At 41.3% G+C, this 72089-nt stretch overlaps 2 protein-coding genes across 3 annotated transcripts in view; both read left to right on the top strand.

The window, feature by feature from the left end:
* The window catches only part of thoc3 (THO complex 3), a gene marked incomplete at its 5' end in the record, with an annotated part of 5988 nt that extends 2877 nt beyond the window's left edge, over nucleotides 1-3111 (top strand). The window contains 3 exons of the mRNA XM_084085884.1: nucleotides 426-587; nucleotides 961-1061; nucleotides 2076-3111. Of these exons, the coding sequence (XP_083942010.1) occupies nucleotides 426-587; nucleotides 961-1061; nucleotides 2076-2239 (427 nt within the window). The 3' untranslated portion in view covers nucleotides 2240-3111. The remainder of the gene's footprint in view (nucleotides 1-425; nucleotides 588-960; nucleotides 1062-2075) is intronic.
* Nucleotides 3112-22549: 19438 nt separating this feature from the next.
* cplx2b (complexin 2b) lies at nucleotides 22550-59592 on the top strand. Of its 2 annotated transcripts, none has more exons than XM_084041216.1 (4): nucleotides 22550-22621; nucleotides 48530-48684; nucleotides 58563-58738; nucleotides 59367-59592. In XM_084041216.1, the coding sequence occupies exons 2-4, from the start codon at nucleotides 48654-48656 to the stop codon at nucleotides 59562-59564; spliced, it is 405 nt and encodes a 134-aa protein (XP_083897342.1). In that variant the 5' UTR covers nucleotides 22550-22621; nucleotides 48530-48653; the 3' UTR covers nucleotides 59565-59592. The 2 variants fall into 2 exon arrangements, with proteins under 2 accessions (XP_083897342.1, XP_083897341.1); XM_084041215.1 differs by lacking the exon at nucleotides 22550-22621 and adding an exon at nucleotides 44307-44530.
* Nucleotides 59593-72089: the final 12497 nt, after the last annotated feature.

Genomic DNA, 72089 nt, shown 5'->3' with positions numbered 1-72089 from the left:
TACAAACAGATCCAACTTCCGACAAATCATTTTTATTGAGTAAACAAGGTATTACAAACTGCATAATTTAATCTACTTTCATTAAACCCGGTGAAGATCATTTCTTTTATGAATGGACATTTGACCAGAGCTGCTGCGGGTAATAGCGCCCTCTACAGGCTTACCCCTCCTCTGCGCGGTCATATCCTCTCATGTTTACTAACTAGGAAACCCGTCTATAGAAGGTTGAAGTGGTATTGAATTTTCAGCTGAACAAAAGCTATTCATCCTAGTGAATGACAGAGGACAGTTTCTCGATAAATGAAAATCTCTGCGATACAATTATTGTGAGCGTTTTTTTATCACGATAATAATGATTATCGTCCCATCCCTAATACTATTGCTGAACTCTTAACATTTGACACTTTGGCGTTATTGCCCACCAGTTACCCTGAACTGAAGCCTATTCAGTCAATCAACGCTCACCCGTCCAACTGCATCTGCATCAAGTTTGATCCCATGGGGAAGTACTTCGCCACAGGGAGCGCAGACGCCCTCGTCAGCCTGTGGAATGTTGAGGAACTTGTGTGTGTCCGCTGCTTTTCAAGGTACACTTTTGAAAGTGTGTGTGTGTATGTGCAGTATACATGTCTTGTGTATTTGTGTGTAAGTCGAGGGTGTATAATTTCAGCTAGTGCTGTAAGAATATATATTATTCATTGCCAGAATAGTGCCAGAATAGTGAGCAGTCTAACTGTGATCTTACGACGATGTGATTTATTTGTGTGACTTTGCATTCTAAATTTAAATGTTTCTGAGATCAGTGGTTATAATCTACGGAAACTATCACTGTGATATTGATATACCTAGTTGTGCCGACTGTTTTTTAACACTATTTTAGAGATGTATGCTTAGAAGACATTATCACTGATGCTGACATTGAAGGTTGACGTTTCTGTCCCATTATATTTGGTGTTTCAGGTTGGACTGGCCAGTGAGGACGCTGAGTTTCAGCCATGATGGGAAGATGCTGGCCTCTGCTTCAGAGGACCACTTTATAGACATAGCAGAGGTGGAAACAGGTCAGTTCAACATCCCACAAACACACACAATAAGTTCACAAGTGGGACCAACCTTCTCCCTTCAAATATGTTTTCTCGACCCCCAGCTGAGGACACCCCTTTAAAGAGGACCCTCTAAAGTCCCTTTCCCAGGGTATTTGGGCATGATAAAATATGTATTTGGGACAAACAGAAAGCCTCAATTGCACTCTTACTTTTACGACTACTGCTAATTTAACTCTGCTATGGTCGGCAGCCCCCAAAGCCTAATCTGGTGTACTCGGAGAGAGATAATTTAGTGGTTAAATCCATGTGTGCACCCTTGTGGACCCCTTTCTGCTCTCTCTCTCTATCCCCCTGCCTACTGAACCTACCACACACTCCCTACGCACACACACTACTGAGCTATTCCTTAACCGATTAAGACCTGAAGCCAATTCTAGAAATATCTTCTAAATCCTAATGGTTTTCTGAAAAATGTATGATGCTATATCAGTGATGTCAAAAATGTTCATGTCAAGGTTAGGTCAGGTGGTTAAAATATAGCTAAAATGACACGAATGCTTTCCCAGTCCTAATGGTTTAATACATTTACACTACTTCACCACAACACCAGGAAATGCAGACTTGCATTGTAGTTTATAATCCATGCATGTAAATAATATATCAGTCCCACCCAAGCTGCGGGAGAAATGTTAGGAAAATCAACCACAGTAAGGATTTGGGAGTTTTTCAAAGCGCAATGACCTGGAATTCGAGACCAGCGTCTATTCCCACAGGACGGCAACATGGAACATTACCAGTTGATTAATGACTTAACTCGCACAATGCTGAAAACTAGTGATGCACTGACATCTACAGGTTGAAACGTTCAACTATGTTGCACTGCTCCCCACACCACTTGGGATACAATAGATACAATTGCATTACACATTTTCGGCATTATATGACTTTGGGTGAAGTCATTAATTAAGAACAATTATTCTGTAATTTGAATGTGTGAGTATCTTTGTATAATCTTGTGTATTTCTGTAGGAGAGAAGCTGTGGGAGGTACAGTGTGACTCCCCAACCTTCACGGTTGCCTGGCACCCCAAGAAACCCCTGCTGGCGTACGCCTGCGATGACAAGGAGGGGAAGTACGACAGCAACCGAGAGGCTGGCACCGTCAAACTGTTTGGACTGCCCAACGACTCCTGAGCCTTGCCACCAAAGGCTCAGGAACTTTTAACTGTGTTTGAATTGGAGCTGCACAATTAGTCGCAAGCAAACCTCACTATTGACTACTTCAGCTTCCATAATGAAAGAAGCTGCATTATTTTTCTTTTTTTGTTGTCGTTTTATAGCAGAGGGAAAGGTAGGCTAAAATTAATAAGTTCTATTGGTGGTGTTGAATGCCTGGCACACAATTCAAATTACACAAAGAGGAAAGCATTATGTCATTATATTCACACTGACCAAAATGTTTATGTCAAGCATTCCTGTGTTGTGCTTTTTATATTTAAAAAAAAAAGAAACTAGATGGGGTCTAATAATAGCATGGCTTCCATGTGGGTCTCAGACTTAATGTGGCCAATCTATGATGTATGACTTCTTATTTGGGCACAGTTTCTGCCCACGGTTTCTGCCCAATCTGACTGCCTTTGACTTCCAATATATTTTCGTTATGACATCTAATAAAACTTTAATAAATGTTGTGCAGCCCTAGTTTGTAATGTTAAAATCAGTCGCCAGAATTAAGTGGGTTTAGAGATAACGTCTCCAAAAATTCATTAATGTTTTGAGCGCAACATTTCATTTTACGCTGCCTACTGTTGGGAATGAGTTCTGTTGCTTGGCAACATCTTTATAGAACATTGTGCAGTAATGGGAAGCACAGTGAACTATACGCCTACAAAAGTCAACATTCCGCCCACCTATTTCTAAACGCATCTTGGAAATCTGCTCTAAATATTTCAGTTATGTGGGATTATGTTAAGCTAAGTCTTTCATTTATGGACAATTGTCTCATCTCAAAAACCTCTAAATGATCATGGATAACCTGAGAACATTGTAGTTTACCTTTCAAAAAGGTTCAAAATCTAATCATTTGTGATTGCCACTGCCACCTCCATTCAAGTGACTTTTGCTAATTGTTGACATACTGAGTTTGATGTTAAGTCGTTGTGTATGAATGGCTTGGAGTATGACTAGATGTTAGGGCCTTGTTTTGCAGTGTATATACAAAAACATCACCAATGACATGTTTCCACCACCTGAGGGTGCTGGAGTCATATTTTCATTACAGTGACTCCTCAAAAGCTAACTTGGCCCCCTGTTTTTATATGCAGTTGAAAGCTAAACACAGTGCTGTAATATATTTTTTGTAAAATATGGTTTTGAATTTTGATATTAAAAGTGATCTCTTTATAACATGTGAGTCAAGTTTGTAGTGGAAGATGTAAGTGTGTAGCCTGGAATCCAGACTGAGGAGCTCGTTCAGCGTACTTCTTTTTTCACTTACCCCCCCCTTGCCCCCAAAGCAAATCACTGAACGAGCGTGTTAGTCTGCATTCCAGGCTAGCAAATGACAGCCTTCATTACATTATCATATAACATTGGTTGCATAATTGATAAGGTTCATAGTTTAGTTTGACTCGTCTTGACCTATTTAGATAGAAGGGTACCTGTTTGCTCTTGTCATAAAGAATACATCACACTGCAGTTAAATTCTTGAGTAACCCAATGCTCCTAATATTTAGGATGGGTAAATGCAGGAGGACACATTTCACATGTGTAAATAATATACTGACAAAAATACCCCAACGGAGTGGGGACCTTATTTGATTCATAAAAGCATTATCAGTATTACTACAGTTAGCATATTTAGCGTCACATAACATTCCTGTGTATTTGAGGAAAAACCTTGAACACTGCATGTTGTCGCACATCTGCTGTGGTATAAATGCTTGGGATCGATTCATCAGGGTTTGATTTGCTGTGGGGTTGGGCAGGCTTTGCCTGGCCTACTTGTTAACTAGTTGTACGAACTCTTGTTTTATTGGATCTTGTTTAGTCGATACACTTATTTGTTTTAGCTCTTGCTCATTTGATTTTGCTATTTTGTCTCATCTGTTTAAGAAAGTAGGTAGCTGATACATTGCACTTTTACCTTAGCGCTAGATTACTCTTGGTTGCTTGTTTTTGCAGAAAATGCACTTAAGACTTCTGGTGATTAGTAGTTTCGTTCCCTACCCATATTGAATGCACTTATTGTAAGTCGCTTTGGATAAAAGCGTCTGCTAAATGACTAATGTAATGCTTCCATGTCAAAATCAGCTTTTGATATTTCTTATGACATGTTTTATCCCCACTTTGGTCAAACTGAATTAATGACATGCATTTCCTTTTGGGAAATGTATACTGTCTGATACGTTTGATAATCACATTTGATAATATCACCATTTAAAACCGTATGTTAACCATATCAACCCTGACGTCCCTCTTCTGGGCAAAACATCTAAACATATTCCAAAATTCTTAAAACGTTTTTTCTTTTTTTTATACTGAAACAGCAGATCTACAAGCTTAAAATGCATAGAACCCTGGATCTATTATCTGTTTTGTGTGTTTACTACATGCTTGACTTTGGGACAAAGGGAGCAGTTGCAACCCTTTATAAGCCAGGCACATTAAGACGCTATAATGTGATTGTATTGATTTAATCGTTTTGTGCTTTAGATTGTCTTGATTGCTTCACAGTTGCCAGAAAGCCATATAAGGAATGTCTGCCTGTGTAGGGAATTACGCTTCTGAAAACACAGTTAATGTTTCTTAGAAGGGTGGAATGCAGAAGCAGAGAAAACAGTTTGATTCAATTACCAGGGACAGAACCATGCCTGCCTGGCTGGATTCACTTGGGTGTGCCTGATAACAAAGGCAGGAGGCGAGGCGGCACCACCACATAACAGTGTACACGCACGCGCACAGACACAGACAGACACACACACACACACACACACACACACACACACACACACACACTGACACACACATGCGAGCACGCACACACACACACACACACACACACACACACACACACACACACACACACACACACACACACACACACACACACACACGCTCTGACACACCCACCCAGAAAATAAGACAAACATCAATTGCTTTGAGACTTGGACCGGTCCCTGGTGTTCTTGTGTTGACACTCAGTGGTTCCTCCCTGGGACCCAGACTGGAGACACGGGCCGCCCCTCATCCATCTTCCTCAGCTGCGACAGCCAGCAGCCCAGCACGAACCCCTCTCCCCATGCCCAGAAACGTGGGCCTCAGGTTGGACTGGTGGCAGCTGGTCACTCCCTTCCCCTGGAGGCTGAGACCAGCAGGGTCTGGGGATGTATCACTTCCTTCGCTGCATCCTGTACTCCTAGCAGGGATGTTACAGGCTTCCCCGCGGTCATCGCTTTAATTCCATTTAATTTTCCTCACGCCCACATCCGAGCTGCACTACACACAAGGACAAAGGAAATAGGTCCTTGCATGCCATGTTGGGCCATGCTGGGAGCCCTGTGTTTTACACACCATGGAATTCCTCAAAAATACAATTTAGTGGCAAGATGGGATGTGGGTTTGTTGCATGTGTATGCATCACGTTAACTGGAGCGGTCTGCCCAATATATCGGCCATTATTTTACTTTTTGGACGACATCGGTATCGGCAGTTATGCAGCCGATATGTTCACATTTTTACACTTTCAACCTGCCATCCCTATTATGTCATTATTGGTGAACATTTTCTAAACTAGCAGATCAACAAGCTCAACACGTCGCAATGCGATGCCTTGTGAGCGATTTAAAAAAAATCGTATCTATCAAAAGGTTATGTGTCATGTATTCTTTGCCTTTCGGTTAAATTAATAACGTTTTTCAAATAGATTTCCAGATTTGGCACTTGCTGTTGACAAAATATCGCACAAAACATATTGGTAATGGGTGGTCTAGACTAGGATTCTCCAAAATTGTGATCAGCATCGGATCCAAAAATCTGATTCAGTGGCATCAGTTGGACTCTGGTGTTTATAAGTTACTTGTGCATCCATATGTGGACACATGGCACATGTGTTGAAGTGTGTGGAGGTCTTTGTGTTAGTGTGCTCGGCTCGTGTGCAAACTTTCACATAGGACTTTCGAGTGGGCATAGCTGAGTGGTTAGAGACAGATGGTCCCAGTTCGTGCCCCGGCTATGTGTCCTTGTGTCCCTGAGCAAGACACTTAACCTCTAATTGCTCCCTCTCAAGCACTCATCATGACCATCTGAGCAGCATCAGCTGGTTGAAGCTGAAACTGAATTTCTCCAACGGGAATAACCCCCCCCCCCCCCCCCCTTGTGCTTGGGAATCAATTATAAACTGACTTGCAGATTTGTTTGCATTGAGTTCTGTGTCCTGGTCATGGTTGTCGACATGAGCATGTCATCTCATCATTCTTGTTGTTGATTCCCATTGTTAGTTATCCAGCATTGCACCCTGTGGAGAACCCTGAGTCAATACCCATACATTTGACTGTTCTCGTATATCATGGGACAATGAGTGTAATGCATCACATATCTGACTCAATAGTGACCTTGGTTATTTGTTCCATTGTTCCAGTCCTTTTGTCTTGCCTATACAGATTACCATAAGTTGCTGATCATTTGTTCTGGTCTTTAGTGATACATTTAGTGCTGGCTATTTTCTAACACTGTGTTGCTAAGCTACTGTGAACTGATTTACTCTTAACAAACAAATATAGCACAAACATTGTCCTGCCTTTTCACATACAAAAATGTTGTCATGCAAAGGTTATTTGTGTAATCTCCATACTGTACATATCAGTGTACATTGGTGAGTAAACATCTTAATCACTTTCAATCTGGTGTTCCGCTGTGCAGTTATGTGCAAGAAGAATCAAAAGGGATTTACAGTATTTGCCACTTACTCACACAGGTACGAGCAGCAAAATGTTTGTAGCACTGGTTCCGCAGAGACTGTGCTAACACAACAATACAATATTAGAATACAGTAAAATGCTATTTTCACTTACCGATCTTATTTAGGGCGAGCTATAAGATTGGCTGTTTTTTGCAATTTTTTGAAAAAGTGTTAAATAGAAAAAAGGGCTTAAAGGACAACTTTATTTTTTTACAACCAAGGTTTATGTTTTAGCTTGTAATTAAAGTAAATAAAAGATGAGTGTTATTTTTTTTCCATTTACTGCTTTCTATAGTTTTAGCAATTTTTGTGATATTTTTTTACAGTGGGCGGGGGCATTCTGTCCGGTGGCTAAATATGCCTTTTTTACACAATAAAAAAGGTCCTGTGGTCTTTGATGGCCAGATGTGAGTTATTGGGGGCTAGAAGAGCTACTGTAAATAATAATAAAGAAAACACCAGTGTATTGTGTAGAAAAAGACATATTTAGCCACCAGACAGAATGCCCCCACCCACTGCAAAAAAGATCACGAAAATTGCTAAAACTATAGAAAGCAGTACATTTTAAAAGGTTTACACTCATCTTTTTTTTACTTTAATTACAATCTAAAACATAAACCTTGGTTGTAAAAAAACAAAGTTGTCCTTTAAGTCAAATGTGTATGCATTTCAGAGTAGATCCTGTGATTTTGTAAAAGGCTGCAGGCCTGCCTTTGCCAATGTAGCCAGTGTAGATGTTGTAGTGTAGTTTTTCCATGCATGAACAGTTTGACAGCTCTTTACCCACTGATTGGTACTTGCTGCTCAGCCAGTATCTTTCCAAAAATGAAGCAATCGGGTGTTTTGCCTGGAGTGGCAAAGCATCTTATTGTTAGCATTATGATAGTTCATTCATATGAATCAGGAAACAGGCAAAACAAAAGATACACAAAACAAGTGGGGAAACCACCAAGGACACGGCATGAAGCCATTAAGATGATTAGATGATAGGTGTCGGAAACGAGCTTCCTACACAATTGGGGGATTGTGTCTTATGTGGTCCCTGATCAATTCATTTGCCTACTGATTGGCTCCTCTCCCAGCCCTGTCAGGCACTCAGAGATGTGCTTAGGCATGCTGATCAATCTATTGAGATGGTAATGGTGTGTGTGTGTGTGTGTGTGTGTGTGTGTGTGTGTGTGTGTGTGTGTGTGTGTGTGTGTGTGTGTGTGTGTGTGTGTGTGTGTGTGTGTGTGTGTGTGTGTGTGTGTGTGTGTGTGTGTGTGTGTGTGTGTGTGTGTGTGTGTGTGTGTGTGTGTGTGTGTGCGTGCGTGCGTGCGTGCGTGCGTGCGTGCGTGCGTGCACGCACACAGGTGATGGCCAAATGTCCCCACAAGTATAGTAGAATTTTAGAAACAGACATTGTGAGGATTGATTGTTTTTATGGTTAAAATGATTTGAAGAGTTAGGATTACAGTTAGGTAAAGATTCAGGTTGTTGGGGCTAGGGGTAAAATTAGACTTATGCCTGATTTATACTATAAAAAGGTGCACAACTATACAGAGTTGTGCACCTTTTTTCTCTGTGTGACAGAGTAATACCTGTGTGTCTGTCTTGCAGGTGTGTACGCGTGATTTCATGCATCCATTTGCAGGTGGATGTGCGGCCATGTGAATTGTGTGTGTATTAAGGAAGGGAGGCACATGCAGAGAGATAATCACATTCTCCTGTCCATTTGCTCCAGTCAAAACGTATTAGTTTCTGAGTCTGTTAAAGGGCACGTCCGCTATCATACTATAATTCTAGTAACCGTCTTGAGTAGGTGCGTAGGTGAAGCTAGCCGGTTCTCCTCAGTGGCTGGACCAATTGCTCTGATTTTGCACACAGCCATTGACCATTACCATCTGACCTTAACTGTGAAGCCCGTTTTTCAATTTCATCAAATCTCAGCTTCTTATTAGCGCTTTTGTGTCAAAGAATGTCGCCATGGTTACGGGGCTGCCCAGCTATGGGACGAACTTCCTCCCGGGTTGCCAGATCATGTGCGCATATCCCCCCACGGATGCGTCGACCGGGTATGGTCTAGTCATACTATAATTCTAGTAACCGTCTTGAGTAGGTGAAGCGTAGGTGAAGCTAGCCGGTTCTCCTCAGTGGCTGGACCAATTGCTCTGATTTTGCACACAGCCATTGACCATTACCATCTGAACTTAACTGTGAAGCCCGTTTTTCAATTTCATCAAATCTCAGCTTCTTATTAGCGCTTTTGTGTCAAAGAATGTCGCCATGGTTACGGGGCTGCCCAGCTATGGGACGAACTTCCTCCCGGGTTGCCAGATCATGTGTGCATATCCCCCCACGGATGCGTCGACCGGGTATGGTCTAGTTCTAGGTAATTGCTGAACTGCATTGAGTGAAGCCTTTGTAATTGATTCCTGAGTTTCGATGATGAGAATCTTTGATTCCCAGGCATTCTCCATCCAATGGGTGTCATAAAACTTGTTTTTTAATTTAGACGGTAGAAAGACAGGTCTAAGGGGAAAAAAAGAAATTAACAGCATTGGTTTATGCCAAATAGAACCAAAACACTTGAGCATTTTCAGTTTGGGATACCACCACAGTTTGGGAACTCTGTTCGTCTTTCTATCTGTCTGTCTGTATGGATCCCTTAGATTCAGATTCCTCAGACACTGTAGCACATTGTATACTTTGCTGACCGCGCCCCCCTCCTTTTTTCCCACTACAGTACACCAAATTTCTCTTTACGAGGCTCAAAACACACCACGTTGGCTGCTATTTTTACCAAATGTTTACCTATTTTTGCCGAATATTCACCTATTGGGACATAAACACCATAGAGACGCTAGCGTTTGTGTTTTTAATTTAGCATTATCTTGAGATATGAGCTATATTGAGATGGTTATCAGCATACGTCAATATCCTTTCAGTATTTTTTATTAACTTTCTAATGATTAAATAGGAAAAACCTAAGATCCAGCTCTATTTACTTAACTTATTTAACACCCTTATTTATTTCACAGATGCCCTCCATAATGCAATTATTGGCCAATGGACTCATCTGTTCTCCCCTGATTAAAAATATAGATTTCTCAAACCCACCCACCAACCAACCAACCAGCCAAGATTATTTTCAAACCGAACCAAATCAAAGTTCCCCTCAGAGATTCAAAATGGACTTCTTAGAAACGGCAGCACTAATCAGAAGGCACTGCTAATTTAGGTTTGGTCTGTAGATTGCATCCAAATGAGTTAGAGTAATAGGCAGTGGACAAGCAGGTTTATGATAAGCAGGTCATCTGTTCAAACCTTTGGGCTATGTCTGGGAGAATCTAGCAGGAGAAAGCGATTAGGAAATGTACAAACCGTAACTGCAAAAGGCACCTCAACCTAAAACCTGTTCCTGTTGGCAGCAGTTGCTCAGGAGGGAGAATGGTCACCTCTGAAACGGAAGATCCCCGGTTTGATCCCAGCTCCTTTAAGGATAGTGTTGAAGTGTCCTTGACACTGAACCCCTAACTGCTTCTGTTGTTCAGTATAGCGCACCACTCCTAATAGTAAGGTTGGGTTAGATGCAGCAGACAAATTCCAGGTATGTTCAAATCTACTTTGCTTATACCTTTCTTTTCCCAATGAACCTGTACTCGGGCACCTCTTAAAATGCAAATGTACGTATGTTACTGTATGAATGTGCAGCAGGGAATAGCTTTATGTGTGCTCAGCAAAACCCATGTCTGGGTTTAAAAGACCCCATGTACAGTAGGCTGTTTGACTTGACAAAAATATTTTACATTGACAGCAGCTTAAAACATGATGCACACCCATTCACAGAGCTGTCACCTCATTTGAATAAGCAGCGTACAGCACAGATTACTCGTTTCCTTTCTTTTTTTTATAAGAGCGCAAGGGTCATGACAATCTGCAGGTGTGGCCGGGAACTGCTGACTCCGGCAAGGCTTTTGCTGGCTACTACCAAATGTTCCAGATTAAGACATGAAGGATGAGGAGACAAGCGAGGAAGGGAGTGATGTGTGTGTGTGCAATGCTCCTGAACACACACACACGCGCACACACACACACACACACACACACACACACACACACACACACACACACACACACACACACACACACACACACACTGATAGTGAGGGAGAGAAAAAGGGACGAATAGAGATAAAGGAAAAAGAGAGAGATAGAAGAGAGTGATGCAAAGACAGATGTAAAGATAAAGGTGAAAGAGGGAGAGAATGATAACAGAAGGAAAATGATTCCATGAGGCAAAGAAAGCGAGAGAAGGAAAGAATGAGAGCGAGACTCAGGCTCGTGCTGCCCTTTAGCTTTTCATTTTGGCCACACTCACTATGCTTGATTTGAGACAAAATACCTCGGACATGCAATTTATTAGCAGCCCCCATGACCTTTTCCTCCCTCTGTGTTAAAGTGGTTAAGTGGATGAATTGTTAGAATAGAGCCTAAAGGGAAGGACAAAAAGGACACTCTCCTAATAATCCCAGTTTGCGATTTTGCGGGTTTGGCTTTTAGTAATTTAGATGTGACACATGTGTCATCCTTGTCTTTTCTAATCTGTTACCACATATCGAGTTGAAACCTCTTTGGTACAATCCATGTCTGTGTGTCGAAGTTGTTCCCAGGGCTTTATATGACAGGAATAATCAATAAGAACTGAGGTGAGACAATCATTTGTCTCACCTCAGTTCACGTGTTATATACAGTATGTTTCATGGAAAAAGTGGGTGGTAATATGTTTTGGCCATAAACATTTTGGTACTAAACATTGTTTGTTGTCCGTGTTTCCCTCTTCATCTCTCTCTGTCTGGCTTTCTATCTCTCTCCTTTCTCACTGCAACAAAACACAATTGCAAATGTCATTGAGGCAGTTTCTGCCAGCAAGCTAAACCAAATAAGGCAAATAAAGGAACTAAATAAGATGGATTATTTCAGCAGAATAGGAGTGATGGCCTGTTAAGATATGATAAACGGCATACATCTGTCTGACTAATGGACCAGTGAGCTTAGTGTGACACAGCCCACCCACTCTCAGTGGATGGGTAACTAACCTGTACCCGAACACACCTAGGCCTACAGTATATGTTGAGAATAAACACACAGTAGTCAATGGAGAACGTAACCTAAATAAGTAAGTGACCGAAACAAAAGCCGTGAACACACATCACCCTAGTGTAGTGCAGTAGCAGGTAGCCTTTGCTCAGTCTCCTACGTTATGTAGTGAACATACACATAGTGACCTGTCAACACACCTGTCCTGCAGTGTCGACTAATCTCAATGAGCTAAACTAAGCTGCCGATATGAGCTCAAATCCAAGCCATAAAGTATTTGATCATGTCAACAGATGCTTATGAACTCTTTACATCTATAATGTCATTTCTAGTAAGATGTTTACTGCTCAGATTCATTCATGATGTATGCAAATGGCAACGCTTTGGAGGCTTATCACATTACATAGGACTGCATGGATGGACTGAGCGTGTGGTGTGCTCTCTCTGCCCCATGTATCTAAACCACTTTTAAGCTTCTTATTAGAGAAGTGAGCTGATAGAGAATGTGGTTAAAATCCCCACAGGTTTTTGTAAAAATGAGTCCAAATGTAAAAGCAAAAAGAAATACATCTAAAAGAAATGGTGGCCAGTGTTGTCAGGGGCCCACTGTTCCGGTTACCCGAGCCAGCCACCTATATTGCTCATGTATTTGTACTATATACGGCAGGGGCTTCCCCCATCTGTCATTTTTGAGTTGTATGTCTATGAGCAGAGATGAGGAGACGATTGAGCTATCCAGGGTTTTAACATGCATGGTATATCATTAGTGGATATACAGGTTTTGTAGCAATCTGTTAGATGGCCAGTGTTGTCCCAGTCCGGAGCGGAGCAGGACGATTTTTAACAGCCTTCACAGCCTTTCTCCCTTTTGCCTGACTCCTTCCATTGTGATTCAAATGGGTGTCTGTGACTGGTCTGTACATACTAGTGAATTCATTAGTGTTAATTTAAAGGTAGGGTAAGTGATTTTTGGTTTTGGCTTTGGTTAAAATAAGTGTTAAATAGCTTTATATTCTGATAGTACTCATTGCTATAGAGTGTTTGTCCAGTAACAGGAGTCTCCTTGTCTCTCCACCTCTTTATTAAACAGAAAATGCATTTTCAGTTCAGTTTCATTTTCATTTCCAATTCTATCCAATCAGGACAGAGAACTCAGCAGAGAAATGAGCAGACACAATTGGAGACCCCTGTTACTGAAGAAACACGCTATAGTAATGATTACTATCAAAATATAGTGCTTTAACCTTTTAACAAAAAAATATCACTTACCCTACCTTTAACTCAGAGTGTACAAATGTAAAAAATAATAACACTCAGGATTGTACAGTGTAGGCAAGCAGCTACTTTAGAAGGACCACAGGCAGGGAGGAGGATGAGGGATTTAGTTTCAGCAGCTTGCCATGCAATATTCAAACTTCTATATTAGTTTCTCTGTGATTAATGGCTACAGCAAAATAAAAAAAATTACATTCTCTGATTTAAATGAACACGAATAATTTTACTGTCCAGACTCTAGCTAATAGCCTGTCTGTCTGTCTGTCTGTCTGTCTGTCTCTATCAGCCTCGGCTGTGTTTTAAGTAATGCATTCTGTATTATTACTTTCATGAGTAAGGAAGTTTTGTAATTGTGTAATATTATTAGTTATATGTCAAGTGTCATATTATGTTCAGAAACGTTTGTTTGTATTTTAAGCTTCTAACAAATGTATATGTGCACTAATGAAGACACTGCAGTTTGTCTACCATTCTCTATTTAGACTTTTATTAGATTTGTTCTAATATTATCCTACACTGATTAGTGGGTAATAATGCAGCTTCTGAGCTGTGATTATTATTTTCACATTTAGGCTGCTAAATTATAACTTTAATACCAATACAATATAGCCCTGACATTGTGCTGCATTTAAGGGTGTTTTTTGTGAAAAGAACACAAAATACAGACATGTATTCTTTTTTTAGGGTATTTCTTGTTAGTCATTAGAAACAGTAAAAAGCCAGGGAAGAGAAGTGATGTGACGCAGGTAGTGAGCTAAGTTGAAATCCAGGACATTATTATTTTTGTATTATTGTCAGCTAGCTGAGCCACCGTTTTCATTCCACCTACAATATAATTGTTCAACAGCTATCTATAGGCTTATGATTGGGGAGAGGCTGGTTCAAATTTTGACATTCTGCTCCAGTTGGACAAATCGGATTGGAGCAATGGTCTCCCCTCCCAACAGCTACAACCACAGTGCATTTGAACAAGGCACCCCCAATGTTTCATGCAGTGAACCTTGGACAAATTAAATAATAATTATAGCTCCTGTGCGATGGAACTGGCAATGGACCTGGCATTTTGAGGAGGAAGGAGAAGAAGGAAGGATGCAGAAAAGGAGGAATGAAATAAAATAGCTAAACGAGGAAGACAAATAGGCCTACAGTGTCCGGTCATAGGTTTAGTTAGTCAATGTTTGAGAAAAAGAGATTGATGAACTTTAAAATGCCTTCATGTCAGCTCAAAGCATCTGAACATTTCTGCTCACTTGGGCCTACATTTTGGTGAAAGTGAAAGCATGTACCTATGACTGATTTGTAATGTACAGTATTTTGCAAAGTTGTACATTTTACATGGTTGCTGTAGATCCGCCATAAGGGCTGTTTGCCCACAATGCCGTTTGAGGAAATTTGGCAAAGGACTGGACCTTAGTGGACCTGTGGGTTTTGTTTATTTTCATGCATGGGAAGGCAGATTTCCTGGCAGAAGTAAGAAGAAGAAGAAGATATAAAAATAGGAGATTTGCCCAGCCCTTAAATAGCCTACAAATATTGAATACAAATACCAATGAAGTCAAGCAGCTTTACATAAAGTGCAGTGACTCAGCCTTTGGCATAATTCACAGGAATTGAATAGTCCTGTTTAGGCATTCATTGATGGAGAAGTCAACGTAACCAGGACAGCCACAGTTTACTGTGTGGTCCTGAGCTTCATTAAGCAATGCTTTATGGCTGCTTTTATTACAAAGAGTAGAGGAGGAGAGAGATACCTAAAGCAGAGAGAGGGGGGTCGGGAGAGGAAGAGTAAAATAGAGGGCAAAAAAAGAGTGCTGGAGGGAGAGAAAGAATTACGAGTGGGAGGGAAGAAATAGCAAGAAGAGGGAGGAGATAGGAAGGGAAGGGAGACTGCCGGCACTGTCCTAAATTGGTAAATTAGTTATCAGTTCAAATCGTATGTTCAAGGCAGATTATTGCCTGACAACAATGGCAACTACGTATTCAAGCAAAACATGGCATGTGAAGTTCCCAAGTCTACGGACAGAAAGGTAGATTCATGGGAGGGAGAAACAGAGGGTGAAGGAACAGAAAGTCATGGGAAGGTGGGAAGCCAAAAACGGTGAAGGTAAAAGCAAGAAGGCAAGGGAGTTATTGAGACAGAGAGTAATGGCATGAAGAGGGTGTTGTGAAGAAGGAGATATGGGAAAGGATAGGAAAAAGATGAGGAGAAATGGATGAAGAGAGACAGAAGAGACAGAGGGAGAGGACAGAGAACAAGCCAGATGGCACAGAGAAAGACCATTTTAGAAATACAATAGGATGCATGTCATGGGCAAACAGTCGCATGTAACCAGAGCCTCCAGGCTTTTTTCCCTCTTGTGTGATTCAGCAGTTATGTCCTGTAATTTGTAATTTGCTGACCGAAATTACATTTGCTGACGGGGATCCTTTAGTTATTGCAGTCTACTTCAGTAATTTTTGTTGCCGAGAAGATGATAGGTCAAATGTGAAAAATTGCACATCATTAATATAAATTCATTGCCACTCCTTTAATCTTTGTGATTGATGCCGTTTTCCTGTGAAATACTATTTGCAGGTACTATATATCTTCCAATAATTAACCCTTGAATTATTAATGAAGTAAAATAGCCTGGAAACTTTGAACTTCTTACACCCTTGTGTGACATTTTGTATGAAGGAAGGTTCCATGAAGTACTATAGCAACAGTGTGTATTTACAATATCACTTCATGGGCTAATAAAACGTTTAACAATCTACACTGGAATAGTAAACCTCACATCTCTTTGAGAGCAGGATGCTGGACCTAACATTTATGTTTCCTAGTCTCATGTGGGATATAAGCCGATGTGCCACAAACACATACAGAAAGTAATATTTCCTCTGCATGAATAATTCACTATGATTGAATTATTGTTTTAGTGTGCCATTGGCCCATTCAGCTGCAGCAATGCTTTTATTCTTTTCTTTTTTAGATGGTTTGTTGGACAAGGTGGCAGATCAGAAAACAATACTGATACTATAGGAAACAAACAATGTATTTGATTTCTGTCAAGGTTAACCTTATGTATAGCAAACAGTTTATGACACAAAGCATCTGTAGCATCAGGCGCAGCCAGGCTATAGAAGCTAATCAAATCCAGCAAGAGCTAACCATAAAAAGGGCAGAGGCTGCCTTCTGCTAAACCTGCCTCTCCCCGTGCATAGGGCAAACCAGATCCTGGTGAAAAGACTGGACAGCACACACTGTATACTGATTGGTCCAAATCACATTAGTTTGCATGCTGTCTTGCAGGATTACGTTATTTAGAGCTACCATGACTTAATGCAATTGCATCTTGATGCCATCATGTGTTTGACATGGCTTACAGCTGGGTTGAAGCATGCCACATCTCAAACATACTGTACACAATATGCTGTACAATTTCCTTACACTTCACTGTCCCATTACTCTTGCCGGGGGGGAGGGGGGTATTTTAGGCGGGGGACATTTTTAGGCCCTAATGACTTGACCTATTAGTTTTAATCTTAGAATAAGGGAAATATTACTGTGTCATTGTACACAGTAATATGACACAAATACAAATGTAAGCCAAGTTACATTTGATGGACCTTCTGCCTAGCCCTCCTATATATATACATACATACACGTCAATTAATATATTTCTTGTAGGCTCTACACTAAGCTAACACTCACCATGCAGAAAATGTGAACAAATCATTCACACTCCCGCTTATAGTGCCCTTCATTAAAGAAACATGTCATGCATGAATTACACTATGTAGCTGAAGTCACAAAACAAATAATTTATTTGAAACCTCATTACCCAGGCCAGATTTGAAGTATGAGATGGTTTAGTGTTTTGCATACATGTGTTTGATTCTATGTCAACTTTTCATTTTGTTGAAATATCCTTGACTACAGATTTTATGAGGAAACATTTATTTCAATACAGTTTTATCTTGATTGCGCTTTCCGGGCTCTTGGACCGTTATGTAAATCCACATTGATTCCTATTATAATTTGGTTCAAATCTTGCACTTCATGCTATTTCCTTACCCTTCACTGGCTGAAGATATTCCCATGCCATCCACAGCTGTGCAATTGGTCGTTCATATGAGTTAATAAGTAAATTGCCTAGTCTGTTATCCTAAAAATAACTTAAGAGTCATGTTTCCTGACCAGTGGTTTGAGATTCAAAGGTGGGACCAGGGTGGCACACGTAATGTTATAACTGGCTTGTGTAGAAAGAATAATTTTCAGAAGAAAAAAAAGAAAGAAAGAAAACAGTGAGAAGCACTGGCTTAAAGGGTTAGTTCAGATTTTTTGAGTATTTTCTGTAGGAAATACTTACCATTAATGTAGTGGTTGCAAAGGTATTAATTGATTGCCTGAGTTCCGAGGTCAGAGTTATGGTCCGGTTCTGATGAATATGAAGTAGTTTCGTTCAACTTCGACACCTCTGTCACATGGTACTAATGTTTGTGTCTAGAATCACTGCGCCGCGGCAGCCTACTCATGCACAAAATACATGACACAAAAAATAGTACCATGTGACAGAGGGGTCGAAATTGAACGAAACCTGCACTATATGGTAGAAATAGGTCAACAATACAAATGACGCTAGTTTTTTTTATTAATTTATTTTTAATGAGCGGCCCCCACCAAATCTACTAATCTACCGGAACTACTTCATATTCATCAGAACCGGACCAGAACTCTGACCATGGGACTCGGGCAATCAATTAATACCTTTGCAACAACTACATTAATGGTAAGTATTTACTACAGAAAATACTCAAAAAATCTGAACTAACCCTTTAATGTATCATTCTAGGTTTTTATTCTTCGTTACAGATTGTGACTGGGGGGCCACGGTACATTTTACAATTCACAGTTTAGGCATTTAGCAGACTTAACCAGAGCGAGATCAGAATTAACGGAGTAAGCATGATCTCTAATCAATAAACAAAAAAGGTAAAATAGTCATATAAATAGAGCACTTAGAGAACAAAATGTGCCTCGAAAAAAACGTATTTTATACCGGATACCGTGTAAGCAATGAACCCAGGGCATGGCTACAACAGAACTTCACATAATGGGCATAGAAAGGGACACAGTGTGCCTCGCCAAGGCCCCTGGGGGCTGCTGACGAGTTTTACACTTGTTTTTCCAGCTAATAATCATGCCTACCCACACATTTCATTTGAATTGCATTTCCCAATACAGCGAGCAAATCTCAATCCCATTTGAAGTCCAATACACAGTATTACACTTAGCAAATGCGTTGGTATTATATGCCTTGTTTTTTTCAGCTAATGATAAAGATACCCACTTTTCGCTAGATATGAGAGAGAGAGAGAGAGAGAGAGAGAGAGAGAGAGAGAGAGAGAGAGAGAGAGAGAGAGAGAGAGAGAGAGAGAGAGAGAGAGAGAGAGAGAGAGAGAGAGAGAGAGAGAGAGAGAGAGAGAGAGAGAGAGAGAGAGAGAGAGAGAGAGAGAGAGAGAGAGAGAGAGAGAGAGAGAGAGAGAGAGAGAAACCTTTGCCTGACCGATGGATGGATGGTTCAGTGAAATGCGTGCATGCAGTGACGTTAAAACCATAACAAACATTTGTATCTCATCCAAGAGTTGGATCAGATTGTATATTTCATATTTTGCTGACACACAGACAGTAGGGGACACCTAGGGATTCTGGGATCTACAGCATATCCCCCTGCTACATACATTACTCTACATCCCAAATACTGAATGATTAGAACTGGAATCTCTATCAGTAATAAAGAGCTTAATTGGCTATGGCTTGATAAAAGTCCAAACAAGGTCTGATAATGTTGAGTTGTATTATTTTGTACAAATTTGTGTATAGCAGTATAGTACAGTATAGCATTATGTAAGAGCAAATGCAACACCTGTCCCATGTGTTTGCTCAGGCTGTGTGCATGTGCGTATGTGATTGTGCGTGCTCGTGTGCCAGTGTGGTGTACTGTACGTGTGTGTGTGTGTGTGTGTGCGCGCGCCCCCACATGTGTTTGTGTGTTGCTGTCTGTATGGTTACTCAGTGATAAATGAGGTTGCTAATGACACCTTAACAATGGGTGCATTAGTGCTACACTGCACTTCACATCAACAGCCCACAGCTTACATGACACCCACTTTTGTACAACCTCCAGCATGCTATTGAGCCAACCAAGCAATAATAATAAAAAAATAAAAATAACATTATCAATGTTAATGATATATAATAGAATATGCATCATCAGCAATCTAAAAGCACAATTTACAAAGTTGTTTACAAATAACAGTTGGCTAAAACAGTAGGTTTTTCATGTCAAGGACCCCCACAATAATGTGTATTTGGCCGCGGACCCCCATCTCAAATATTTAGTTCCAGGGACCACCATAAGCAAAGATTTGAGTTACAAATGTTCACAAATATATATATATATATATTCAAAGGTTTGCACAAATGTTCAAGATTTTTCAAAAATAGCAGATCTACAAGCTCATTGCGCTGCACTCGGTGCCACGCTATGAGCTTGTATATCTGCCATTTTTGAATAGCCAAAGTATAAATTAAAGTTATAATTATTGTGATGCTATATTAACACATTTAGCTTGGGACCCCCTGGTACCCCCCGAAGGACCCCTGGGGGTCCCCGGACCCCACTTTGAGAACCAATGGGCTACCGCTAAACTATATAAAAATGTACGCAAGGAGGAGAAAATAGGACCAAAATGTGAATTTATACAGTGAGCACTTTCTAAGCATATTCATTATTTCTTCTTCATACTTATCTCCACAGTGAAGCAGCATCACGCAGCATCATGGTTCTGACATATTCAATTACCTGGTGAGGTAACTTAATGGACCATTAAGAACATTAAGGATGATTTATGTTTCCAAATTAATATGAAACATCCACTAATGGGAAAACTTCATATGTGCTTTACTGAAAACAGATACTATGCATTCAAAACAATTAACCGTGATACACATGGACAATAGAGATTCAAACTAACTCCAGTTTGTATTTACTTGAATGTTTTTCAGTGTAACTTGTAAGATTCTAGACTGGCATTTTCTTCACATAGACATTGTCTGTGTCTATTCATCAGTGATGCACCTGTGTGCACTGTATTGCACCAATACAACCAGCTATCCAATGTATTCTATTCTACTCATGCTCAGTGGTGGAAACCAAGTACATTTACTCAAGTAGTTTGAGGTATTTTTTACTTTACTTGAGTATTTCAAAATGTCTGTACTTTTACTTCTACTCCACTACTATGTGAAATGTGACATTCATTCTGCATAATGAGTACTTTCTACTTGTGGTACTTTAAGTACATTTTGATACCACTACTTTTGTACTTTTACTCAAATACATTATATATTCCGGACTTACTTTTAACAGAGTATTTCTACATTGCAGTATTGATACTTTTACTTAAGTAAAATAATGTAGTATACCTTTTCCATCACTGCTCACGCTAATATACCTTTACCCATTAGTCTTTTTTGGCTATATCGTCTGTACATTATGGTTCAACCCATTTACTCCTCCTTACTAATGCTTTAATGTATGCTAATGTTTGTGAGCTAGGAATTGAAGCTCGTTATTCTTCTGCTGTCATGCCTAAATTTGCTACAAACCACTTTTATTCCCCTGTATTTCACTGAGCTGTGTATGGAATAATGTTTTCCCCGATGACCTCACTGGGAAGACGAGCTCAAAGTATTCTAATTGAATGGGGTGTACATTTTGTAAAAAACAATTTCACTTGTTTTACCTATATCCTGTATAGCGTATTTGTTCTCTCTCCTGATTGGATTAAATTGTTGGCTATCCAAATCTGAAATTTATAAAGAGCTGTTAGCTCAGACAAAAAAAAAACACTTGGAAAAACCATCAGAAGACAGAGCTATTTCATACTGTTTTTTTTTTGTATTTAAAACAAATAAACAAACAACTAGTGAAAGTGCTCCTCAGAGCACAGGTCTCTGCCAGGTCAGGTATGTTATTGTGGCCTCGTGGTGGCACTATATAATAGGCCAATGTGAAAAGCGCACCATTTCTTCCTAGGCCTTTCATTGAGGCATTTTGTTCCAAAAATGTGTTTTGCAAAGATTTACCTGCTGGTGGTGCATTAACAGGCCAATGTTTCTCAGCCTAGTGGGAATGTGTGTGCGAAATTTCATGGAAATCTTACCCTGCGTTCATGATTTGGGGCATTTTGTTCAAAACGGACCAATCCTGCAAACTTTGGAAGCCAATCTTAGCCAATCAGGATGGAATATGACTAAATCTAAAACATTTGTTTGACAAAAGTCGGACTGGTGGGAGTGGTGGCGCTATATAAGGCACATGTGGAAAATGCAGGACATAGGTTTTTCCTTGACCTCTAGGGAGTGTGCTTGCAAAGATACACGCAAATCGGTGCAGTTATAGGTAAAAACACTTATCGGCCAGTTATAGAGCCACCATGAGGATGATTTAAAAAAATTCAAGTCGCGTTTCTTCTTCTGCCTAGTGGAAATGTGCGTGCAAAATTTCATAGAAATTGCATGCTGCGTTCATAATTTGAAGTATTTTGTTCAAAACGGACCAATCCTGCAAACTTTGGAAGCCATTCTTAGCCAATCAGGATGGAATATGGACAATGGACAATGGACAGACCCGTGTTGATCACATGACTATAGAGATACTGTGTACCGATTTGCGTGATGTTTGGACAAAATCTGTAGGAGTAATATCAAACAATGTGTTTTGCAAAAATCGACCTCCTGGTGGCGCTATAACAGGCCGATCTGAAACATTTGGGGCAGAGGTTCTGCTCTGGTGCCCAGTGAGTGTGTGTGCACAGTTTCGCTGCAATAGGGCCAATGGTGCCGGAGATTAGCTGCTTGCAGACAGACGGACTGACGGATGGACAGGGTGCAAATAAAAACATAGTGCAAAACAGTGTCTGCCACGCCTTTGGCCTGGCGGAGACAAAAAAAACTTTAAAAAAATTACTATAGTGTTTAGAATATTGAGTTTAGTGTGCAGAGAAGAACTGTTTACAACAACAGGAGTCTCTCTTGAGCAGTTGCCTGGCAACTAATTAGCGAACAACCGCGCATCTGTCGCTCTGGGCAATGGGATCTAGATACACTACCGGTGTAGAATAAGAGAGCGAGACGAGAGAGAGAGCATCAACGTGCAGGCAGACAGACTGTTCGGGAGTCATTTCATCGCGACCAGTTACTTCAGACGCATCAGGTTGGTTCAAACTACCATGCTTTGTCTTGTTGTATTCAGTGATGAGTGGTACATTGAGTGGGAACGAACAGGTGTTTTGAATGTCGCTGTTGTTGCTGTTAAGTGGTGGTGACGCCTTTCTGGTGCCGCTTCAATTAGATGCGTGTGTGTGCTTGTGTGTGTGTGTGCTGAGATGGGGAGAGAGGTGAAAAGGCAGAGCTCAGGAGAGATGGAAGGATTGCATTCTTAGCCGTATTAATATGCCCCGTTTTGGTAGTATGTGTCGAGCGTCTCAGTCAAGCAGCAGGTGATCAACAGTACTCCTACATCTCGTCATGTTGTAGGAGGATGTGACACACTGACATCATTAGACGCTCTGCCGGCTCTTTTTGCTTTGTTTACAACCCATTCACAGAGAAGCACTCGAATGCTTTCAATGAATGAATACGTGCATTCATTCAGTCGATTTATATAGATCTGCCATAGCTGCAACACGTTATCCATGATAGAAGCCGTTTGCTTTGTTGTTTTGTTTTGTTCCTGGTCCTTAATATGCGTGTTGGCTTGCAGGGTCTCAGTCTGGTGATTGGTGAATGACTTGAATTATTTATAACACATTATAGTGCATTGATTAGCTTTATGTAATCCTGCTCTGTGTGTGTGTGTGTGTGTGTGTGTGTGTGTGATTTTGAGAGAGAGAGAGCTTGTCAGAGACCATCAGCAGTGACTGAGATAACGTGCGTGTGTATTTGCGTGCGTGCGCGTGCTTGCCTTGCGTAAAAATGCACAATGCAATGAATGCACTCAGTCTGTCTGTCGCCAATCAAATGAACGCCATGCAGCGGTTGTATAGTGTGCGTGCGCTTCTCAGAGACCATCGGCTGTGTGTGTGTGTGTGTGTGTGTGTGTGTGTGTGTGTGTGTGTGTGTGTGTGTGTGTGTGTGTGTGTGTGTGTGTGTGTGTGTGTGTGTGTGCGTGCGCGTGAGTGCATGGCATAGAAGGATGCACAAAGTATGGTCTACTGTCGCCATTCAAACGAACGCCATGAAGCAGCCTATTACGGTGGTTCTCAAAGTGGGGTCCTGGGACCCCCAAAGGGGCTTCCAGGGTGTCCTCAGCTAAATTAGTTAATTACTTAATAAAGGCCTAGCATCAAAATCATTAAAACATGTTTTTATTTTTTAATTTAGAGTAGCCAATAATTCTTTACCCCCCCCCCCCCCAATGTAGTCGTTATGCCAAATAATGGCTCCCCACACACATTTCTGTATATTGTCACTGATGTTGTATCCTATTGACTCACCTACCAGTGAGGAGCCCCCTCCGGGAGGACATAGGGCCTTCGTGCTACTCCTCCCGCCCAGCCAATTGTGTTCGCATAGAGGCTATAGATGCCCGACAAAGCCTGATGCGCCACGGTGGATTCAAACACACATCCTCCGTGGTGGTGGGCAGGGACTTCACTACTGTGCCACCCAAAATCAGTTTTAACTCTATACACTGCCTATTTGAAAATAGCCGATCTACAAGCTCACAACGTGTTAAGATGCAACACGTGAGCTTGTTGATGTGCTATTTTTCAAAAATCTAGAGCAATTCGGAATATTTTAAAAAAAGAGTAATTGAAAAAATACGGCTCCCATATCATGCATAGAAGGCCGATATCAGTCACCAGAACCAAGGACGGGTGTTTTCGATGAATCATGATTAAAATGGAGTTTGAAGTTACAATGGGTTTGTATAGGAAGTGTCTGATAAATATCAAATATCTAAATACTGAATCAAACAAATTAAAAACTGTCTGGGGTTCTCACAACTGTCAGAGTAGACGTTAAAATGACCACAACATGTTTGAAAGTGAAATACCTCTTTAAGACAGAAGGCAGACAGTCAGGAAATTGCATTCTGTATCAATAATGTGACCCCCCAAGCTCCCGCTGCATAAGGAAAACTGAAATGATGAACAGAAAACTTATTTTCAATCATTTAGTGTGACCTGACCATACCAGCATATATATATATGCTGCATATATATGACCTTTCAATCTGTCACTAATAGCGGCAGATTGAAAGGCTATTAAATGTATTAAGTTTAGTTAAAATTAGTTGTAGCCACAAAGAGAGAGAGAATACACACTGCCATCTGCCCGTTTGTGGAGATGATGAATGACTCCTTCAGTAGTTTGCAGAGAATGACAGGTGTGTGAATGTGTGTGTTTGTATTACTATACTGGTGAGGACCACAAGCACATGTCCCCACAAGTATAGTAGAATATGAGATATAGACGTGAGGACCATTTTCCTGGTCCTCACAACTAAGAGAAATAGTTGTTTTATGGTTGAAAAAAGATTTGTAGAGATATGTTTATCATTAGAAAAAGATTCAGGTTGAGGTTAGTGTTATGATGAGGTAGAGGTCGGTTAGGGCTAGATTTGTGCCTGATTTATACTTAGTTGCTGGTGTTGTGCACCGAAAACTAGCCGTTCTAGCTATTGTGAGCTTGTAGATCTGCTATTTTTCGGCTTTAGGTTACGGTTAAAAATAACAATTAAAAAAAAAAATGTGTTCATAAAACTGCTGTCCTGAAATGATGATGTCCTCACAAGTATAGTAATACAAAAGTGTGTGTGCGGCTGTGCGCGTTTGTGCCTGTTTTCTTACTTGCATGTGTATATGTTACAGTACTGTATCATGTACGTGTGTTTCTTTGACTTCTCATCAGGGACCAGCATACACCGGAGGGAATTTGGCCAACCATGCATGCATTATGTATTGGATCTCCACAGAAATATCCTCATCAAGTTGTTTTTCTTTTATCTGTCTATATGTTTGTTGATTTACAGTCCATTCTCAGACTGCAGGGCAGGGTTTGGTAAAAAAAACAAAAACAAGATATCGCCACCTTCTACGTCTCGCCTATTACATTACATTTGTGACATTATCAATCATAAATATCTTAACATATATCAGACAGTGTACATTTCCCAAAAGGAAATGTGTGTATTTAATTCAGTCTTGCCAGAAACAGGGATAAAACATATCCCCACCGGCAATAAAAAATGAATGACCAGAGGGGGATATCAAAAGCAAGCAGAGGCAAGGAGTTTCCCCCTCATCCCCCCAGCAAATGTAATCCTGGATACACCATCAATCACTTACAGTGTCCACAGCTCCAGGAGGGCTATAGGGTTGAAATGGCCCAGGAAATGGCTAAGCTACGTGGGAAATGTAGTCTAAGAATGTTTGATACAGGCCTCTTGGACCTGGTGTGGACATGTTTTGTTCTCATAGTTGTTTTTGTTGTGATGAGCTTGATGGTCACCAATGGTGGAAGAAGTACTCACATTTTGTACTTAAATGGATATTCAATAAAATGTTGGGTCATTTTATCGTCTACTCAGGCTTTTTGGAGCACCCCGGACAGTTTTTAAGTTGCTTGATTCAGTATTTAGATATTTGATATTCATTTTATCAGACACACCCCCTTCCTATACAACCCATTGTAACTTCAAACTCCATTTTAACCATGTTAGATTAATCGGAAATACCCGTCCTTGGTTCTGGTGACTGATATTGTCCTTCTAATACGTGAGGAATTGCTCTTTTCATTTATTTTTATGATGAAAAATTAAAAAAATGTAATACAATAAAATAATTATCTACAAGATATGTAGAGACAAATATTAGAAGCATTAGATAGTACTGTCATAGGCCAGTGATTCTCAACCTTTTTTAATTCAAGGACCCTCAGTTTGATATGCATCTTTAGACCATTGACCCCCATTTGATATATTTCTTTCCTTTTATTTATCTCTGGGACCCTGGTCTACACTGTAAAATCATCAGCGTTTAACTCAGAGTGTACAAATGGAACCAAATGGACCTTGTTCCATTTGTACACTCTCAGAGTTACAGACCTGCAAGGTCTTTTTGCTTCCTAACTATCAATCATTTAGCTGGGGACCCCCTGGAAGGCTGGAACCCCTTCAAGGACCCATGGAGGTCCCCATACCCCACTTTGAAAAGCAGTGACAAATGGCAGTCTTAATCAGTTAATTTCTCTGACTTCTGCAATGGATACCACCACTCTATTTCAGTCGTTTTTCCTGTTTTTCCAGCATACAGTGTAACTTGACAGTGGGTGACACTTGGAGGATACACTAGATACATATTGACAGATTGAGAGAGCATTATAGTGTCTCTGTGCCAGCTTTGAATCAGTTTTGTCCGTCACCTACAGTAATCCAGCGGGGCTGTTGTTGTCAGGGGGAGAAGCTGATAGGGCCTGGATGGAACGTTTTAATCTACAGTTTAAAATGCTATGCAGATAATGGCTGAGTGAGCCTTCACACTGGGGCTCTGAGGATGCTCAGCCATGGCCTTATCTATTCTCCACAGACCAGCTCAGCTGGAACGGGCCTTTACCATCAGCAGATGTGCTCAATGTTGCGGGCCATTGGGGAAATATAAATGCACACACACACACGCGCGCGCGCACACACACGCACACACACGCACACACATGCACTCTTTCAGCCATTCTCATGTGTGCATGCAGTGCATGGAATGCTGCATGACACTCGTGCACGTGCATCTTCCAAGTACATGTTATGTATGCAAACAATAACGCCCATGAACAACAAAGCACAGCATGCAAATAAGCACATGGGAGTATACAAGCACTAACTCATGAAAATGTGACAGGTCTCAAAAAGTGCATATAAACATGGTGCTACATCTATGGTGGGCACCATAGATGTAGTACTACCCAGCCACCCTCCAGTTGCCATTCACCAACCAGTGGTTGATAATGCCAGATTAACCATATACATGTACATTAAAAGTATAGCTGTTACCCAGGGGCCAAGATAGATGAGAAGTCCATTTGGAGGGAAATGTGGTACAATGCGGGAGCAACACAGTTTGGCATGTCTATAATAGGCCACCATCTCTAAGGTGGAAAGCCTTATTGTGGAAATAGAGGCTACACCTGTATTCATTTTTCACTTTTCTGTTGCGTCAGAATTAATGAATTGCTTTGTACAGTCCTGTCTTACAGTAGCTACTGTGCGTTAAAGCTAACAGTACAGTAATTAAGTAAGTAGCTTTGGGAAACAGTGGTTCCCGTGCCATGTGGTTTCTGTCACGTTAGGCAGCCTGGTGAACAAGTACACCCCCTACTAGACATGGCACTTGTATGTCACAGTGAAAGCTACAGTAGCCACGAGTTAAAGTAGCACAGCGCGAGCGCACACACACACACACACACACACACACACACACACACACACACACACACACACACACACACACACACACACACACACACACACACACACACACACACACACACACTCACGCACAAAGACCAACATACAGTACATGGATATAGCATAGAATCACATACAGATACATTATGGAGACACACATAATACTGTAGCACCGGGTGTTAAGCACATGGTTGCGTAGTTCTGACAGAAGCTAATTAAGAGCCTGAGAAAGAAGCGGAGGAAGACGAGGAGAGAGGAGGGATTGCTGGAGAATGCATTCCAGCTGACCACCTAGCGCTAGACCTCTCCCCACCTTCCATCTTAGTATTGTGGCCAGATGGGGAGCTAAGTGATAGCCTCCACACACAGACCCACACACACAGACACATCAGATCTCCATATCCAATTCATCAAAGTAAAGTTGACTGAGCACACAACGCTCCCACGTTTCACACCCACACAGTTCAACGTCTATTCAGTACAGCCTAGTTCATCTAACATTGGCTTGAGCAGCTCTGCTGGCATGTTGTTCTGTGTTGGAAGTCACTAAACCTCTACAGTACCAGCCTACTACTACCATTTGAGCCCTATATAGTTTGGCGTACAACGAATGGTGTAAATACTCTGTTGCTAGTGATCTCGCTACTATAGAAGTTGACATTGAGAATCTCTCTCAGCTGCCTCTCTCCAGGGTGAGTTCCCTTTTCTACCAAGCGATTACAAGCTGTGCCGGTACTGGAAGCATGCCACGTGGCCTGGACATGACCCGGGGGAGAGGGAAGAGAGGGAAGAACGAGAGCCAGAGAGATGGATGTTGAAATTTGTAGCGAGAGATGCAGAGAACAACAGCAAAACATTCCAATTTTTTTTTTGTGCTTTAGTATTATGTATAGATTAGTGTTTAAGTTATTTGTCCTCTTTGCACGTCACGTTTGTACCCTGAGCTCACTAAGACAGCTTCCTAGCAACTTTCTTCATAAGAAAATGTATGATCACCTTTTGAACTTGCACTTCAACTTTATTGTCTCATAGGTTTACAGGTGTAAAACGTGGGTGAAATAATTTTTCGTATCTGAGTAGAGTAAAATTATAAATATGCATGGTTAGAATAAATGGCAAAGGCAGAAAATAGCAGCAGATATTGCAACAGAACATGAGGTGCAGCTATAGAATAGCAACAGATATAGAACATAGATCTTTGTGCATATGGTCTAATTTAGCATCATTTGGAGCATATATCATTAATGTCTGTAAACATACAGGTGGCAGTTCAAATAAAGCAGTGCCCCTACAGTCGTATACAGAAACGTAATTCTGTGTGGTGGCCTGTTGTCAGGACAACCTGGTGACAGGCGTTGCTCAGTGCTGCTTTAACAGAGAAGACAGAGATTCTCAGCTCTAATCCATAAGTGAGAGAAAGACATACATGGTACATTTGACTTCCAAAGACGATGCATTATGTGATAGCCACTAAAGCTGTTTTTGAGAACCTGCTATATATGTTCAACCTCCAACCAAACACCATAAGATATATCATCTAGCTCTCGTGTTACCTCAAGTATTTGTTTTTATTGTCTCGACCACCAGAGACTATATCTAGACAGCTAATCATTCAAGTATTTCTTTTTATTCAAATCCGCAAATGAAAATACATTAAAGCTGCCTGTTCTGAGCATCGGCATAGTGAAGTCCTGCTGAAGCTGACGTGGTTGCAAGTCAGTTTGTGATTAGCCTTTTTCTCTCTTTAAAAAAAAAAGTAAAGCATAAATTCTGTTTACTGTTTACGAAAGTAAACTACACTGTACTGTACCATAACATTAGATTGATGACAAGTCATGAATACTTGAATACTATTTCCCTATTACTGTAGCTCAAACGTCCAAGTGATATGCCTAACATAAAATTGTCTATTTCTGCAGCTGGCATCGCCATGATGTTAGTTATGGACATCTGAGTTTCATTTGTGTGGACATCTGAGTTTCATTTGCAGGGGTTCCATTTTGGAACCCCTGCTGCCAATTTGGAAATTGTAGTAGTTCATGTTGTGATTTTGATAATGTTTTTATGTTCAGCCCTAGTGTATATCTAAAAAGTATTCAGCCACATACACAAATAGCCCCAACGCTCTTGTCTGTGCACTGAGGCTTGGGCTTCAATGAGGACCTTCATGTCACCCCTCAGAAAACACATGGATTTATTGTTCAATCATCCGTGTAATGAAGCCTGCCACCCAGAATAGCCAATTAACAGCACAGCAGGTTCCACCACTAAGTTAAATAACTTCTGGTCGAGCCACACAATAGCCCCCTTAAAGAGAGCAGTCCATGCACTTGCTAAGGAATACGTCTTCAGAGAAAAGGGTGGGGGGAGAGAACCAATTTCTGTCGTTACGGTACGCCAAGTTTTCATCCACACTATATGAATTGGGATGGCGGCCACATCTGTGGCTTGTCAGAGAAACGCATGAGTCTGTCTTTTGTAGGTTGTGTAATGACGTGTTTAGTGTATTTAGCCATTAAGGCTGCTTTGGCAACAGTGTCTCAAAGAGAACTCTGTTTCGCTCCCAGCTTTAGTGTTTCTCTTTGGGCTTGCGTGGAATGTCATTCACGGTCCCCATTTTGGTTCTGGCACCTCCAGTGAGCATGATCTTCCTCGTACGAATAGATGAATATTGGAAGTATAAAAACAGTGTGTGGGTTTCCTAATCTACTATTAGTTCTTTTTTTATCCTACACCTGTTGCAGTGTTTTCAGATGTGCGTGCTTTCCCTTGGACTGCATGATCGTACTAGGATCATAAGACAATTCCATAGTATGACTTAGTCTTTTACTCTAGATTAGATTGTTTGTGGTGTTGGCGGCCTAAGAACTCAAGTTACTGTATGCACTTCTTTCAGGTCCCTTTGGATAAGAGTGTCAGCTAAATGCCAGAAATGTGAATAAAATGGGGGCGTATCTTTGCTTTTTCGTTGCACTATCACAGCATTAGACTGTGCAGTAGCGTCCCATTTTACTGTAACATGGTCTAAAAGAGAAGTAGGTTGTGAGTTGGTAGAGTGCAGTTCAGTATGTTGTAGTCATACAGTACATGTTCTGTACAATGAAACATTTAAATGGAAGAGATAAATAGTATTTATTATAGCCTACTGTAGATGCAATGGTAATTATATTTAGGAGTGTTTCTTCCCTGTCATTATCAGTCTGCTACATGTATGAATACGATCATGTGACCTCAAGTTCAAGTCCATCGCAAACCTAGAAAGATGATAACTCATGAAAGGTATCATGACGACTCAGAGTAAATCTTTCCCACGGAAGTCTTGTTTAAAAAAAAAAAATAGTCACAATCTGTCTTTATTGCGACCGTAGGTCGCACTTACTACAGAAAGCTGCTCCAGGTGTCCGTCCGTCACTCCGTCACTCCGTCACACACGTCACACTTTTGCCCTGCTCATATCTCCGCACCCATTGCCCCGATCCATGCCACATTTTGCACACACACTCCTTACCTGCCAAACTACACCCTCCAAGGACCCCCGGAGCTCCAGGGACCCCCAGCTGCCTCGGGGACCCCCAAGTGTAAAAAATGAGCACATGTGGACAAATTACCAAATGACCACCCCAACGGGGCTGCTCACGGGGCATTCCCGGGGACCACCCACTCCTGGTGCTCCAGAACGGATGCAAAAGTGGTGGCGCCCCCAGTGGAGGACCCCCTGCCACTGCAGCTCACATAAAATGCCGTAACTCGGGGGCTTGCCCCCCACAAACAATCCCTCCTTTCCCCTATAAACACACTCTCTCTCCCACACCACACACACACACACCAACAGCTCTTGCCTGCACACCTTTGCTTTTGGTCTGCCATACGACTGCTGAAACCTTCCCGCAGCTTTTCTTTCTTTCAGGACTTCAGACAAACATTCCTGGTAAGACACTGCCGCCTCCTTTTCTGCCCACATAAACGCCACCATGTCACAGCTAACCCCACATTTAGACCACCAAACAAAACTATCCATTGCCCACACAACTAGGAACCAATCGCCGTTACAGCCCTCTTCTGTATACATGTGACCTACGGTCGCTTATCTCCCGATTAGCGAGTCTAACTGGTTTATACAAGCGTGTTTATCTTGCAACATCCACAACACTCACGTGTATGTTCATTATTTGTAAATGGATGCGTTCAATTCACTGATCACAAAAATATGAGCGTGTTCAATGAATAACACAACATGCAGGTGAGAAGCCATATCAGCCCTAGTAGTTATTTTGCTGCATGTTAAGCGAGTGTTGAACTATCACAGTGCGACCGTTGCAGAAGGAACTAAGTATGTCAACTAACAGCATTAGACTGATGCCTTATTTATGCTCTGTCATACGATGCCAGGTGTTGCAGACCGAAACTAGCAGATCTATAAGCTCAACGCATCAATTCTGCAAAGGGTTGTGAGCCCATTGATCAGTCCGAAGGCTACTTTCGGCACACAACAACACCGTTGACATAATCATTTGAAAAGAGGGAAAAAAAACCTTCTGTGTGGGTTATTAAGCATCTTGGATAGTTACCCAGTAACATGTTTTGTAGTTGTACAAGTGGTGGTAACTGGAAACCACCACGTTTTCCCTTTTGCTCTGGACAGCGAGGAATTGGTCACCTTGGCACGCATCACCACCCATTCAGTAACGTAGTATCACTCACTACCCACACAGCACTGGCCACTTACCACGCCTCCTCTCTAACCCAGGGCCAAGCAGAGATGAAAGGGACTGAGAGTGTGAGTAGAGACACAAGAGGTTGACCCAGAGAAAGGAAGAGTGCCACAGAAAGGGAAGGGATGTATGAGTGAGTTTATTCAGTAGATAGTGAAAGAAATGAAAGTGAAGGAGAATGAAAAGAGACGTAGAGAGGGTAGAAGGGAAAACAACAGAGCTAGGAAGAGTGAGGTAGATTCAAAATCAACAGTGATGTCAAATTTATTTCTAAATCACATGTAAGAACAACTCTTGTTGTCCAAAGTACTGTAGGTGCTGTACACTTAAAATCCGGACAGAAAATCAATGAAGTGATGCCATGAGCCAGTGTAGAGGCTGTGACATTTGACAGGGCTGTCCTTACGTGTTCCTACAGGCACTAACCAGCTCACCCCAGGGATGCTGTGAGCTGTGTTTAACCTCTGTCTTACCATGGCAGGACAGACAAGCTTTGACTGAGGCCAACCATGCATCACTCTCCATAATACATTATGTATTATTTGGCTCTCTCTGATGGGCTTTTTTGACCTGAAAAAGCACACGAAGGAGGGGAACTAAAATGCTCTGTGCTGCTGTTGTAGAATGCTACACTATACACTATAATCCTGAGTGTTAATTTAACTCTCACAGGTCCATTTTTACACATGAGATTTGCAGTGTTGCCGTATAAAGATATGCCTCTTTTCTTTTTCTTATTCAGCGCAATTTAGAGTGTGTGAGCAGAAACCATTTTCAACCTGGCGTCCCTATTTTGAGCATGTCAGATGAGAAGGTTCCAATATTTTCCAAAATGTTCCAAAATACAGAAAATAGCAGTTCAACATCTAAGCTCATTTTTGTACATTGTACTTCGTACAAATAAGTATAAAATAGGCCTGAAATGATTAGGTTCCTGCTTGTTACTAGAGGGTACACACACCATTTAAAGAAAAATATTTTAAAATAAATCAATTTAACCATATAATAGCCTCAGAAAGCTAGGCCACATAACAGCATAAGGACTACCAAGTATTATTTATGAATGATTCTGACAAAAAAACAGGAGGGGAAGGGATGCGCATAGAAACGTCTCTCCCTCCCTCCCTCCCTCTCTCTCTCTCTTTCTCTCTCTCTCTCTCTCAACTGTGCGTGCCTTCACTTCTCTTCTACCAGGATTGCTAGAGAGTGGGGAAATAGGGTTGTGCACCTAGGAGTATCAAACAAAAGAACAAAAACGCACACCAGCAGTAAGGAGGTGCTGACCACTGGAATAGTAAACTAAAAAAGGGAAAGGAGAGGTCGCACAGACTCGCAGCCACGATGCAATAAACTTTTTTATTTATAAGTTACCAACGTTTCGACATATGTCTTCATCAGGGTATATAGGATATAGGATCATATATACCCTGATGAAGACATAATATGTCGAAACGTTGGTAACTTATAAATAAAAAAGTTTATTGCATCGTGGCTGCGAGTCTGTGCGACCTCTCCTTTCCCTTTTTTTGTGCACCTAGGAGTGACATCATTTCATGCTGGACAGTACGACGAGTTTCATTTTGTGCACGCAACGCACACAAGCATTGTGGTTTATCAACCGTATTAAATACTACTCACTCTCACTTTTGTCAGGCACAAAGTCACAGAACATAGGCAGATACGTGCTGCCCAGCTCGGTTAACAACACAGACAGAGAGAGATGCACATCAGCATAACTGTACTATTATTTTTTTACTGATATCAAACTTGGAGAGGAGAGAGAGAACACAGGTTTACCTGATAACTCGTCAATTCGTCAACTCATGGTGTTTTTTTCCTCTCTCTGGGTCCATAAAGACAATTCCACATGCCATCAACTTGTAAACATTGACAACTGCTTTGACATGATCGGGCGGGGGGGCGTGTTCCCCAAATAATTGGCCAAACACTAATTAATATTATCACTAAAAAGTGATACCAATACATAAGAACTTCTAGTATACTACGTTAGTTCCATTGATCTAGGGTGGAACAAAAGTGATTGATTGATCATTCAAATAAACATGCTCTGAAAATGCACATGGCCACTGGCTTAGTGATAACCGGTTTGAGATGCTGGTCTGCCCATGTCGAAGTGTCCCTGAGCAAAACACTTAACCCCCTTCTACTGCGGAATGAACAAAGCCCCCCCCCCCCCCCCCCACACACACACACGGTCTGTGTTTTCCTCTGTCACATGGCAGTAAAAAGCCTTGATGGAGACAGATCCTGTCCTCAGACGACTGTAATTGGGGGCTAGGCTGCAGCGAACAACTCTGTGCTTTCAGAGAGACAAGAAAATGTCATTTCAGTGGCCACACAGTGCATAATGCAATTCACTCTCCCTTTTTCTCTTTCTTTTCTGCACCCCCTCTCTCTATGTCACCTCTCCTCTGCTCTCTCCATTCCATTTCTCCCTCCATCCAGTGGTGTAAAGTTTACATTTACTGAAGTACAGTACTTCGGTAAAAATTTCAAGAGTAATTCAATTTTTTCGATACTTGAAACTTCTACCCCACTACATCTCAGAGGCTCACAACGCGTTCACTCACTGTCTCCATACACTTCTCCCCCTCCCTTCCCCCTCTGTCTCTTCCTCTCTCTTTCACTCTCACCCTTCACTTTCTCCTCCTGTCTCACTGCTGTGCTGGCTGCATGTATACCCACCCCCCCCCCGCCCCCTCTTTTTCTCCTTCGGATCGGGATCATTGGTTGCTCTTGGCCACCCGAGTGCGAGACAAATGGATCATTGGCCGTGTATATGGGCTACTTCCATGGCCAGAGGGCCTTTCTGCTACAGTGGGCTGTAAAAGCAGTCAGAGTCAACAGTAAGATGCCTTACAGTCTCACTGTAACCACGAGTGTGCACCAGCCTGTGTGTGCGTGCACGCACACACACACACACACACACACACACACACACACACACACACACACACACACACACACACACACACACACACACACACACACACACACAGTGCTTGTTTCTGTACATTTGTGAGCACATTTCTATTACCATGATGCTGTTACTTGAGATGCATGTTAATTGTGTTTGCATGTGTCCAAAAAGAACTTGGGCACATGTTGATTTTTGTGTTCTGGCTAATGGAGCACTAACTATTATTTTTACAGGAATAGTCCATTTTTATCAGGCAAGGTTAATTACAATATGACCTATTCCTATTTTGTAATACCGGTACAGTACATGGTATATAGCTATATATGGTATATAGCTCCATTCTTATAAATATATCATCTATCTCGCTTGCACACACACCATTTACAGATATCCCAAACAAATATTTTCCTGGTTATTGTATTCTCTGTCTATTCCACAAACTATTATGCTATACGGTTTCATTTTATGTCACACGGCTCCAATCCCTTGGCTCCCGTTATTTCCAATACAGGAGCAACTTTATGGACTCTAAGGAAGTATTTTACTGCCCCATTATGAACCAATTCTCTTTTCATATTTCCTTTCGAACTCTAGTAGACCCCTGCCATATAGTCCATAACCGGGCACACACGCGTGTGAAATAATCTGGAATAAGAAGCATATCCCAGATTACCAGTATACTGTATATGAATGAGATCAATAGCTACCATAGTTTCTTGGTTTAGTGTATTTTATTTTGTTTTAGAGTCACATCTGCCTTTATTCATGCTTTTGGATGGATAGACAGACAGACAGACAGACAGACAGACAGACAAGTGAGTGGATGAATGGAACAATGGAAATAGAAAATAAGAAAAATACCATAACAGATCACTAAATAATAGCCCCTCTCTCCTCCTCCCTCTATTGCTCTCCCAGTCACTGTCTCCCTCTCTCTCGCTCACTCTCTTTCTCTCACTCACTCACTCACTCACTCACTCTCTCTCTCTCTCTCTGCATGGTCCAAAGACTTTTCTGCATTATAGTTTACTTCTGTCAGTGTGTCTTCAAATTGTTGTCCTTAGGCTGAATGCGTGTCTTAACTATCAAAATGTCATTCATTGTGCCAAGTATGCAATATTTACAAGTTGCCTTCATGTAGCTTGCTGCGAAATGAACAAATGTCTTGCATGTTTGCATGTTTTTGTCTGCACCTGCTGCTAACTCATTATGTGCTTTAAATGACATAGATATAATAGGCTGGCTAAATACTACTCAAAGTAGCACCTGAGAAATGCTTTTAATTTTCAGTTGATATATGGGAGATTATACGAACTCATTTGTAGAATCTGCCTCAGGTCTTAATGTGTTACAGATAGCAGGAAAGGTGACGTAAACCAAAGGCTGAGGTGAGGTGCTGACCCCCGGGAAACAAATTAACTTTAAGGACGCCATTGAGGAGGGCTGTAGGCAGTTCAGAAAGCCACCTACCAGTGACAACTGCAGGCTTTCTATTCCTGAAAGGTTAGAATGCTACAATCAATGGGAGCCATTGTTCTCACATTAATAAAAAATAAAACCTTTAAAATGTTGTTTGAAAAACAAACCCTGCCTAATGATGATGTCACTGGTAGGCGGGTTTCTGAAGTGTCCACAGCTCTCCTTTGAGACACAGAGTAGATGTTTTAAAAACATTTTATTATGAGCCATAGTGAGGACCAATTATACGAAGTTGCACACTGACTCCATATCGTTGCTGTCGGGGAGAAACCTGGTATCTACATATTTCAACTTTTTTTCCCTGTAAATTGGTGCCCTACTTCATCATACAGAGTGTCGCACAAAAGTAGTGAAAATAGCAGATCTACAAGCTCAAAACGCGTTGTAATGTGCTGTGAGCTTGTGGATATTTTCACTATTTTAAAATGTTTTAAAATAATAAGAAAACGGGAACGGTTTTGGGCATACATGGTTTCCACCCCACAGCAACAATATGCAGGGATTTTATCATTTATTTAATAATCTTTTTATGTTTATATTAGCTTAAAACCCCACACCGTCTTGGGGAAAACTTTGTCAGGAAATTGACCGAGCAGTGTCCTCTACTGTACACTCAACATCACCTACCCTCAATGCTCCCCATGATAGAGACACAAAAGCCGAATTTGTGTAACTGCATAAAAGAACTGCTTCAACTGTATGATTCATCTATTTTTACTGCCACTCTGACTCTTATGAATGAGTCCCAGTTTGTGTAAATGTAATGACTTAATGAGTGTCAGTGTGTCTATGGGGCCGTTGAGTACAGGGAGACCGCTGGCGTATTGATTTCAGTGTTTGTCGTCTGAACAGATGGGCCTGTAAACAGGCGGCGAAGCAGCACTCTAATTGGTCCATTAATTACATAATATTCAACTGGCAACCTCTCTCAGCTGTCATATCTCACTGCTTCTTAGCAACCAACCAGCCAGCCAGCCAGCAGACAGTCTGTCTGTCTGTCTGTCTGTCTGTCTGTCTGTCTGTCTGTCTGTCTGTCTGTCTGTCTGTCTTCTCTGACTGTCCTCTTACTTTTACCTGCTTATCTGTCCCTTTCCTGCCTTTGCCTCCTTGCCTCCGTTTCCTCTGGCAATGTCGGTCGGTTGGTCAGTCCGTATGTCTGTCTATTTACTTGGGTACTTAGTAAATATTTTGAGTATCTGTTTTTATTTGCTTGAGTATTCGTATTTTTGTATGCCAATACTTGACTTTCACTCCACTACATTTCAAAGACAAATATTGCACTTATAACTCCACTACATTTCTATGAAGGGAAAACGTAGATAATGTATTACCACTTAAGCCATATTTCAAATTTTAAGAAAATAGCCGATCTACAATAGCTCAAAACGCAGCGCTAAGTGACACATTTTGAGCTTGTAGATCTGCTACTTTTGAATTTGAATCCCGAAAAGTACGTTTTCGACAGAGACGATAGGCTCTCTTTCAATTTGGCAGCCTCTGAATCTCTACCCCCCCATTTCAGTTTTTGCTAATTACTGTATCTGAGTTCTCCTTCTCTCCCCCTCTGCTCTATCAATCTCTCCCTCATCTCATTTATCACCAACCCCCTTCCTCTCTCTCTTTCTTTCTCCCTCCTTTTTTTTCTTGCTCTCTCCCTCACTCTCTCCATAGTCCTTGTAGCTCTGTGTCCTGTTCGCCACAGACCTTTCAGGATAGCAAATCACCACCGCCATTAACTACCATATGGTCATCGCCGTTTCCAGACAGTGAATCACTATTGCACTAATTGCTCCACCACAAACAAATAATATTGTCACTTGGAGCAGTGATGCAACACGGCACTGGTCCAAAAGTCACCAAGTGCTCTGTAAGGGAAATGCTGGCTGACACTGAGACTGTGGTCTGACAGTGTTAGTTTCCTGACTGCAAACAGACCCAGCCATTAGAGGCACTTCAATCATAAACCCGACATAGAGCTGAGAGAGAGAGAGAGATGGAAGAATAAAAAGGAAGTAATAGAAAAGAAGGAAAACAGAGTGATGAAAGAGAGAATCAGAAAAGAAAAGCGAAAGAGAGAATGAGCACATATGAAATATCTCTCTCTCTGTCTCTCTCGCATATTCATGCATGATGCAGAGCCCGTTGATATTGACATGGAATAACCTCCAGGGCCATTTACTAAAAATACCCAGCGATCGTGGCAGGAATCAATACTAATACCTAAAGTTGAAGAGGACGAGGGGTGGGGGCTTAAAGATGAATTGAAATGCTTATTTACATCAGCCATCTGAGAGATGGATTCATCACAAAACTCATGGCATATTGGTGCCGCTGCGCGCACTGGCGCCCGCCTCAGCGCCCCACCTTGACACTTTGATAACTCTGCAACCCCACCATCCCTCCCCCGTCTGCAGACAGAAAGATTTAGACTGCAATTAAGAGCCCATGACATCAGATATTCTGTGATCTCACCTCTGTATTCATCACCGTTCAGACAGATAGCTGTAGGCTGATGAAACCAGAGTGTAAATGTCTTCTTCACTATACGATATTTGATATCTAACCTATTTCATATTGCAGATTTTATCAACTTTATATCATATTTTCTTACTTACTTTCTGATATTCTTTTCATGATGACTGTAATTATCTGATTCATTATCCACCAACCTGACTCCCCTGCATCACTCCCGCAAAGAATGCAGCTACTATCTCTAGTCTAAACCATGTCCCCAAATGTGCTTCTTTGGCATTATATTAGGGCAGCGCCATGGGAGGCCCCCTCTTATAGCAGTGTGCATGAAACATTAAATCTGTGTTATGGGAAATATTGTATTAACCCATTAAGACCTGAGATACAATTCTACAAATGTCTTCTAAATCCTAACAGTAGAAACACTTATGTTCCTATAATATCAGTGTAGCTCAAAACTTTTCATGTCAAGGACCCCCATCTGAAAATATTTAGTTCCAGGGACTCCCAGAAGCAAAGATTTGAGTAAAAAAAAATAGCTTTAAAAAATATGTATATTCAAAGACTTGCACAAATGTTCTAGATTTTTCAAAAATAGCAGATCTAGCTCATAGCGCGGCACTCTGTGCCGCGCTATGAGCTTGTATATCTGCTATTTTTGAATAGCCAAAGTATAACATAATGGTTTAAGTGGTTACACAGCGTTCCTGGTTTTAATGGGTTAAATGTCTGTGTGACCTGGTTGAGAGACCCTGTTCTAATTCACCAATAAACATCCGTGGAGGACGGCTGGGGAAAATAAAAATTAAATGGAGTCGTGTAACCCCCCTCCTCTACCTCCTTGTCAGTACTGAGAGCATAATTTATCACTGCAGAGTCACATGAATAAATTATGTCATAGAGGCCAGAATTGGAAAGTGGCTGACATGAGGCCGCCTACAATTGAGAACACAGACCCCCACCACCCTCACCTGCCCTAGATGGGGTGGGGTCATTTCTTTTGCTTTCCAGTAGTTTTTTCGCTTGCTTTGAATCAAGGAATTTGAATATAACTAATGCGAAATTATCCCCAAAAATATGCTTCTTGATTATTCGATGAATCAAAAAGGTTATCGATAGAAACATCCCAGATCTTGGGATGATCCATTCGGAGTGTTCTTGAGGTCATTCGATACTTTGTTGTTACCGAAGGGGGTTTTCAAGAGAGTTCTATTGACCGCTCATTGTATGAAATAAATATCTTCCTTGAAAAAAAATTTTTTTCCCTGACACAGCATTGCTCCGTTTGGCTTTTTGTGCCACCATCTATTAACCCATTCAATCCGGGAAAGCATCTCTGTCATTTTAGATGTCTTTGGCTTTTCAAAAATAGCAGATATACAAGCTCATAAGCTATATGAGCTTGTAGATCTGCTATTTTTGAAAAATCGTGAAAATGTTTGCAAATCTTTGAATATATATATATATTTTTAAGCAAGCATTTGTAAAATATTTTGTTCCAGCGAACATTCCAGAAGCAAAGATTTGAGTTACAAATGTTGCTATTTTTGAATAGCCAAAGTATAAGATAATGGTTATAGCTCAAATCTAAAATGACACAGATGCGTTCCCGGATTGAATGGGTTAAGTGAGATGTATTTAATGCCATGATGGAATATGAGCACCCTAGATCACATTGCCCAGATCGCAAATACCAACTCATTAACTCTGAATACCTCTCCAACCAAATTTTGTAAGGCAAGAAAAACAAATCTATTGTCTCTGAGGGGGAGAGCGGGTGAAGCGGATATTGAAAGTAGCCGGTACTTTTCCAAGACATTATAACAGTGTTCAGCCATTTAATTTGTCTATCAGTGGAGCATCCTCTCTCTCTCTCTCTCTCTCTCTCTCTCTCTCTCTGTCTCTCTCTCTCTCTCTCTGTCTCTCTGTGAAAATCTTCCACAACACACTCCCAGTGCGTGTCATGTGCCGTACATCATCACTATCAGGAAGAAACCTTGTATCTCCATATTTCAACTTTTTAGTTTTTTTTTGGAAATGAACACAAAAGTAGCGAAAATAGCCAATATACAAGCTCACAACGTGTTGCGATGTGTAGATCTGCTATGTTTGCTATAATTGAAAGTGGTTAAGTGTGTCTGAGGGTTTTATAAATATTAAACCAATGAAAAGTATTAACAAGAGCTTTTAACTAAATAATGACTACATTGGATCCATTTGGAACACAGGTTCTTTTCTTTCCATTTCCTGAAAAGTAACAGTTTTGGACATACAAGGTTTCTGCCTGACAGCGACGACATTTGTTGTTGTATGGAAGGCAACAGCGCTGTGTTCATTGGCCTGTGGAATAGAGTCCTGCTGTCCTGTCGCACCACTAAGATAACATTATACCACATCACTATCTAAGTACACAAGAGTTCAGTGGTTCTCAACCTGTGGGCTGGGGGCCGCAAAGGTATTGCAAGTGGGCCCCAACATAATTGGCAAAATACCAATAAGATTTTATTGATTATTTAAGATTAATATTAAAAAAGTAAACGTAAAAAAAAAGAAAAACATGGTATTTCTTCTTGAAAATATTGAAAGATTAGTTTTCTTTGTGATGCTGATGAATAGGACTTTAACACTACGTTGTTCTAATGTTTTAAGTGGTCAGATAGGTGGGGGCAAACACTTTTGAGATCTTCAAGTGGGCCTTGATCCAGAAAAGGTTGAGAACTATCTATTTTTCTTGCACGGTGTTGTTTTGTGTTTGTTGGTATTTTTATGTTATATGTGAAAAAAGAGAAACACAACAATGTAATTGCCAAAACAAATTCCTATGTGTATTACACAATGGCTAATAAAGGAATCTGAATCTGAATCTGAATCTGAGAACCACTGCAGGAGTTTATACTGAGGTAGCATTTTAGCAGGTAGTGTTTGTGTGTGCGTTTGAGCGTGTATGCGTACAATTGTGAGGGTGTGTGTCTAGAGTATTGCAGGACACAGTAGTTTCCCCTCCCATCATTGTTCCATTTGTGCACGTGCACCAGACAGTGGTCAGGAGCGTAATTGTTGAAACCCTTGTGTGTGTGTGTGTGTGTGTGTGTATTTGTTTGTGTGTGTGTGAGTGAGAGAGAGAGGGAGGGAGAGAGAGAGAGTGAAAGGAGGTTATATAAGGTTTTTAAGCCACCACCACCCTCATCTTCAAAAAGATGCTGCTGAAGAGAATAGAGTGGCTGTGTATGCTTGAGCGAGAGCTGCTGCCTTGGCTCTCGCTCCACACTGCCCACCCACTGATAAGGACAATTATGTAATGGCCATGGATGGGGGGTGGGGGTGCGGCTGAGCACTCATTCGGGCCTTTTGTGGTGAGGTTCTTGTATGGAGGTAGAGCGACAAAGGAGCTTGCATGCTCAAAACCTAACCGCCCCTCAACCCCCGTCCATGTCCTGCATGTCCCATCTGCACACAGTGCCATTTATCTCGCCATCTAGGAGCCTTTCTGCGGTGAGGACTTATTGTGAGACATTTCTGCCCTGTCTACATACACATTTCATTTGAGAGTGGCAGGGTAGGTGGGAGGGAGGGGAAAAACGGAGTGAGAGAGAGAATTGAATTGAGAGAGCGAGAGATACAGATGGAGAGAGAGAGAGAGAGAATTATGACAAAGATCTCAAAGCTGCATTCACACTCACCAGGTATCAAGCATGTAACATGTAGGCCATGATGCCATACTCATCATATCAAGTCCCTTATGATGACCGCCACCATATTCAAAGTTTTGCTTCATACTTATTGCATTGGAAGGGGCTGCAACTATCGATTACTTATTTACCCTACTGCGGATAAGCGGTTGAAGACGGATGGATGAATCGACGTGAAAACATTCTAATTGATTTCAATTAGTCTGATAACTAACCACTTAAATCCTACTTTATACTTTGTCTTGCAACAGTGTCACTCAACTCATCTCAACTCAAAGTTTATTTATAGAGCACATTTTAAGTGGCCAAGGTCAACCAAAGTGCTACACAGGTTAAAACAAAACAAAGCCACAGAATATAATACAAACAAGAAAAGAGAAGCAAAACCTTATACAGCAGTATGAGGCAAAAAAACCTAAGATTTAAAAACGTCTATGGACTGCGCAGTTCTAACATGGAGGAGCAAGCTATTCCAGAACCTGAGGGCGGCCACCGCAAAGGCTCAGTCATCTATGTTTTTCAGCCTCGTCCTGGGCAGTACCAACAGCCAAGCACACATCGGTCTCATCACATAATGCACTCACACATAAACCAGTTTGAGCATGTCCATGTCATGTTCATTGTGTGATAACGCCTTCAGCTTCTCAGATAATACACTTGTGTATGAATCAATCTATTATTATTGTTGTGTGTGTGTGTGTGTGTGTGTGTGTGTGTGTGTGTGTGTGTGTGTGTGTGTGTGTGTGTGTGTGTGTGTGTGTGTGTGTGTGTGTGTGTGTGTGTGTGTGTGTGTGTGTGTGTGTGTGTGTGCATAATATACAGTATACACTATACAGTATGTGATAGCAAGAGAGTGCATGTCTGTGTTGTCTGTGTTGTCTGTGTTGTGTCAATGACAAAGTGTGTGTGTGTGTGTGTGTGTGTGTGTGTGTGTGTGTGTGTGTGACTGATGGAGTGGATGAAAGAGACAGGTAGGGGGGTTTGTGGTGAGGGTGTGTTACAAAGAGAGGGGGGCGGGGAGAAAAAGACCATGTCCAAATAATGACGTGTCAGTGAGAGGGAATGAGACACCAAGAGAGGAAGAGTCGGAGGAAGGGAGCAAGAGAGAATAACAGAGAGAGAGAGAGAGTGAGTTACGGAGACAGATAGGAAGGTGTTTGGTAGCAAAACGGAGCGAAACACAGCAAGCAGAGAACTAAGAGAGGTGTGTGAGAGAGAGAGAGAGAGAGAGACAGGGACAGAGGGGGATGTGGAGAGAGAATTAAAAAGATGTTACTGTTACTGGGGAGGTGAATTGATGAGTGCCAGGTTAGTTGACCAATCTATCTGTACTGTCTGCCTCGCTGGATCTATACTCTGCGCAACGGTAAGACCTGTTGTTAATGCTGTTCTTTCACCCAGTTCTCAGATTTAAATTTTGTGTCTCGATGTATCTATTAATCTTATCTTATCTTATTGTATCTTTACTTTTCACTATGTGAGGTAAACCAGAAATATACTGTAAAATACTGTAGGTACATAATATTTCTGAGGATTCAACCTTATAAGCTTACGGTTTACACTGAGAGAGTGTCTGTACGACTGTGTAAACTTTGTTATCAACTGTCGTTATTACCATGTGCTTTATATAATGTACATATAGCAGATTACCATCACTGTGCATTACTTTTTTTCGGCTATTTCGGTGTTCTACGTATCAGTTCATGTGTTCAGTTCTGTAATCTGTCCATGTAAATTTGTTTGTTGTGGTCTTAGAGTTGTGTCTTACTGTTCAATAACACCATTATCTCAAAAGCAATATTAAAGTGTGTGCGCGAGTGTGTGTGTTTGCATACATATACATACATAGAATAGTATATGTGTGTGTTTATGTATTTGTTGTGGTCTTAGAGTCGTGTCTACCTGTTCAATAAAACCATTATCTCCTAAGCAAAAGTGCGTGCGTGAGTGCGTGAGTGCCTGTTTGTCTGTGTGTCTGTGTGCACATGTGTCACAACCATACCCATCTTCAGATGTCTTTGCTTGCCAATAACATGTGTGCAGTATTAGATTAGTGTGTTCCTGGGGCAGTCACCATCTCATTGACTCTGTATCACTGACGATAAGGAGAAGCTTCTCTTGCCAAGCAAGGGACACTCTATGCCTGTAGGCTAAATTCTGTACACATACTGTACAGTACTAGCCATCTGGGAAAGGCTACCACACTGGCAATGCCACCAGCCAGGCAGGCTCTTTACTGCAATACATGACAATCCACACAGATAAGACATGTCAGTTCTCCAACGTGCTAAAAAAACAAAACAAATGTTTGTCCTATTATCTATCAGTGTCTTTCAGGGAAGAAAGGAGGGGGCCGCTTAGAAACCCACGAGCATATAGTATATAGGAATTAACCGGTTAATTCATTTATTTTTATAAATGTTTTTTTTACCTTCTATTGTATGAAAGGTAACAGAACATGGTCAAGGCTGTTTGTGATGGAGTGTATATTATAACTGTCACATGATGGTTGACTGTGAGCACTGACTTCTCTATTATGTTCTTTATGTGTGGGGGATATATTTGTACGTATATTTTATACACAAGCACAACCTCTTATGTTGCACATAATATCCAGACGAAGTCAAGAGCTGGTGCATAAAATGACTAAAAATGACGTATACTTGATAACAATAACCACCTTTGAGTTCATCTCAGGTGACCAATACTCGGGTGAAAATAATGTTATACTGTGTGGGCCAGTATTTTGGAATGAGTTGAATGCCAAATTACTGTATAAACAACACCCACGCACGCACCCACCCACGCACACACACACGTCTCTCACACACACACACACACACACACTCAATCTGTTTTTTTTTGTGGAAAGTGTTTGTGTGTAGGTGTTATGGATTTATGTTTATTTTGTTTGTGTGTAGGTGGTTATGCATGAGAACTCATATTACCTGCATGTGCATTTGCAGTTTTATTTTCCTGATTGAGGTGTGTGTGTGTGTGTGTGTGTGTGTGTGTGTGTGTGTGTGTGTGTGTGTGTGTGTGTGTGTGTGTGTGTGTGTGTGTGTGTGTGTGTGTGTGTGTGTGTGTGTGTGTGCAGGCGGGTGTGTGTGTAGCCAGTTTGTTTCTGTGTGTGTTTACTATGTTTATGGAAATGAAACGGTTCAATCCCCCCAAGGCACCCAGCCACAGTTACAAATGGATTCTCATCTCACCTTTCTCTTCTGACTCTGCCTGTGCATGCATGCGCATACAGTGTACATGTACATGCATGTCTGTGTGCGTATGTTTTATATTGGCTGGTAGAGTATATGGGGCGACAGTGGCTCAGGAGGTAGAGTGGCCGTCTCGTGAAAATGTGTGCAAATCTTTGATACATATACTGTATATACTATATTTTCAAAAAACTGTTAGGATTGTAGAATCCCCCCCCCAAAAAATAGCAGATCAGATCTACAAGCTCATGCGCTATGAGCTTGTATATCTGCTATTTTTGAATAGCCAAAGAAATAAAAAAAATGACACAGATGCGTTCCCGGTCTCAATGGGTTCACCACTAACTCTTCCCCATGAGCAGGTTGGTGCCTTGCATGGTTTCTTCCGGCCGTCAGTGTGTGTGAATGTAAAAGGATTTGAATAAATGTGCTATACTGTAAATACACCATTTACCATTTTTAAATAAGATACCATCGTAGCCAAGTTCAATTCAGGCAAAGAATGGACTAGTCTAGAAAATATGTGAAAAACCTTCACACTGTCCATTATTTGCATCAACTGTTCTTCTACAGACATCTCACTACGGCTGATATTTGATCGTCATCGACACAAAACGATATTATGATCACATCATCAACATTGAGGTATTTGGTCAAAGATATTGTGATATAATCTTTTTGACCAAATACATATTTTTTTTGTCCATTTCACCCAGCCCGACCTGTCACCTCTTTTTGCACCACTATTGTCATTATAGTTGTGGTGTGTACTCTGCCATCCACTTTTATCCAGTTAGAACGATTTAAAACAGTTTGTATTTATATGGTGTGAACAGCCCTTAAGTGCTTTTAATACATTTCTGACAGCATTTGTTAAATTTGCTTCTGAACCAGAAATACTTTTTGGATGACAATGTTGCATGCAAACCACACACGCACGCGTGGGATTTGCACAAGCGTGTGTTCATGTTTGTTTGTTTGTGTTTTACATGCTCAATAGGCTATAGACTACATTGTGCATGCATGTGCCTCAGGTTCCATGCCTATAGTATTTGACATTCTGTAGGTTTGTACTCTTCCATGTGATGGATCTGTACCAAAAAAGCAACCATATCATTTAATTTACCGTGAAATTATTCATGACTCGTCAGTTGGAACAGACAGATAATCTATGGGTATTGCTTTCCTCATAGATAAGTAGACACTGACTTGAAACATGCTGTCTCTGTATTGATCTGGGCTCTTCTCAGGAATGGGATCACTGTCACAGGGGGAAGGAGTGTTTAGGAATATCCCATTAGCTGTTGTTTATGTTACGTGAGCCTGATCCCTCCGTTGTCACTTAGGTAGAGTGTGTATCGTGAGATCTTTATCAATTCTGTCGGAAATTGAATGCGTTCTTTTTTTTTCATTTTTCATTTTTTTCATTTTGGTGTAATATTTGTCAGGATGTGCTGTTATCTTGTCCTTTTTATTTCGGTGGTGTTTGACTGACAGGGTGGTTATGGAACTTATGGTAGTATTGTCCACCCGTGGACAATAACATGTGTCTGTTCTATTGTATTCTGCTCTGTTGTATAGCTGATTTATTTTATGAGTTAAACATTACAGGGCAGCAGCAGTATTGTACATTTGTTAGAGTCAGACAAAAATAACCTTCTGTATGCATGACATGAATTTGTTAATTGTTCATGTGTTTAAATTTCACCTGAAGGAATAGTAAAGGGGTAAAAACACAAGTTTTTTATTCTAACTGGAATTTCATCCCTTTGAATCACTTCCCTATCCAGATTCTTCTATTGCTTGTGTGGTCTTATATATGGAGTGTTTTCCAGTGTCTTCATTGTAGTGTGGTCTGTGGTATTGCTTGTTTTCTTTTTAATAGGAGAGCTGTCCCTTAGCTGCACTATGCAAGATTTTAGAGCAATCCCATCGTCCTTTGATTGAAACATTTATTTTTAGTTATCGATATATTTATTTTCAACCACTTTAGCAAGTCCAACGTGTGCATATACTTTGTTGTACAACGGTGTCACACAAAAATTACAAAAATAGCCCATCTACAAGCCTGTGCATCTGCTATTTTTGAGGGGAAAAAAATATTAGTTTGAATAACTGTCGCACCCCTAAACAATTTGTTGTTTTCTTAACAGAGGTATCATTGGAGCAGAGGAAGGAAGAGAGAGTGAAGGAGCGGGAACAGCAGAGGCTTGGGGTGGCTACGTGCACAGTTGTCTTCAGATTTGAGAAGAACGACCACCGTAATCAGCAGGAACCATGGATTTTGTCATGAAACAAGCCTTAGGTGGTGAGTACTCTGGTACCACGCAGTGTTTTTGGTTCAACGCACACGTGCAAGTAAAGGCAAAATATAGAGAAACACACACTAATGCATGCAGAAAGTATACGTTACTTTATGTATGTAAACATATTTATTTTTGTGTACTGTATGTTCACAAATGCATGAGCGCACGCACACACACACACACACACACACACACACACACACACACACACACACACCTGATTGAGGAGGAAATACAATCAAAATGATCTTTTCAATGAATGAATGAAAGGATTAATAAATGTGAATGTGAAAACACCTTCCAAAGGAAAGTGGGTAACGTTGCGATGCTCAGTATGCACTTTAAACTCCTCCATGTTCATTCAACTCTACTCTAACTGTGAGTGTACACATTTATTTTACTTTTATTTTTTCTACACTCAGTTACATTTTGCTGTGTTACTGTAAGTGTCCTGTAGGGCGCTGTGGCTGACCATTGTACAGGTGTCAGTGCTAGTGTGAAAGCCATGTCGATTTACTTGTCACTGAAGAGGGTCAGGGGGTCAATGCATGTTTAAATCAGCTCTCATATGCCGCTATCAGCCCAAGGACCACAGGCAATAATAAAAGGTGATTTATTCCTTTACATCCTCTCACGGCCTCTCTCCGTCTGTCCACCTACAGTAGCTATCCATCCTTCCTGCCCCTGGCTTTCATTTCCTCCCTGCTCACTCTCTCCCTTCTCATTTCCTTTCATCTCTCCTCCAGCCCTGTTTTTTTTGTCCGTTTACTATCGTCTATCTCCTCTCCATATCCGGTTCCACGTTTGATTCTGCTGTCTCTTCTCTTCCTCTCTCTCTCTCTCTCTTTCCTTTTATCTCCTTCAGTCTGTCTTTCTCTCCCTGAATTTACTTCCTCAACTCCTCCATCCACTTTCTCTGTCTCATCATCCTCTATTTGCATCTCTCCCTCTCTCTCTTTCTGTCTCTCTCCCCACATTCAGCCCCTCTCATCGGCTGCACCCAACCATCCCTCTCTCTCTCTCTGCACCTCCCTCTTTCTGCTTTTGTTCCATCTCTTCACCCTTCCATCCCTTCATTTTCCCCTCCATGTGTAGCGTCTGACCTCCATCCATCCCTCTCTCCAGTTCCCCCACAACTCTCCACCCTCTGTCTCCTAACACATCCGTCCATCCGTCTCTCATCCCCTCTTTGTCTCTCTCCCATTAGTCTCTCCTAATAACAGGTGCCGGGAATGCTGTAGCAGTTTACTTCTCTCTACCTCTATCCCTCCCTCCATTCATCTATCCTTCCCTCCCTCCCTCTCCATCCATCATCATTTTACCCATTGCATTGCTCCCTGTCTTTGTTACCATCTGTCCTACCATTCATTCAAAACCCTGTCCATCCATGTATCCGTCTAGCTCTCTGTCTGCTGCAGGGCTTGTGGGGGCCGCCCATTAAGGCAGTGTCCCTCTCTCTCTCTCTCTCTCTCTCTCTCTCTCTCTCTCTCTCTCTCTCTCTCTCTCTCTCTCTCTCTCTCTCCCCCCATCTCTCCTTGCCTCCCTCGAGGTCCCCTGGTCCCTCCTTCTCTCCACATCTCTCCATCCCTCTCTTGCCCCTCTGTCTCTCCCCTATGTTGGTTGTGGGGGTGGGGCTTCTAATTTACCTCCCATTGAGGCAGAGCCTATTGCTGTGACCTTTTCTCTGGCTGCTGTGGCCTTGAAGCATTTTGCCATTTATTTCATTGAGGGCGCAGCTGGACGACGAAAAACCTCAAGCACACTCCTGAATGCAATATACGAGCAGCCACGCAGGCACAAGCACACACAAGAGGGGGAACGGGCCAAACGGCATACTGTAGAATAGAATAGAAACATTGTTGTCACATACTTGAACATTTTCATTTGGTTTAGGGGCGGTCGACTTCACAATCAGACAAGACGGAATTAATAGAAAATCATAAATAACACCCCCAGAGCCTGCAGCGCATATGCTGCTTCACAGACATTGCTTTTATGGTGCGGACAAGCCCTGGGGAATTGAGCCATTTTTACATAAATGTGTAAACTGGCTAATAGAGAGCTGCATTGACGTGGGTGTGTCAGTGTGTCAATCCAACAACAGATGTTATTATACTGCTCTTTCCCTTCAAAAGGTTTCTATATCCTCCTCAGACTCAGAATGCAATAGGTACTGTGGACACCAGGGTATTATCAGAAGGAATTAGGACGTATTTTACATTACAAAACCAGGGATTACGTTTTCCTTTGATACACGCTCTGTGTTCTTTTGAAGTCTCTTCAAAATCTCCCTCTCTGTTTATTGTCTCGGCCAGACCGAAGGCGTGGCCGAGACTATGTTTTCGCTCCTGTCTGTCCGTCCGTCCGTCCGTTTGTCTGTGTACATCTCCACCATCGTTGGACCGATCAGCATGAAACTTTCCTGGAGGCCAAGAAAGAACCTCTGACCCAAATCTTTCACATCGGCCTATTATAGCACCACCAAGAGGCCGATGTTTGCAAAACAATTTATTTGATATTACTCCTACAGATTTTGTCCAAACATCACACAAATTGGTAGGCAAGGAAGTTTTATTTGTATAGCACAAGCCAATTCAATGTGCTTTACACAGAACATCAAGCAAAGGAAACACAATTATACAGTTACCATACATTAGGATGCATAAAACAAAAGAAGTAAAAAATTACAGATGCAGTTAGAGTGCAGAAGAGAAAGAAAAAGAAAAGAAACAAACAGAAAGGTCTTGTGTTTTTTTTTTTTAGATGAGCTTTCAGGCTACTTTAGAGCTTAAGTGCCCGGACCATTAGGCCAGCGGTCCGGGCCTTTAGTTGTGTTTTAAAACAAATAAGAATGGCAGCAGACCTGCAGTTTTCTGGGAGTTTGTTCCAGATATGTGATGCATAAAAATTAAATGCTGCTTCCTCACGTTTATTTTTGGTTTTAGGGACAGAAAGCAGACCTTTCCCAGATGACTTGAGCAGCAGCGTTCTGAATCAATTGCAGTCGTCTGATAGATTTTTAGGGAGGCCTGTAAAGACACCATTATAGTAGTCAAATCTACTGAAGATGAATTCATGGACACGTTTTTCTAGATCCTGCTGCTGAGGTTAAAGGACTTATGAGTCCTTTAACCTGTGCTATATTTTTGAGGTGATAGTAGGCTGTCTTTGTGATTGTGTTAATGTGGCTGTTTACACGTTATCTCTATAGTCATGTGATCAAGACGGATCTGTCAGATTTTTCATATTCCATCCTGATTGGCTAAGATTGGCTTCCAAAGTTTGCAGGAGTGGCCCATTTAGAACACAATGCCTCAAATCATGAACGCAGAGGTCAGGATTGTTGTGAAACTTTGCACACACATTCCCATTTGGCCAAGGAAGAATTGCCAATCGGCCTCATGGTGGCGCTATAACAGGCAGATTTCTGTGAGCATCAACGGGACCGTTGGACTGATCTGTGTGAAACTTTGCATGCACACTCCCTGGAGGCCAAGGAAGAACCTCTCACCAAAATCTTTCACATCAGCCTGTTACAGTGCCACCAGGAGGCCGATATTTGCAAAACCCATTTTTTGTAATTACTTCTACACATTTTGTCCACACATCACGCTAATTGGTACACATTATCTCTATATGCATATGATCAAGACGGATCTGTCCGATTTTCCATATTCCATCCTGATTGGCTACGATTGGCTGTCAAATTTGCTGGAGTGGCCTATTTTGAACAAAATGTCTCAAATCAAGTCTGCTTGCCGTGAAACATCGCTGGCCCACAACAAGGGACCTTCCCTGGCGGAGACCTGTGCTCTGTTCTTGTTTTCACTTTCTTGCAGGGAGAAACACATTTACACATACACACACGCACGCATACACAATAATTTAGTCATACAGTCACAGTACACACATGCTTCAGTAATGTACCGTGGTTAGTCTGTCATTTGCAGGGTATAGATCGAGGCCTCTGGCCACAGATTGCCTTTGCTGGGTGTTTAATTAGATATCGGTCCCATCGTTACACCATATAGCACATCAGATTAATCAGCCTGTTACCTGAACTGTGTCACAGCAGCTTGGGGCATGTGTGCTGTGTACATGTGGGCATGTTGTGTTTGAATCCGAATGTCAGTCAATACTCTCCCTCTTATTTTCTTCACCTGAAGAATACATGGCGGTGTTCGGGGAATAGTGAGTGTGTGTCTCTTCTGATCCACATGTACACAGCTGCGCTAGAATGCAGCCCTACGTACCTCTGCCTCCCCCCTGTGTCTCCCCCTCCAACTGTCTCACTCTCTACTTTCTAAGCTGTCAAACTAAAAGGAAAAACTAAAGACAAGCAAACACACAAAAAGTGCATGTTTACATTCCGTGTGTGTGTGTGTGTGTGTGTGTGTGTGTGTGTGTGTGTGTGTGTGTGTGTGTGTGTGTGTGTGTGTGTGTGTGTGTGTGTGTGTGTGTGTGTGTGTGTGTGTGCGTGCGTGCGTGCGTGCGTGCGTGCGTGCGTGCGTGCGTGCGTGCGTTGGCATTTCCCCCGAGCCACTTCCATGTTTTCTTGCAAACCTCAGACCCGTCTGACATTTTGGATAGCTAAAACATTTTTCTTCCTTTCTTTTTTTACATACAAGCTTGTTATTTGCCAGTGACGCTCATCCATTATTCAAATGAGTTCCATTCCTCAAACCTCCCCACCCTTAACAAATGATTCAGCAGTACAATCCATTTGTCTGCCTGAGGCCCTAATGGCCCATGCCTTCTCTGGCCCCTCCCTTATGTCTTTACCCTCATTTTCCTCTTGTCATCCCCCTCTATCTGTCCTCCATCTTCTTGTCCTCCCTTTCTTCCTATTAAATTACTGTATTATTAGATACATTAGAGTATGCCCCAAATTAGGGCTTCTTCATAAATGTTCCCCGACTTATTCAGGGTTGGATTTGCTGGGGGGGGGGGGGGGGGGGTTCATGCCTCTTCTTTTGATATGTTCTTTTGGGAAATACATGTCTGATATGTTTGATGTTTATAAGTTTGATAATATCACAATTTAACAATTTAATTATAACTTAATGCTCAGTGGCCTTGTGGCTAGAGTGTCCGACCAAAGACTATAAAAATGGTACCCAGTGCCTCCCTGCTTGGCAAAGGAGGCAGGGTTGGATTGGGGGTAAGTCCCTGCGACATACTACCCTCATTTACCCTCATGTACTTCTACATCACGCAGGAGATGGGCTCCTGCCCCATGGGCAACCATATTGCCATATTATCCCTTGTGTCCCTATTTTGGTCAAATTATTATTATATCTACAACACGTCACATCGTGACGCTAAGTCAAAGCGGAACTTTGTTTAGCCTCGTTGGTGAAAAAGATCCATTGCTAATGTAGCTAATGGTGGAATTGGACCCTGAAATCCATCTAGTGATGCATTTACTATCTGCATTTCCCGAAAATCACACGCGAGTGAGCAAGCCCTGTAAAAGAATGGAGTTCCATTGTGCACAAGTTCTATTGTGCACGCTACCACTTAAATTGTGTGTGTGTGTGTGTGTGTGTGTGTGTGTGTGTGTGTGTGTGTGTGTGTGTGTGTGTGTGTGTGTGTGTGTGTGTGTGTGTGATATGACTAATACGATCATTAAATAGCCTACACTTTATTGCTGATAGAAAATATGTTCAAGGATCTCTAAATTACAACCCCTTTGTGCCTTCCGCCTTACTTTACGCCCAGATTAGGCACCATTTAACGAGAAAAACTGGAATTGGACACACCCCCAAGGCACTTGTGCCATTCATTTCAGACCATACACCATGGATTGTTTAAATAGGGCCCCTAGTCTTTAATGGACTGTTGAGAGGAGAAGAGATGAAAAGGAAATAAATGAAAGATAGGCAAAGAATGGAGGATGAAAGGACAGGGAGGAAGAAGAAGGAGAGGTGACAGACGAGAAGAGAAAGAAGATGAGAGAAGGGTATACAGTAGGATGCATTTGAAGGGTAAAGAGGCTGATCATCGGTCTCTAAGCTAAGGGGAGACAGTGTCACACTCTGGAGACTGCAGCAGCAATGCGTGTCACATTAACACAAGCCTTTATCTGTGGTCCTGTGTGCAGGCTGCTATGACAAGCTGTGAATGATGCCCTGCAGTGGACAGAAAAGCAATGAAGTTGAATAAATGAATGAGTGAATGAAAGAATGTGTATATGAATGAATGTATGAATGAATAATAGTGAGATATAGACTGACAGACAGATAGTTGCATTCATAAAATGTTTGATCATGCCAAGGCAATGTCAGTGCAGTGTTTATATTTAATTGTGCTATTAGTCCTATAGCAGCATTAGTCCTTTAGCAACATGTGTGTGTTAACGTTGCCTACGGAGCATAGCCTTGTGGTTCGCTGTTTGCACGTAGTAGCGTGAGTGTTGTAGTTCGCAGTGTTCGCTGAGCTGTGATTGACCTCCCACACAGTGGTGTGTTCTATGTTTATACCATGCCATAATTATTCCCTGCACACGCACGACATGCGCATGTAGTCACCGAATGAAATGGTTATTAGACGTTATATGATTTTATTTCTGGGACGGTATACTATGTATACTATATACTAGCGTAACACGGTAGAACACACCGCTGCTCCCACAAGATGTTTGAGGTCTGCTGATCACCAGTCACTTCTTGTGGTCCCAAAAACAAGACCAGGGGGGATTGTTTGTTTTCCGCTGTAGCCCCCAAACTGTGGAGCAACATAGACATCTCCAACCTTGCTTGTTTTTAAATTCCTTTTGAAAACTCATTTGTACTCTTTGGCGTTTAATCCAATTTGACAGTTATGTTTTTGTGTCTAAACTGTGTGTTTTTGGTGTCTTCAATTTTGTAATTATCCCTTTTAATTTTTTCTTTTTTTCCTGCTTTTATTCTGTGTTTACCTGAGTTTAAAGCTAAAGCACTTTTACACACTGGTTCAATACAGTTTTAAATGTGCTCTTTAATAAAGTGGATTGGATTGGTCTACTTTGGGACGGATACTGTACATAAAGAGATACAGACAAAACTCTGTTCTAGACGGCAAGGCTCCGTCTGCGCCACGGCCTAAAAGGTTTATTTTTAAATGACAGAATGTGCACATTAAATGTAGAATTAATTTAAATCTAAACTCTTTAAGAGTTCAATTATATATATATAATATATATACTATATATATATATATATATATATATATATGTATATGTATATGTATATATATATATATATATATATATATATATATACATACATACACTGTACCGATTTGTTTGCGTGTGTGTGCGTGCGAGCGTGCTTGTGAGTGAATGTGTGCCAGCAGCATAGCATGTGTTGTGTTTGTATTCATGTGGTGTGAGGCGATGAGACCCGCATTAGTACAGTAGCGCCGGTGGACAGTCTGACCTTAACTCCGGGTTCACCAGGGGGTCCCTGATGGGAGCCTTTTTCTGCCACCCCCAACCAGCCTGAACCCCCGCCCGCGCACCCTGCTGGGTGTTAATTTGTCATCCTGACGTGTGCTGCCACACCACCCTGCAGGGCAATTAGGAGCGCCATATGCATCCCCAGCAGACCAGCAGAGCCAGCTGTACCCATGTGGTTTACAGACCTGCTGAGATTTAAAGGAGAAGATGCAGTCTTTACTACTTTACAACTACAACTACTATCGCCACTATTACTATTGCTGCTGCTGATAATACTACATAAAACAACTACTACTACCACCACCACCACTATCACCGCTGCTACTAATACATGCCCAAGGAATTAATCAATATCCATATGAAGTTACAGGAGGATGCATAATACATATGCTCTCAGGTGGTCCTGTATTTACTATTGATTGAACAGCGCTAACAACAGCAATATCAATAGGGTAGAGGGTAGCCTGTCACGAGAGAGCATCCAGAGGTCTAGAGACTTAAGACTGAAGAGTATTTCAGTCACAGATGCTGTAAGAGGTAATAGTTACTCACCTTGCGCTCTGACTGACACACCTGCTGCCCAATACACATACTGTACAGGCTTATTCATCACTGAGCACGCACGCACTTAGGCCAGGTGTGAAAAGAGGTTCTCTTTTGGGTTCCGTTGCCCCAGTCCAGTTTCTGTTTCTTCACCAGCCTTGGGACACTTCAGTCCACAAACTTTGTTCTCTAATAATTAGCTTTTTACAAGGCAATGTAGCCTGACAGTGATGTTAGCTACATGCACTTCATTTGTTTGGTACAACTAACATGCTAGCTGTTAGAACTGTGTATATGTATGTATTGCATATTAACATATGAATCGTTAGAATTGGACAAAATGTAAATGCTACCAGTTGTGTAAGTTAAACTATCAATGTGCACCCAACAATCTTATTTTCTATGTTTTATTTGACTGTTTCTTGTTTGTTTTACACCCCCCACTTCTTCTTACGTATTCATGGACCACTGTGATTATTAATTCAGATTGAAGATTAAACCCTGGAAATTGAGGTGAGGCCAGGACAGGTAGAGTAGACAGATGGCCAATACCGGACGGAAGTAGGCTAGGTGTTATCCTCCCTGTCATTCTTTGAGGCCTTTCCAATTTGGCTCTTCTACTTTTGCATACTGTTTTGGGACGGACGCACATGCCTTGATAATCTTCAGGAAACCCTGCTTTCACATAATCCTCAAAACCACTTGAATGTATCTGTCTTCCAATGGTCAAGCTGTTAAGACCTCCGCCTCCGCACTCCTACTGTATACTGACCAAGGATTGAATGCTTCCAGTTCCATCTTCATCACTGTCTCTATCTCAGCTTTCTGACCATTCCCAATCTCAATGTCTCCATCTCTGCTTTCTGAACATTCCCAATACCAATGTCTCCATCTCTGCTTTCTGAACATTCCCATTAAAGAAGAAAAGAAATGGACCACCATCCTTTTTTAAATAAATAAAACTGTGCTGTATGGTATTTACATATGAGGTGATATTGTTTGGTTAATCCTAATAACATATGTACATCTTCATATATCCTTGAGTATTACTGTAGGACAGTGGTCCTCAAACTTTTCAGGCCGCGACCCCCCAAAATAACTGGGGACCCCCACCCTGATAAGCACTTGGAATTGTAGGAGTTGAGGCATTACATTTAGTTTGACTTGGTTCCACAGATACATATTAGATCAGATTCGATATTTTCAAAAATGTTGCCTCTTTCTTGTATAGGACTTTTGATGCATTCAGTAAAGTATATTCTTTTCATTTTAGAGGTATTAAAAAGGTCTTAAAAGTCCTTAAATTGTCACTTTAGAAATGAGCAGATACCCTGTATACACATAATACTGTATGTTGGTTTGTTTACTGTTGAGTGAGAAAGCAGCTCATCATAAGCTAATCATCTGGGGACCCCCACAAAAATAATTTTGGGACACCCCTGGGGGTCCCGACCCACAGGTTGAGAACCACAGCTGTAGGACACTGTGACACTGCACTTATTGACTTTTTAGGTAGCAGAAATACATTTAAAAAAGTATTAGTCGGGGGTCATTTTCATTTAGAAGTTTATCTCTATTTTCTCACTCGAGTAGAGATAATATTAAGGAGAAAAAAACGCTACCTGCTACCTAAAAAGTTGTTTTCACCCACTTAAAAAACTTTTTTTTCCCTGCACCGTTAATAAAAACAACCCTGAAAAAAAAATCTAAATAAAGCTAGCCCTAAAAATGTTTTACCTACAAATGTCCCTTTAGGGAGTCCGTACCTGTGACTTGTGATGGCTACAAATAGATGGATATCAATTCAGTTTTTTCTGCACAGCAGTACTTCAGCAAGTGATACAATAAAAACTACTGAACAACAGCTACAGTAAATCTGTGTGTAAAACCTTCTTCTAGGCGCCACCAAAGACATGGGTAAGATGCTGGGTGGAGAGGAGGAGAAGGACCCAGATGCAGCCAAGAAGGAGGAGGAGAGACAGGAGGCACTGAGACAGCAGGAGGATGAAAGGAAGGCCAAGCACACCCGCATGGAGCAAGAGAGGGAAAAAGTACGGCAGACCATCAGGGACAAGGTAAGGAAGGTGTCCTTTTTGGCATGAATAGAGTCCTAAAGGAATTAAATATTTTTGTAGGTCAACAGTATCCTTGTCTGGGGTAGCTCAGTGGGTAGAGCACGTGCCTTTTGACCTCGAGGTCTTTGGTTTGATCCCGGGCACTGCCAACTCAGCGCATGAGTAGCACGGCTTAAGTGCGGCAAGTCGTGCGATAAGTACTGGGAGCTGATGGTAGATGTTGTGCTCCACCTCAGCCATCCACCTCCCAGGGTTCTAGCGCCTTGAAACGGGGATAGACTCCTGTGTTTTCGGCTGATACCGACAATGAGACACTCTTAATTGACTGACTTAATTACTTACTTACAGAAGGCCTACCCAGCATTGGGCTTTGCATAAATTAAGAAATGAAGCTCTGTAGCAAACAAAGGCTTGTGATATTAAAGGGATAGTTCTCCAAAAAAAATTTTTTTTTTTTTGTTTGTCGAATTCCTGACTACCTGAGAAATTATATAAGTATAATAAAAACACATAACAGTTCCAAAGTAATGGTTGCGATATTGATTAAGCAATATTAAACGAGAGGGTGCACTTCGCCATCATTATTGGCGTCATGACAGTGATGTGGACCTTCCCTTTCTCCATTCAGTATGGGCTGAAGAAGAAGGAGGAAAAGGAGGCAGAGGAGAAGGCGGCCATGGAGCAGGCATGCGAGGGCTCGCTGACGCGTCCCAAGAAGGCCATCCCAGCAGGCTGTGGAGATGAGGATGACGAAGATGAGGAAAGCATCCTGGACACTGTCCTCAAGTTCCTCCCGGGACCGCTACAGGACATGTTCAAGAAGTAAAAGGAAAGAAAAACGAAATACACATGAAAACAACTGAACCCCAAATCCAGGGCCTACTAGGTCAGTCTGACCGGGGCCTCCTGGCTCTGAGGGTGAAAGGGAGGGGAGGAGAGGGACTTGTTTGTTTTGAGACTATGGGTTTAGCAAAAGGGGGTTTAAGGGTTTCATTAACTGTCAAGTATTGCATGTTTCCGGGTGGGAGTGGGGTTGGGGTTGAGCTGGAAAGGATTTCCAGGAGTTTGGAAACTGACAGGGTTTTAATTCAAGTTTGAGGTTCAAAAAGGGGTGATTTGGGGATTATTTTTGCGAGGAGAAATAGACTTGTGAAGGGGTCCTTGCCAAACTGATAGAGGCTAATTCACTGCCTTTCGAGAAAGCCTTGTGCTATATTATTATTATTATTATTTTACACCTATACATTTCTATCCTTCTTACAACCTTCTCCTTTTTTCTCTTTTCTTTTTTAACAATGACTGTTTCAGACTAGCCTCCCATACTGCCACCTAGCCTGTTTGTAATGATTATCTTTTTGTAAATTATTATTTTACGCTGAAACATTCCAAAATGTGGTAATCGCAACACACAGTCATCAGGGTCCGACATTTTTATTGATTGGTCACTACCTGTGGCCAGGCAGGTTTGACAAAATGGTGACCAATGGAGCAGTATTCTGTGAACTAAGGCCAGTGTGGGTGCCTAAGTGTGTATCCCCCTGCTTCTGTGTTTTTTAAAAGGGAAAGTTATTAAATAGATGGAGCTTTTTTTTTTCTTCTTCTTTAATTTCACTTGCTATTTTCTACTTTTATAGTACACATGAGACTGATGTATGTCTTTTTTAATTAAAAATCAGCGGTTACGTTTCTAGGACATGTGCCTTCATATCATCTCCTCTAGTTGAGGAATTGTAAATGAGGGTGTCATTGAAGTCATACAGGTGTAACTGTTACTGATAGCATTCCACTTAATTTTTTCGTGAATAATGACACTTTTGGAAAAATGTATTTGACATTATGTTTTGCTCATAGGCATGGGCTGGGTTTTCCAAAAGCATTATCACTTACTTACAGCTCTTGAAGCTGTTTTTGGAAATCCCAGGTACAGCACTGAACACCTTTTGGCTCTAACGAGCAGCATTTTAACATACTTTAAATAGAATGATAAGCATATAGCTATTACATTAATTGTACACCCACTGCTTAAAAGACATCCCCCTGCAGATACACATTAAGATTAACCATGAAGAAAAGGTTACATTTCCCTTTAAATGTCCTCTTGTACACTCACCTCAACTTCTGACCATTGTGAAAAAGCGACAATGAATATCAGCTAGACAGACTGCCATTTAGCCGGGGGGGGGGGGGGGGGGGGGGGTTACATTAGTTATTTTATTTTCATTGGTCATATTATCTAAAACTGATTTGTGTTTGAATTATAAATCAGTAGAGATTACTGACACTAAATTGCAGTATGGACTGTAGTTTACTAAGGGGCATCTAAACAGATTTTTTTTTTCTTTTATTAAAATCTCAGTTGGAAACAAAATAGATCCTATTTTGTGTTGATTAGAAGTTTACAATTTACAATTTAGGCATATAGCAGACACTTATCTAGAGTGACTTACAAGTGTGAGATCTGAATATGTAGAGTAAGCATGAACTCTAGTGATTAAACAAGGTGTGATCCTAGGGGTAGTTTGTGGAACATTTCGCGATGGGAAATAGACTTATGTACACAAATGTACACATAGCTCTGTTTAAAGGTCAAACATAGTGTGTAGTTTGTTAGTTGGTGTGCTCCCCATAGACAATCAATGCATTTACCACTGTAAAGCAGTGAGGTAGCCGATACAATATATGATGTCATTTACTGTTCCAACATCCAACGTAAGAGACAACTGGGTTACACACAAAGCACTTGACTAGTTGAGCTGTACTGTAGCTGTTAAACTTATTTACATTAACTTTTATTCATATGTCTTTTTTCTCCTTCATTTCTTTTACATGTAAATGCTAATTGGCAAATGAAATCCAACTGTGTACTTTAGTAATTCATAAAGGGTTACATGAATGTGCCACTGATTTGTTGTGAGGAAGACAATTTGTCATTTAATTTACACTCAAGAGAACCTGACATGAAATAATAAACATCTAGATTAAAGTTTGAATTTTCAAGACATATTGGAGAGCCCTTACTATAGTACGTTTTTCATCTCTGCAGAAATGATGGCACATAGAATAAGTATGTACAATTTGGTCTTGTTGCTTGCAGCATATATCCACAAGGGCAGAATTATTTGGTTAGGGTACAGTCAAACCAAACTTTGATTCTGCCAATGCTTTTCAATGAGAACAGAGCGGTTTGTTGCCATTTGCGGATATTGGGAAATACGTTCCGTTCCCATTGAAAAGCATTGGCAGAATCCGCCGCATAGGCAGAATCAAAGTTCGTTGTGACCGGACCCTTATACAGTATGTCCTGTCCTTGCACCCCAAAGACCAACAAACCACATATTAAAGAAAAAATCTATATATATTTCAAATTAAAAACCACTGATGAGGACATTCCACAGTAAAGCAGAAATGGATTGTTTTACCGCTGGCTGAATAAAAAAAATATATATATATACAAATGCAGGCTACCTCACTGCAATAAGATTTCTCTCAGATTTCTCATCATTTCTCTCGAGTAATGACTAATGAGAAATAATTATAATTGTACCTGAATGAACTGGCGGTTGGTATGGTTAGCTGTACAACGATGTGTAATAATATACATTTTCTCATGAGTTTGCAACATAGAATACCCTGACAATGAATAATGAAGTCTTCATTATAAGCCCAATGAAAAGGCTCTCTTTTCAGCTTCGTTTTCTTTTTAGCTCACATAGGAGTTTTCACTACACAAAGCCATACCGTTTAGATTGCAATAAATACCCAAAATTATTCAAAATAGAACATTTGACCATTGAAACTTAATTTATCATTTTCTATTTCCAGTTTAAAACAAGAATAATACATATCTGTTTTTAAATCCTCTCCATCAAATCTTTACATGTGTGTGTAAACACAGAAAATATGTGTAGAAAACGTATGACCAAGCCATTGTTATACATGTCTCAATGTACTACATGTGTACTGTATGTAAGTGTGCGTGTTTATATACGTGTGTGTGTGTCTTTCTATGTGTCGGTGATGTAAGACCATGATGTTTATTCATATAACCCTTGTTTAAACTATACGTAAAATGTGTCTTTGAAATAGTTTGTGCACAAACTAAAGCTAGGGGGCGGGCTGGGGTTCCTCTAGAGGTTAATTTGTACTCCATTGCATGGCTGTGTCGTTTGCCGAAAATAACCGATGTTCGGTAAGTGACATTGTCGTACTATGAAGCAAAGATTTGGCTTAGTTGCGCCATGTCTTATAAAAGAAAAGAAGAAAAAAAAACGTAACACATTCCTTTCAAATCGCAAGTATGCAAATTTGGAATACACCAAATGCCAAACTACAAAACAAAAAACGAAAAAAGACAATTAACCCTGTTTCTGTATTTGTTTCCCTGCAACAGAATCTGCTCATTGAATCCAGGAAGATTGTTCAGCTAGTGACCACAACGATAGCCTTTGGGTGTTAGATGTTCTTTGCTGTCTGAATGAGGGTGAATACGTACTGTACAGTATATATATTGGTGAAACTTCAAAATACTGAATTTGATATGGATCTTATGAAGCTTATCGTGGTTCAAGACGCGACCGTCTGAATAGAAGAGTAGTTAACTTGAAGGCTTTTGAAAAACAAAAGACTGGGGGATGTGCAATTTTAAAATGTGTGTGCTTTTTATAAGATAGATGTAATTTAATTTCAACTTTTATGTCTCCATCATGAGATTGGCCTGTCAAGCGCTTTATTTTAACACAATGCACCCCTCTCCAAACTATTCACCCCCCACATAGGACAGAATAAAAGTGTGTGCACAAAGAAATTGGTCCAGCAGTTTGCGAGAATGGCGACACTGACAGACAGACACACACACACACACACACACACAGAGCCTCTTCTTGACTGCTCGCCTCTGAGGGTCCACGCTGTAATAACACTTTGTCTTCAGCAAAGACATCAAACACATTGATACTGTAACACTATACTGTTAGTGTGCAAAGTGGATATGCTTGTTATTTAAAAACTCAATGCATGGCAGTCAAAACTGTACTATTGCACATGTTGTTATAGAAACTAAGCAAAACAAAAGTCCACTCAGTAAGTATAGTACTGTACTGTACAGTACAATAAAACATAACTGTATGAACTATTGTCGCACAGAATAAGTGTGTTAATTTAAATCCGAAAGTGTAAAAATTTACCCTTGGGGGTTAATTTGATCATGAAAGTTACACTTGCAGAGTTAAGTCAACTGTGACATTGGTGGAGGGGAACACCTGTGCTTATTTCTTTTGCTTTTCCATAGTTCTGCCCTGCACCTACAGTGCATAAGGGCCGGGCCAGTCTCACTCAAAAAGCTACCTGGATTATGTCTGGTCTCAGAGTATTTCTCTCCAATGGGACATAACAATTGAAATTGAAAAAAGATTGTTGGAACTAGGCTTAAACCAGAAGCCTGCAGTGTGTGTATAGAGTAGTTGTAGTTCAGGAATTACAGCCATAGTTCCTCTGTATATAAGACACTTGACGGGACACTTCTCAAGGCTTCACAGCATGTGAACTGCCGTTGCAAAGGGCTATTACCATTTCATCGTGACTATTACTTACCTGTCACATCTGTTTGTATGTGATGTGTTGTTTCAATCCATCCTGGTTGCATGAAATATTATGGAAATCAATGTTGAGACATATTTAGACCTAAACCTAAAATAGAAGTTCCTGTGGCTATTGTGTGTAAACTCATTAGGTGGTAAAATTGTAGGGAGTAATTTATTTATGGCTTTTGTGTTCTGTATGGTTGAACATTTAGGGTGTCCATTTGAAATGGAATATATTTTCCTAACACTTGGAAGGAAGTATTTAATTTAAATTTGAGGTGAGTGATTATAGTTGCATGTGTAAAACATTGACCGGCGTGTCCTGTAAAACATCTTATTCTTATCCTTGAGGTTGTGCCTTGCTGGCAGTCAATGGGACAATGACCAGTGTCAAAGAGGCTCATGAGTCTGAACTTGCGAGACTAGATTAGTAGGGTAGTTTCTGTTGTCAGGAACACAGAAACATTTTTGAATGCAGAAGAAACAGATATTTTCAACAACAACAAAAAACACAACTCTTCATTGGGTTTGGTGATATTTCTCATAATTATTTATATAGAATATAGCAACTCAAAAGAAATTGTATGGACAGCGTGGGAGAAACTTGCTATAAATGTTTACTTCTTTAAATGTAATTTTATGAAATGCAATGGTGCAATGGAAATTCCTGAGAGGGGGCGATGAGGACGATGCTGATCACAGTTCAGCTTTTAGAGTAAAAAGTGATGACGTCTACCTTTCAACTTTATCGTCATTCAAAATATAGATCAGTTCTGATGAAGATGACTATTATTTGACTAAAGGCTCTCACTTTTTTTTCCTTTTCGTGTAGCCTATTTCCATATATTTTTTATAAATGCTCTGCTAATGTCCTGCCAGTAGAAGTGTGTGTGTGTGTGTGTGTGTGTGTTAAGGTATCGAGTGAAGATGATCTTGTTGATCACAATGATTCTGAATGCAGCACCAGTTAGCTGTGTACAGAAATGTTAATGGGTGAAGTCTTTCGTACATTCCAATTCTTCGGTATTTGCACTAGAACATGCTTAGACGTTACCAACGGTTATGGGATCAAAGAATCTAAAATAAGAACTACCTGTATGATTCACCATCGCCCACCACAGGGCTACTGTTTCATACAAGACAACGATAAAGTTGAAAGGTTAAAATGTTCTTAAAAGGGGATTTATTTGTTATTTGTTTTGTTATTCAGGGTGAAAATGAATTCAGGGTGCAGAGGTTGAGAATGTAAAATATGAGTTCTTATGATATTTTTTCCTTTAAATGCATGTCATATACTCTATGTGGAACCCAATCACTGTAGAATTGTCTCAATGGAAATGAATCATACTTTTTGGAAATTAAATGCATTACACAAATAAAGAAAAATGTTTATAAAAAGCTTTCAGTTTGTTTTCAATGAATATTTACAGTATGCATTATTACTGTAAGATAGTTCACAGGTAGGGTAAGAGCTATTTTTATAACGAGTGGGGCATGCATTCCCAACTTGCATCGTTTCCCAGTTGCATCGTTCCCGAGTAGTATCTTTCCACTCAAACAGAGAGCGTCTCCTTTCAAACCCCAATGGTTCTAATCAGCCCCCCGCCCACAGGAGTGGCCCAATTCTCTCACAACTTGCTACAAAAATCCCTCATGAAAAAATATATAATCTACTACCTTTCATTTTCAACCTTCACATGTGTCTCCTTCTCTAATAATCAAAAAGTGCTATATATTTCATCTCGCAATTTACTTCCGGATGGTTCGTTTTGCACTTTTTTTGCCACATCGGTCACGGGAAAGAAATAAGCGCTGCCGTGGTCTATGGAAACGAGCCCAAAAGTGCACCCAAATAAGCCCAACATCGCTTATACAAACAGTCAGACCTGGCAACGCAGCCTACGCCAATCATGCGTGAGAGATCTACAAGCTATGGGGCAGAGACGCCACCGTATCTTAGCAACAACTACAGCGCTCACTCTCATTGGTCGTGTCACGCTAAGAGCAGTCTCCAGACAATGGCATCGCAGACAGCTTGCTGTTACTGCTGTAGCCATCACAGTTAGTCCCAGCGACGACGGACAGTTCGCTGTGATAGCTGCCATGTCGCTAACGCTAACGTGGTTGTCATGCCTGCAGCGGCTGTGCAATCACTTTGTCAACAATGCACGTTCGTGTGGTGAATGTCAATATTGCTGCTCAGTCAGTCCATTGTAGATGGTGTATGTTTGTGTGTGTCTTCTGGAGAACTATGTAGCTCCACAGCAACTACAGTAACTAACGTAATGGCAGGACCGCCCCGTGCAACGCATGTTAGGCTGCATTATGGTCATGTAGTAATTTCAGATAATTTCGCTCCGATTACATCAGTGCTTATCAACCCTTTCACGCCGCCCCCCCCCCCCCCCCCCCCCCAAATAAACGTACTTGATCTGGGGACCCCCCCATTCTGTTTGACTCCGTTCCACAAGTACATATTGTGAAAATAGCCGATCTACAAGCTCAAAACGCCTCACGTTGAGAGGCTTTGTAAGCTTGTAGATCGGCTATTTTCTACATGACTGCCTCTTTCTCACATTCTTTGACAATGTGGCCCATGTTTTCATAGTATAGTTTGTTGACTACTTTTGTTGCAGAAATGCTCATTTCCTTTACTTTCCTTTTTTTATTGTCTCCGCCAGGCCGAAAGGCATGGCGCAAGACTATGTTTCACCCCCTGTCCGTCCGTCTGTGATAGCTAATCTCTCACATCGTTGACTTGATCGCAGCAAAATAACAGCCCGATGAGTCAGTGAGAGCTGGATAAACGAGGTAAAATGTGTCAAAAGGAGTCTGTACGGCTGTCGATAAATGAACACATGACGTCGGTGGGAGAGGAGATATTGTGTCTTTTGGACAAACAGCAGCGTCGTGCTGATGTTTGTTGTGTGAAGCAGCTTAATGTCAGAGTGTTTGTGTTGGAGCGCCTCAGTGCGGCTGCAGAGTTCATGTGCAACCTCTTCCAGAGAGAGACAGAGACACTAGAAACTCTGCTGGGGAAAAAAAAAAACTGCTGGGCATTGACTTTCATATGGATATTGATCTACACACTGCAGGTATATCTGCTACACACACAACATCAAACTACACACTGCAGGTATGATGCAGCGTTTGCATTACAGCCAGCATGCCAGCGTAGTTCCCATATGGTTTCAAGGTGGGCTAAACCATATGGACCCCATGTCAGCAATGTCCGCGGCATCCACTTCAGTCCCAACTGCGATGCCCATGCAGGCTATAAGTAGCTTCTACCTGGCCCTTAGGTGGGCCCCAACTACCCATGTTTATGTGGGACCAAGGCGGGTCCTACCTGGGTTTGCCCATGCAGGCTTTAACTGGGTTCTACCTGGGCCCTAGGTGTACCCTAACCAACCACAGTGCAGTGCCCATCGCTCCAATTGTTGTGACGTCAGGGCTCTCAATACTGCACATTGGTGGAGGAGGAGGGGCCGCAGGGCGACCGCACACATCGCTGAACCAATGGTAGCCCACGGACGTTTCCTCTGGGGATTTACAATCTGCCCCTCTATGCCACATATCATCCGCACTACAGGGTCTTCACTGACCGAGCCACGGCCCCACTGACCCTCATGACGCTACGCCACTTATATGAGTTGCCAAGTGGCCGCGGGCGCTACGTGGGCGTGGCCGCGGGCTAGACGCGAGCCCCCGCGTAGCGGGGGCGAGCTTCTAGTCTGTATCAATTGGAGGGGAAAGGAACTGGTTGGAATAACGTGTTCCTTCCACGCACTAAGTCCAACCAGGGAAACTCCCCCCTGTCGGGTAATAAGAAGGCTTGTTAGCTCTCATGCATTGAAGGAGGCATGAGCTCGGCTCTGAGCTCTCCCTAGGTTGGCAGAGGGAGTGTAGTGCCCAGGATTACTTAGACAATAGGCACTGGGTGAAAAAAATGGGGTTACAAAACCGTGGGATAAAAGTTTAAGACAAAAAAACAACAGCAGTTCACCCTAAAGTGCTTTCCAAGAGACAATAGCAACATATAGACTGTGGTCTATTCACAAAGCAATGATAAAAGCCTATAACGTAATCAGAAAACAAAAATAAATAGAAACAAAACAACAACAAACAACAGACAATGACAAGAGAAAAAGGGCCCTGATCCAGAAAAAGTTGAGAACCACTTTTCTAAACCATGCCCATCCAGGTCAAACACTTGTTCTGTTGTGAGTCCCCAAAGTGATGAAAGTATTGAGTGAATGGTACTGAAAGTGACAGATACTGTAGAGATTCAATTCAGATAAAATGTTATGCCTAGAATGTGATGTTTCTGTTTTATAGGAACTCTATGGTATTCTGCAATTTGTAGGTTGGTAATTATTTGGGAGTTGAGTATTATTTTGTCAGCAATCTGCTTGCTGTGTGTGTGTGTGTGTGTGTGTGTGTGTGTGTGTGTGTGTGTGTGTGTGTGTGTGTGTGTGTGTGTGTGTGTGTGTGTGTGTGTGTGTGCGTGCGTGCGTGCGTGCGTGCGTGCGTGCGTGCGAGCGAGCGAGCGAGCGAGCGAGTGAGTGCATGCAAGTGTGTGTGCATGCAGTGGCACAGTCCTAATTAATCAACTCAATAAGGGAATTCATAGTTGGTGCTTTAAATACGTATGTGGCAGCATGGACTAGCCTTCCTCCATGTTAAGTATTCCCATGGTAACTACTCTCTTAATTAAACACATCTCTTCTATAATTAAATATATTGCTGCTTGTATTCCCCGGCATTGATAAGGCTCCTCATGAGTCATGTGTTAATCACCAAAGGCCTGTCTAACAATTGTTCACAAATCCTGCAAAGTCTTCTCTGTATTGTGCGTGGAGAGGTGATAAAGTGTAGCCGTTTATCGGCCGCTGTGTGTGTGTACCTGTTTGTGTGCCTGCGTGCGTGTGATTAAGGGGACAAGTGTCTTAAGCTCTTGGAAACATGCAGGGCCAGAAAGACTTATTTTGAGTACATTGTAATACAACATGGTTTTCATTTGGCAAATACTCTGCCAATCACATGCATGCAATTTGCCGCCACAAACCAAGGTTGGAGATGGAAATGCTAACTCTAGACAAATTGCATTGTGGTTGATAATCTTTGGATGTAAGAAATATATATCTTTTCAGCAAAGTTTTTTAGTTACACCATTGTTCTTGTGAAGTCGTTTTGGTGAAGATATTAAAGATTACTATGTACATTTAGAGATAAGCCTATTGTAACCTGCCTTGCTAACTTCCTCTTGTGTATGATTCCACATTGAAGGTGGGGCAGCCAAAAACCCATCACTTAAATTTAAAAATGCAACCTTTAATTTGATGGTGATATAACATTACCGACGACAAAGGCCTTTAGTTGGGTCATCTGTGGCACTTCCGTGACCGTGGAGAGCGAAGGTCCGTTTCTCAATGGATTTGTCATCTAGGAGGGTTATTAAACAAATTTAGCCGGGGTGTATTTTTAAAAGGGGCGGGGAACATTTTTGAGAGACCAAAATCCAAAATGGCGACCGTGAAAATGAACTTTTTAATGGTTTGACCTACAAAGATGCACAATACATGGTTTCAGAGCTTATTTTGGTCAAGGAATACATATTTGGTGTTTATATAATGATTTGACCTATTGTTGACCTTCAAATGCAAGATGGCTGCCAATTATGAGCTCCAAAATGTTTTTCTTTCAAAATCATCACAGAGCCTTCTTATTAGGCTCTAATGAAAGCTTTGCTCATGATGAGTTGAATAAGATACAGTATAAGTACACAGAAGTCATCTCTGAGGTCAATACAGTCAATGTTTGTGTGTAAACAACAGTTACTGAGTTGCAGTTTCCCATTAAATAGTGTACAGTAGGCTACTGAGAATATGGTGTCCAGACTAACTTCTAGAAAAACAAGTTAAAACCACCAGGAAACCTGTAACTCTCAGCCAACAGCATAGCTCAACTGGTAGAGCGTCTGTCCAATAACATGACTTGACTTGACTTGAGTGGGTTCGATTCCCACTCAAGTCAAGTGTCCCCGGTAACTTGGGGCAACGGATAAATTGACTGATATCCTTAGTGATGCTTCCCTTTGCAGACTAACTTCTAGAAAAACAAGTTAAAACCACCAGGAAACCTGTAACTCTCAGCCAACAGCATAGCTCAACTGGTAGAGCGTCTGTCCAATGACATGACTTGACTTGAGTGGGTTCGATTCCCACTCGAGTCAAGTGTCCCCGGTAACTTGGGGCAACGAACCCACTCAAGTCAAGCCAAGTCATGTTATTGGACAGACGCTCTACCAGTTGAGCTATGCTGTTGGCTGAGAGTTACAGGTTTCCTGGTGGTTTTAGCTTGTTTTTCTAGAAGTTAGTTTGCAAAGGGAAGCATCACTAAGGATATCAGTCAATTTATCCGTTGCCCCAAGTTACCGGGGACACTTGACTCGAGTGGGAATCGAACCCACTCAAGTCAAGTCAAGTCATGGTATAGGACAGACGCTCTACCAGTTGAGCTATGCTGTTGGCTGCGAGTTACAGGTTTCCTGGTGGTTTTAACTTGTTTTTCTAGAAGTTAGTCTGCAAAGGGAAGCATCACTAAGGATATCAGTCAATTTATCCGTTGCCCCAAGTTACCGGGGACACTTGACTCGAGTGGGAATCGAACCCACTCAAGTCAAGTCAAGTCATGTTATTGGACAGCCGCTCTACCAGTTGAGCTATGCTGTTGGCTGCGAGTTACAGGTTTCCTGGTGGTTTTAACTTGTTTTTCTAGAAGTTAGTCTGCAAAGGGAAGCATCACTAAGGATATCAGTCAATTTATCCGTTGCCCCAAGTTACCGGGGATGAACTGGACACCATATTCTCAGTAGCCTACTGTACACTATTTAATGGGAAACTGCAACTCAGTAACTGTTGTTTACACACAAACATTGACTGTATTGACCTCAGAGATGACTTCTGTGTACTTATACTGTATCTTATTCAACTCATCATGAGCAAAGCTTTCATTAGAGCCTAATAAGAAGGCTCTGTGATGATTTTGAAAGAAAAACATTTTGGAGCTCATAATTGGCAGCCATCTTGCATTTGAAGGTCAACAATAGGTCAAATCATTATAGAAACACCAAATATGTATTCCTTGACAAAAATAAGCTCTGAAACCATGTATTGTGCATCTTTGTAGGTCAAACCATTAAAAAGTTCATTTTCACGGTCGCCATTTTGGATTTTGGTCTCTCAAAAATTTTCCCCGCCCCTTTTAAAAGCTGCATTCTGTGATAGATGGCGGGATGGATGGATAGATGCATGGATGGATAGATAGATAGATAGACAGACAGACAGACAGACAGACAGACGTCACTGACCTTTGTTGATCTCTCTTTTCTCTTTCTTCGGACCAGTGTAATAACTGGATGGGGGATGCACTACAAATACCGAACCTATGAACCTATGGTCGACCATTTGGAAGAGCACATTTTAAGTCACTATTTCTTATTGAAAACAATGCTGAACTTAACTCAACTTGATTGGGCCATCTCTATTTGGTTGAGGTGTGTTATGACAAAAAAAACTCCACTAGATGCCACTTTGCTTTCCAATAGCATGCCTTGTCAGGTAGCCATCATGCGGCCTCCGTTTGGTTGAAATTTCAAAGGTAAGAGTATTATTATTATTATTATTTTATTGTTTTACATATAATCGTCTGAGAGATCTTAAGCCTACTCAACATGATTATGTAACTTTATCCACTAAAATAATGTCTAA

This window comes from Gymnoscopelus microlampas, assembly GCF_963454915.1.
Source record: "Gymnoscopelus microlampas genome assembly, chromosome: 18".
In the NCBI taxonomy this organism is placed as follows: Eukaryota; Metazoa; Chordata; class Actinopteri; order Myctophiformes; family Myctophidae; genus Gymnoscopelus; species Gymnoscopelus microlampas.
This window is presented reverse-complemented; position numbering and strand designations above follow the sequence as displayed.

Bases quoted from the DNA above. Each gene is read 5' to 3' on its own strand.
- cplx2b (XM_084041216.1), top strand. From the start codon at position 48,654: ATGGATTTTGTCATGAAACAAGCCTTAGGTG. The intron at 48,685-58,562 runs GTGAGTACTCTG...ACCTTCTTCTAG, and splicing joins CATGAAACAAGCCTTAGGTG to GCGCCACCAAAGACATGGGT. The intron at 58,739-59,366 runs GTAAGGAAGGTG...TTCTCCATTCAG, and splicing joins GGCAGACCATCAGGGACAAG to TATGGGCTGAAGAAGAAGGA.